Source organism: Nanorana parkeri, unplaced genomic scaffold (assembly GCF_000935625.1).
Source record: "Nanorana parkeri isolate BGI_ZX_2015 unplaced genomic scaffold, ASM93562v1 scaffold229, whole genome shotgun sequence".
Lineage (NCBI taxonomy): Eukaryota > Metazoa > Chordata > Amphibia > Anura > Dicroglossidae > Nanorana > Nanorana parkeri.
This window is the reverse complement of record NW_017306497.1, coordinates 186,994-248,245: the sequence shown is the minus strand read 5'-3', so window position 1 is coordinate 248,245 and position 61,252 is coordinate 186,994. Positions and strand designations below refer to the sequence as shown.

At 43.3% G+C, this 61,252-nt stretch overlaps 1 protein-coding gene across 1 annotated transcript; it reads left to right on the top strand.

Moving 5' to 3' along the window:
- The first annotated feature begins 22,000 nt into the window (after positions 1-22,000).
- Positions 22,001-40,757, top strand: FDX1 (ferredoxin 1). The gene is made up of 4 exons (XM_018556244.1): positions 22,001-22,167; positions 30,722-30,846; positions 37,868-37,997; positions 40,638-40,757. The coding sequence occupies exons 1-4, from the start codon at positions 22,046-22,048 to the stop codon at positions 40,750-40,752; spliced, it is 492 nt and encodes a 163-aa protein (XP_018411746.1). The 5' UTR covers positions 22,001-22,045; the 3' UTR covers positions 40,753-40,757.
- The last annotated feature ends 20,495 nt before the right edge of the window (positions 40,758-61,252 follow it).

Below are 61,252 nucleotides of genomic sequence, written 5' to 3'. Positions count from 1 at the left end.
CCCCTGGGTAAAAAAACCTTCCTGCATGCACGTACTCAGGAAGGTACCAATTGCACAGAGGGGGCCCAGGACCTTACCAATTACACTGTATACAGTGTTAATCTATAATAAAAAAATTCTTGCTTGGAGCCCGGGCCACTGCACCCCTCAGATGGGTACTGGCTGTACCCCCCTGATGGCGACCCTGGCTGGGGATTCAGAGTTTTAGTAGCGACCCCCGATCCCCTCCATTCACTTGCGCGACCACACATGGGGTTGCGAACCCACACTTTAAGAAGCCCTGATTTAAGTGACTTTGAACGTGACATGGTTGTTGGTGCCAGGTGGGCTGGTCTGAGTATTTCAGAAACTGCTGATGTACTGGGATTTTCATGCACAACCATCTTTACGTTTTACAGAGAATGGTCCGAAAAAGAGAAAATATCCAGTCGGGGATGTTCTCTGGAAGAAAATGCCTTGTTGATGTCAGAGGTCAGAGGAGAATGGCCAGACTGGTTCAAACTGATAAAAAGTCGACAGTAACTCAAATAACCCCTCCTTACATCCGAGGTATGCAGAAGACTATCTCTGAACACACAACATGTCGAACGAACCTTAAAGCAGATGGGCTACAGCAGCAGAAGACCACACCGGGTGCCACTCCTATCAGCTAAGAAGAGGAAACGGAGGCTACAATTCACAAGGGCTCACCAAAATCAGACAAAAGAAGATTGGAAAAACGTTGCCTGGTCTGATGAGTCTTGATTTCTGCTGAGACATTCGGATGGTCAGGTCAGAATTTTGCAGATTTAGGAAATATTTTATTTGCACACTTTGGGCCCCTCAGTACCAATTGAGCATTGTTTAAATGCCACAGCCTACCTGGGTATTGTTGCTGAACATGTCTATTTCTTTATGACCACAGTGTACCCATTTTCTGATGGCTACTTCTAGCAGGATAACACACCATGTTACAAAGCTAAAATCATCCCAAACTGGTTTCTTCAACATGATAATGAGTTCACTGTACTCAAATGGTTTCCGTAGTCAACAGATCTCAATTCAATAGAACAATTTTGGGATGTGGTGGAACAGGAGATTCATATCATGGATGTGTAGCTGATGAATCTGCAGCAACTGTGTGATGCTATCATGTCAATATAGACCAAACTCTCCAAAGAATGTTTCCATCACCTTGTTGAATCTATGCCATGAAGACAGTTCTGAAGACAAAAGTGGGTCCAACCCGATACTAGCAAGGTGTACATAATAAAGTGGCCAGTGAGATGAGATCTTCTTAGATTCCTTCTTCTTTACTGTTCTCTAGCAGATGAATATTCCTAATGCTAGTAGAATTTTCAGGCAAGTAAAAAGCACTTATAAATGTAACCAGAATTTTTAATTTTGTTTTAAGTTATGCAATGTGAATGAGAACATGTAGCAAATACACACGGCTCTGCACTGTTAGCATATAGCAGACAATAACCCGCTATATGCTGAGTTTTTGGTCACAGGAGGACATAGTAAATGGGTCTTCTTCTGGGTTCTGAGTCTTTAGCCCCTTGATTGGCCAGGCCCTGATGACATCACACCCACGAATGCGTATGGGAGTTATTTAACCTCAGCAAGAATCCTGCTCAGCCTGCGCACTGAGCTGTTCATGGGAAGGACAGTGTATAGAAATAAAAAAAAAAAATAGCTGACAGACAGGTAGAATCCTCTATGGCAGAAGAGACTTACACTGTCTCCTCTGTCGTAAAATCACTGGGGGACATTTATCAATTTGGTCACATGACCAGCGTCTTTTAAAAAGTCATATCCTTGAGTTGCAGGCATATAGTGACAGATTTATAATCCTAGTTTATATTTCATACCTCAATGCCTTCATAAGGAGAATTGTCTCGAAATTGTCTCTAAGTTGTCTCTGTCTCTAAATTGTCTTTAAGCAGTCTCTAAACTGCCTCTAATTCATCTCTGTCTCTCTCTAAACTGTCTCTAAATTGTCTATAAATGGTCAATAGACCATCTCTAAGTCATCTCTGTCTCTAAACTGTCTCTAGGTTGCCTTTGTCTCTAAACTGTCTCTAAGTTGCCTTTGTGTCTAAACTGTCTCTTAATTGTCTCTGAATTGTCTCTGTATCTAAATTGTCTATAAACGGTCTCTAAACCATCTCTAAGTCATCTCTGTCTCTAAATTGCCTCTAGACTGTCTCTAAACTGTCTCTAAGTTGTCTCTGTCTCTAAATTGTCTCTAAACTGTCTCTAAGTTGTCTCTGTCTCTAAATTGTCTCTAAACTGTCTCTAAGTTGTCTCTGTCTCTAAATTGTCTCTAAACTGTCTCTAAGTTGTCTCTGTCTCTAAATTGTCTCTAAGTTGTCTCTGTCTCTAAATTGTCTCTAAACTGTCTCTAAGTTGTCTCTGTCTCTAAATTGTCTCTAAGTTGTCTCTGTCTCTAAATTGTCTATAAACTGTCTCTAAGTTGTCTGTCTCTAAATTGTCTCTAAGTTGTCTCTGTCTCGAAATTGTCTCGAAATGTCTCGAAATTGTCTCTAAACTGTCTCTAAGTTGTTTCTCTCTCTAAATTGTCTCTAAGTTATTTCTGTCTCTCAACTGTCTCCAAGCTGTCTTTAAATTGTTTCTAAACTGTCTCTAAATTGTCTCTAAGTTGTCTGTCTCTAAATTGTCTCTAAGTTGTCTGTCTTTAAACTGTCTCTAAATTGTCTCTAAACTGTCTCTAAGTCATCTCTGTCTCTACATTTGTCTCTAAACTCTCTAAATTTTCTCTAAACTGTCTCTGTTCCTAAATTGTCTATAAACGGTCAATAAACCGTCTCTAAGTCATCTCTCTCTCTAAATTGTCTCTAAACTGTCTCTAAGTCATCTCTGTTTCTACATTGTCACTAAACTATCTCTAAATTATCTCTAAACTGTCTCTAATTTGTCTCTGTTTCTAAATTGTCTCAAAGTTGTCTCTGTCTCTAAATTGTCTCTGAATTGTCTTTGTCTCTAAATTGTCCCTAAATTGTCTCTAAGTTGTCTTTTGTCTCTAAATTGTCCCTAAATGGTCTCTGTTTCTAAACTGTCTCTAAATTGTCACAAGCTTGCTGGAAACCTCCTGGATGACAGCTGGATAGCCCTGAAGTGTTAAGCTATCTTGAGGGTATAGCTGGCCATACACTAGTAGATTTCCAAACAAACGTTTGTACAAAAGATGCTTCTTTACCACCCAATAATGCCATCAGACACTTGACGTATGTCAATCAACATGTGTTTGATTTTAACATTCAATGTTAGAATGAATAGAGTTTCCCAAATGAAAACCACATTCACTGTTAGAATTTTGTTCATTTGAGAAAATTTTTCTATCACACTTCTTCAACTTTTTTCATCACTACGATTTAAATGTATTGCCAATGTGACTCCATCAACTAATAGAAAGTCGAATGAATATTCTTTCGTAGGAAAGTTCTTTTGAAAATCTAAGCAGTGTATGGCCAGCTTAAGAAGCTGAATTACCTTTGCGATACTTTAAGAAAAGCTCAGAAGGACTTCTAGAATGTGTGACATTTTGGAGGGTTTTTAATGTCGCAAATGCTGAATCCAGTTTCATTGTCACAGGTCGACTCAGATTATGAGGCTGAGTGAAAATCACTCGCCTCATAATTCTCCTTTAAAGAGGAGCCAATAAACCTCTCAACATGTCTTTGGAGTGTGGGAGGAAACCAGAATACCACGCAAGAACAGGGAGAACATGCAAACTCCTTGCAGATAGTGTCCTCCACTTTTTTTTTTAAAAGAGGCTTTACTTCCACTTTAACCAATTCGTCCCTAAGTTGTATCTGTCTGTGGGTTTTTGGGCACAGAATTAATGTGAACAATGCAGACTTTGTCAATGATATAGAAATTCATTTTTTAGAAGCGGAGCATTTGTTTTTAAACTCTTTTTTCTGATGATCAGATAATGCCATCTAGTGGCCAGGAGTGGTTACAAGCAGTGAGGTTTGACCTCATACAGCAAACAGCTAAACTCTAGCCCATAATAACCCATAATGAATTTAATTGTACATTTTATTTTTCCATCGATAGAGTGGGGAAATGTTAGATCTCTATCAGGATTTGATTGCTGTCTGTTCCTTCCTTGGGAAGATTCACTCTCTATATGTGTTCTGGTGACCAAAATGTTACAGTTGTCACCCCAACAGGATATGAGGAAACACTTTCTAATGGTGACAACTGTCTAAGGGTGGGGGGGTTTCCCCTCATTTTGTAGAAATGTCCTTTCACTTCTTGTTATGCCTTCAATACAGCAAAAGGGGAAATCCCTTGACACTGGTGAACCCTCAGGTACTTGCCGATACCAATTACCGATACTTTTTCTTAAAGGGACATGTGACCTTTTATTCTAAAACTACGCAGAATGATGATTTTAGGGAAGTTTCTTTATAATTTTGAAGAATTGTAACTCAATCCATGATTATACAGCAACACGCAATAGAGGACTACAGATCCCATCACTCCATGATTATACATCAAATATATATGGCTGTTTGTGGTCACATATGGGATGCATTTGGGTCTCACCAGGGCTGCACACTAGGGTCCTAGGGTCCTGCGATCTAGAAGCTTGTTAAGATCTGGGGGCTGAAGAAGAAAGAACAGCCAGCGAAGGCTCTAATGGTGGCTGTTGAATAGGATGGCAGCAGAAGTCATTGTCACAGTGCTGGTAGACCTGCTGCGGTGCAGAGGAGCTGTGACAGGCAGGGAAGCTTCCCGGCTTATGCAGCATCCTTGCGGGCCCGGCGGTAGTGTGTGTGGGCTTTAGTGCATAGGCTCACCTGTAGCTGGCGGCGGAGATCCGGAGTGGATGTCAGTTGAGCGGCTTGGTAGGCAGGCTCCATCAGCGGCAGCTGGAGACTGAGCCAAGGAGTCCAGGGACAGATCTGCAAGTCGAGACGAGCGGGAGTCCAAGGCGGCCATGCGGAGTGCGGGTAGAGGGAGGTTAAGGCTGCGCGCGCACTCATTACGGCATCCGGCCATGCCCCCTCTGCCTTTTCCTTTAAAACATTTTTAAAGTGCCGGTATCGGCCTTTAGTACCGGGGCATTTTCACGAGTACAAGTACTCGTGAAAATGCCCTTTATCGGGCTCGATACTAGCATTAGTATCGGGACATCCCTAGTATTCGGCCATGTGAAAGGCTAATTATCACTTTGAGGTCTTTTATTTGTATTTATTTTTTTTATTATGTAGGGATCTACCAATACCGATACTAGTACTACTCCATACAATACTTATAGCCATATCGGAACTTCCGGTCAGAGGGAGATTTTCTCTGACCAGCAGTGCCGCAAGGGAACATGGAGCTGTCTTCCTGGCCAATCAGGAAGCCGGGCCACGGGTAATGACTCGCAGCCCGGTTTCCTGATTAGCCAGGAAGCTGGATCCATGCTATTTGAACGGGAAGCTGGCTTCCCAGCCAATCAGCATTGAGCGGACCAAACAGTAATGACACACTGCCCAGCTTACTGATTGCCTGGGAGGCCTGCTCCTAGAAGTACCGGTATTGGAACTTGGTACTGGCGAGTAGCGAAATATAAATATTGGTACTCGTACACGATACCGAAAAATGAGTATCAGTGCATCCCTAGTATTATTTTCTGAAACTGGTAATTCAGCAATTGGCATTTCAGCACCCAAAATGTTTTCCCTTTCAACACCCCCTAGTCACCCCCCAAGTTATGTTGCACATGATAGCTAGCAAGCAGTAGATATATGCAAAAACTTAAAAAAAAAAAACCTTTTGAAACAAGTTTAAACTTACCTGAGTCTTCATTGCGCGCTCCCGTCCGAACATCTGAAGAGTCTCGGGCGGCCGCAAAGGATCATGCGCAGTTCAGATGTTCGACCAGGAGATGAAGAGAGACGCAAGGTTATGGAACAGCGTGCACCCGCACAGACACCGTGGGACATCACAGAAGAGGAGGACAGAGGAGTCAGCGCTGGATTGGAGACACGCACCAGGGCTGGAGGAACAGCTGAAAAGGACAGTAAGGAAGTAGATGATCGAATAAAGAGGCATGATTTAAGGTAAGTCCTGACACTAACATTGGGTGGGGAAAAAGAAAATAGCCTTTAATGTCACTTTAAGTGGCGTGAGTCTGTAGGGGCAAGGGAGAGGGAAAAAGGGAATATGGTTGGTATTGGTAGAGACTGTGACTAACTGATTTTTTGGAGGAAGTCGTGACTGAATGGGTGCTGACTCACAAAGGGTTCCAATGTGGAAAGGAGTGGGGCAGGGGTTTGGATGGGGACCAGATGACTGAGCAGGGGGATGGTTTTGGCATTGGTTAGAAAGATATGGATAGTTAGAGGAGAATGGTATAGGAGATACATTATGAGGTTGGGCAGTTGGGGTGTGTGAAATGTTTGTATGAGTTGGGAAGGTTGTGGTGGGTAGGGATCTAGAGGTGGGGTAGTAGCCGGTGTAATAGGCAAAGTACCTGTGGCAGGTGGGGCATACAGTACAGGAGGTAAAAAACGGAGACTGTATATCAGGGATGGCCAAACTGCGGCCCTCCAGCTGTGGTGGAATTACGAATCCCATGAGGCTTTGCAAGATTCTCACAGCCACTGACATGACTCCCGGACAGAGATGCTTCATGGGATTTGTAGTTTCACCACAGCTGGAGGGCCAGAGAGTATTACACCAGAGCACATCACCTTAAAGGGTATTTCCACTTTTGCAGTCAAATTCGAGACAAGTGTATTGCTTTCGAAAAAATTGACCCGTCCCTTGAAGAAAAAGTATCGGTAATTGGTATCGGCGAGTACTTGAAAAAAATTGTCTCTAAACTGTCTCTAAGTTGTCTCTGTCTCTAAATTGTCTCTAAACTGTCTCTAAGTTGTCTCTGTCTCTAAATTGTCTCTAAACTGTCTCTAAGTTGTCTCTGTCTCTAAATTGTCTCTAAACTGTCTCTAAGTTGTCTCTGTCTCTAAATTGTCTCTAAGTTGTCTCTGTCTCTAAATTGTCTCTAAACTGTCTCTAAGTTGTCTCTGTCTCTAAATTGTCTCTAAGTTGTCTCTGTCTCTAAATTGTCTATAAACTGTCTCTAAGTTGTCTGTCTCTAAATTGTCTCTAAGTTGTCTCTGTCTCGAAATTGTCTCGAAATGTCTCGAAATTGTCTCTAAACTGTCTCTAAGTTGTTTCTCTCTCTAAATTGTCTCTAAGTTATTTCTGTCTCTCAACTGTCTCCAAGCTGTCTTTAAATTGTTTCTAAACTGTCTCTAAATTGTCTCTAAGTTGTCTGTCTCTAAATTGTCTCTAAGTTGTCTGTCTTTAAACTGTCTCTAAATTGTCTCTAAACTGTCTCTAAGTCATCTCTGTCTCTACATTTGTCTCTAAACTCTCTAAATTTTCTCTAAACTGTCTCTGTTCCTAAATTGTCTATAAACGGTCAATAAACCGTCTCTAAGTCATCTCTCTCTCTAAATTGTCTCTAAACTGTCTCTAAGTCATCTCTGTTTCTACATTGTCACTAAACTATCTCTAAATTATCTCTAAACTGTCTCTAATTTGTCTCTGTTTCTAAATTGTCTCAAAGTTGTCTCTGTCTCTAAATTGTCTCTGAATTGTCTTTGTCTCTAAATTGTCCCTAAATTGTCTCTAAGTTGTCTTTTGTCTCTAAATTGTCCCTAAATGGTCTCTGTTTCTAAACTGTCTCTAAATTGTCACAAGCTTGCTGGAAACCTCCTGGATGACAGCTGGATAGCCCTGAAGTGTTAAGCTATCTTGAGGGTATAGCTGGCCATACACTAGTAGATTTCCAAACAAACGTTTGTACAAAAGATGCTTCTTTACCACCCAATAATGCCATCAGACACTTGACGTATGTCAATCAACATGTGTTTGATTTTAACATTCAATGTTAGAATGAATAGAGTTTCCCAAATGAAAACCACATTCACTGTTAGAATTTTGTTCATTTGAGAAAATTTTTCTATCACACTTCTTCAACTTTTTTCATCACTACGATTTAAATGTATTGCCAATGTGACTCCATCAACTAATAGAAAGTCGAATGAATATTCTTTCGTAGGAAAGTTCTTTTGAAAATCTAAGCAGTGTATGGCCAGCTTAAGAAGCTGAATTACCTTTGCGATACTTTAAGAAAAGCTCAGAAGGACTTCTAGAATGTGTGACATTTTGGAGGGTTTTTAATGTCGCAAATGCTGAATCCAGTTTCATTGTCACAGGTCGACTCAGATTATGAGGCTGAGTGAAAATCACTCGCCTCATAATTCTCCTTTAAAGAGGAGCCAATAAACCTCTCAACATGTCTTTGGAGTGTGGGAGGAAACCAGAATACCACGCAAGAACAGGGAGAACATGCAAACTCCTTGCAGATAGTGTCCTCCACTTTTTTTTTTAAAAGAGGCTTTACTTCCACTTTAACCAATTCGTCCCTAAGTTGTATCTGTCTGTGGGTTTTTGGGCACAGAATTAATGTGAACAATGCAGACTTTGTCAATGATATAGAAATTCATTTTTTAGAAGCGGAGCATTTGTTTTTAAACTCTTTTTTCTGATGATCAGATAATGCCATCTAGTGGCCAGGAGTGGTTACAAGCAGTGAGGTTTGACCTCATACAGCAAACAGCTAAACTCTAGCCCATAATAACCCATAATGAATTTAATTGTACATTTTATTTTTCCATCGATAGAGTGGGGAAATGTTAGATCTCTATCAGGATTTGATTGCTGTCTGTTCCTTCCTTGGGAAGATTCACTCTCTATATGTGTTCTGGTGACCAAAATGTTACAGTTGTCACCCCAACAGGATATGAGGAAACACTTTCTAATGGTGACAACTGTCTAAGGGTGGGGGGGTTTCCCCTCATTTTGTAGAAATGTCCTTTCACTTCTTGTTATGCCTTCAATACAGCAAAAGGGGAAATCCCTTGACACTGGTGAACCCTCAGGTACTTGCCGATACCAATTACCGATACTTTTTCTTAAAGGGACATGTGACCTTTTATTCTAAAACTACGCAGAATGATGATTTTAGGGAAGTTTCTTTATAATTTTGAAGAATTGTAACTCAATCCATGATTATACAGCAACACTTTTTTTAGAAGCGGAGCATTTGTTTTTAAACTCTTTTTTCTGATGATCAGATAATGCCATCTAGTGGCCAGGAGTGGTTACAAGCAGTGAGGTTTGACCTCATACAGCAAACAGCTAAACTCTAGCCCATAATAACCCATAATGAATTTAATTGTACATTTTATTTTTCCATCGATAGAGTGGGGAAATGTTAGATCTCTATCAGGATTTGATTGCTGTCTGTTCCTTCCTTGGGAAGATTCACTCTCTATATGTGTTCTGGTGACCAAAATGTTACAGTTGTCACCCCAACAGGATATGAGGAAACACTTTCTAATGGTGACAACTGTCTAAGGGTGGGGGGGTTTCCCCTCATTTTGTAGAAATGTCCTTTCACTTCTTGTTATGCCTTCAATACAGCAAAAGGGGAAATCCCTTGACACTGGTGAACCCTCAGGTACTTGCCGATACCAATTACCGATACTTTTTCTTAAAGGGACATGTGACCTTTTATTCTAAAACTACGCAGAATGATGATTTTAGGGAAGTTTCTTTATAATTTTGAAGAATTGTAACTCAATCCATGATTATACAGCAACACGCAATAGAGGACTACAGATCCCATCACTCCATGATTATACATCAAATATATATGGCTGTTTGTGGTCACATATGGGATGCATTTGGGTCTCACCAGGGCTGCACACTAGGGTCCTAGGGTCCTGCGATCTAGAAGCTTGTTAAGATCTGGGGGCTGAAGAAGAAAGAACAGCCAGCGAAGGCTCTAATGGTGGCTGTTGAATAGGATGGCAGCAGAAGTCATTGTCACAGTGCTGGTAGACCTGCTGCGGTGCAGAGGAGCTGTGACAGGCAGGGAAGCTTCCCGGCTTATGCAGCATCCTTGCGGGCCCGGCGGTAGTGTGTGTGGGCTTTAGTGCATAGGCTCACCTGTAGCTGGCGGCGGAGATCCGGAGTGGATGTCAGTTGAGCGGCTTGGTAGGCAGGCTCCATCAGCGGCAGCTGGAGACTGAGCCCAGGAGTCCAGGGACAGATCTGCAAGTCGAGACGAGCGGGAGTCCAAGGCGGCCATGCGGAGTGCGGGTAGAGGGAGGTTAAGGCTGCGCGCGCACTCATTACGGCATCCGGCCATGCCCCCTCTGCCTTTTCCTTTAAAACATTTTTAAAGTGCCGGTATCGGCCTTTAGTACCGGGGCATTTTCACGAGTACAAGTACTCGTGAAAATGCCCTTTATCGGGCTCGATACTAGCATTAGTATCGGGACATCCCTAGTATTCGGCCATGTGAAAGGCTAATTATCACTTTGAGGTCTTTTATTTGTATTTATTTTTTTTATTATGTAGGGATCTACCAATACCGATACTAGTACTACTCCATACAATACTTATAGCCATATCGGAACTTCCGGTCAGAGGGAGATTTTCTCTGACCAGCAGTGCCGCAAGGGAACATGGAGCTGTCTTCCTGGCCAATCAGGAAGCCGGGCCACGGGTAATGACTCGCAGCCCGGTTTCCTGATTAGCCAGGAAGCTGGATCCATGCTATTTGAACGGGAAGCTGGCTTCCCAGCCAATCAGCATTGAGCGGACCAAACAGTAATGACACACTGCCCAGCTTACTGATTGCCTGGGAGGCCTGCTCCTAGAAGTACCGGTATTGGAACTTGGTACTGGCGAGTAGCGAAATATAAATATTGGTACTCGTACACGATACCGAAAAATGAGTATCAGTGCATCCCTAGTATTATTTTCTGAAACTGGTAATTCAGCAATTGGCATTTCAGCACCCAAAATGTTTTCCCTTTCAACACCCCCTAGTCACCCCCCAAGTTATGTTGCACATGATAGCTAGCAAGCAGTAGATATATGCAAAAACTTAAAAAAAAAAAACCTTTTGAAACAAGTTTAAACTTACCTGAGTCTTCATTGCGCGCTCCCGTCCGAACATCTGAAGAGTCTCGGGCGGCCGCAAAGGATCATGCGCAGTTCAGATGTTCGACCAGGAGATGAAGAGAGACGCAAGGTTATGGAACAGCGTGCACCCGCACAGACACCGTGGGACATCACAGAAGAGGAGGACAGAGGAGTCAGCGCTGGATTGGAGACACGCACCAGGGCTGGAGGAACAGCTGAAAAGGACAGTAAGGAAGTAGATGATCGAATAAAGAGGCATGATTTAAGGTAAGTCCTGACACTAACATTGGGTGGGGAAAAAGAAAATAGCCTTTAATGTCACTTTAAGTGGCGTGAGTCTGTAGGGGCAAGGGAGAGGGAAAAAGGGAATATGGTTGGTATTGGTAGAGACTGTGACTAACTGATTTTTTGGAGGAAGTCGTGACTGAATGGGTGCTGACTCACAAAGGGTTCCAATGTGGAAAGGAGTGGGGCAGGGGTTTGGATGGGGACCAGATGACTGAGCAGGGGGATGGTTTTGGCATTGGTTAGAAAGATATGGATAGTTAGAGGAGAATGGTATAGGAGATACATTATGAGGTTGGGCAGTTGGGGTGTGTGAAATGTTTGTATGAGTTGGGAAGGTTGTGGTGGGTAGGGATCTAGAGGTGGGGTAGTAGCCGGTGTAATAGGCAAAGTACCTGTGGCAGGTGGGGCATACAGTACAGGAGGTAAAAAACGGAGACTGTATATCAGGGATGGCCAAACTGCGGCCCTCCAGCTGTGGTGGAATTACGAATCCCATGAGGCTTTGCAAGATTCTCACAGCCACTGACATGACTCCCGGACAGAGATGCTTCATGGGATTTGTAGTTTCACCACAGCTGGAGGGCCAGAGAGTATTACACCAGAGCACATCACCTTAAAGGGTATTTCCACTTTTGCAGTCAAATTCGAGACAAGTGTATTGCTTTCGAAAAAATTGACCCGTCCCTTGAAGAAAAAGTATCGGTAATTGGTATCGGCGAGTACTTGAAAAAAAGTATCCGTACTCGTACTCGGTCTTAAAAAAGTGGTATCGGAGCATCCCTAATTTTTTCAGACTCGTTGGACATGGTGTCCAAAAGCCTTTCTTGGCCCTCTCATTCACAGCCTGTCTGGCCTGTACAGAGGCTTAGAGCTACTTCAGCCTCCTCTTTCGACACAGGAGTATTGGAAGGGGTGTCAGGTCAGTGGCCTTTTCCACCAGGGGCCTCAAAGGGTCCCTACATCAGGCTCAATATAGCAATATTGAGCCTGATGAATGTGTGGCCCCAAAACATTGCAATCCTTGTGACAAAATGTTCATACATCAATAAAGATGGTTTTGGAAACATTACTGGTGTGCTGCTGGTGACATCCTGTATCTTTTATAGTGATGTCACTATGCCGGCCTGAGGAAGGGACCCTGTGTGGCCCTGAAACCTTGTCTTGTTTTGACTACTGTGTTGCACTATCAATAAACAAGAGTACTTTTGCATCTTTAAATGCTGGGTGCTGGCAACTTCTTCTCATTTGCTTCTGTGGATCTACATGGTGCAATCCGTGATTATTACTACAAGCACCATATTGGACTTGGTCGCAGTGCAGCTGGCACCTACACCTTTGCGGGGTGGGAAGCTGTCACATTTGCCAGCTATATTAATACCGCTGCTACCTGTGCCTTCCTGCTGCAGCTGAGTTTCGTCACAGCAGGAGAGCGTACACCCCATTTGGTTCACCCATTTGCTGAACGGTCACAATTTGGACCAAATCCTACATCAGTCTGAACCAGAACCTCATTCCTACTGCTTTGTCAGCACACCAACACCAGTTCAAATGCAGCAACACAGATAATAAAATAAGCCACTGAAGTGCTGAATCTGAGTAAAGACTCCGATTTTCAGCACTATGGACAGTGGAACTTTACAGTCATTCCTCCTTCTTCCATTCCCCATCCATTTTACTGTAGTCAGAAAATATGCCGAGGACGTAACACTCGCCCTGGTATTAATAGAAGGACTGTTGCAGCAATTATCTTTTTCTATTGAAGAACTGATGACAGCAAATGTCTTTTCACCCAGTGAATGTGCAGAGAATATGCTTTCTAAATAGGGTAGTTATTCCCCAGGAAATGTGCAATGTGAATGTTGTACAAATATCCTCCCTAATATTAATGCTGTTTAAATATAACAATGTTGTACTTGTATTTTACTGGGAGGCTTTATGAATTAAAATACAGTTTATACAACAAACAAGGCATGTCATGAGTCCAGAACCTCTAGGGGTGCAGGGGTTGGCAACCTTGGCACTCCAGCTGTGAATAAAAACTACAAGAGCTGACTTATCGGCGGTAATGTGATCGGTCTTAGAGCCAGTCTGGGACCTCTGCAGCGTCACAAGGACCCCAAAGCATCGGGGTGATATGAATGTGTAATAATCTGTTCATCCCAGACTCCTCCTTTAAGTCTTAGGCGATGCTGGAACCTCTAATTACAATTTGACTGTGAGTGAATGAGTGACTTAACCCCTTCGTGACGGAGAAGTGCCCAAATGACTGGCCTGACTGTACTGACCAGTTATTTGCGGCTCTGTAATGTTGGTAACCGCTGAGTATCAGCGGTTGCCATTCATTAATGGATGGGCCAGTGTTGAGGCATCCATTGAAGAAAGAGTTAAGCTTTTTCAGACACCTGATCCCTTTCAGGAATCAGGTGTCTGACAGTGAGAGCAGAGCCGCATTTACTGCTCTCACTGACAGCTGGTATAGATCGGGAAATCCCGATGTATACCGACTTTTTCCCCCTAAACTTTCAGCAATAGAAACATTTCAATTCATGTTTTTATTGCTGATACAATGTTTCAGTTTTCTGGTCGGTGTTGGAACGCTCAGAAAACCTTAAGTGACATCTGGGTGGATCTCGACAGTAATGTCGGGATCTTTCCCGGCTGGGGCGGTCCCAGTATACCGCGAGCTGTAGCTCGCGGTATACTGAGCTTTGGGTCACGGGAGGATGCTAGTTTATGTCCTCCTGTGACCCTTAGGAGAACTATGGGAAAAAGCACTGACCCCATAGTTCTCTTTTAAGTTTGAAGCAGCCTAATTATAGCCAAAAATTAATTAATTCATTTATCAAGCAGTAATAGTTAGATTAATTCACAATGACTGTTTGATATAATTAAATAAATAACATAAAAATGTAAAACATGCTTTAAAAAAATAGTGAAAAGTGTAAAAAAAATAAAATAAAGTGTAAAAAAATAAATGTAACAAATAAAAATTATATATTTAAATATATTTTTATACTATCATTTATATAAAAATGAACACCTTACAATGAAAATCTGCAGCTGAGCTCTAGATTTGTTTTTCACCCTAAGGGGTTCATTTTTTTTAACCCCCTCATGACAGCGGTGCTCAAAGTATGTCGCTGTCACTAAGTGTGACACTTAGTGACAGTGACATTGTAAAAAAGATTAAAATATTAGGTTTTAGTTTTAGGCCTAGAAGTACAGAAACATTTCTTAAATCCTAGGGATGTGAGGTTTTTCCAAATAAAGGACAAATAAATGAATGTATTTAATGCATTTTTTTAGCTGTGCTGTTTTTCTAAAAAATACTACAAATAAAACTGGGGAAAAGGTGTTTTCTTTATGTTTTTTTTTTTTTAAAGTATTTTATTAGTCCTAAGTGAGGTGTTAGGTACACATATGTGATATAATTATATAGCCCTATCTGTCCTCTAAAAAAACAATATATAATATGTGTGGGTGCACTTTGTAAGAAAGTATATTACTGACGTGGAAGAATCATACGGCAAAAATGTCAAAAGTGTGTCAATCATTTACGAACAGAAACTAAAAACAAGCTCAGTCATGAAGGGGTTAATCTATCTAAAAAACATAATCTTTATTGTTGTACACGTTCACGGTTCAATATAATTGTGAAATCTCAAGATTTATGTTGCTGTATAGTAATAATCATCACAAGGCTGAGACATGATTCAATATTGGAATAACTAAGCAAACACGCCAGTTACGAGTCTGTGATTTCTTAGGGGCACCATCTGACATAGTACTTTGCATTATTAGTTTTTTTGCATATTAAATGTTTATTGCGTTTTTTAACATGTAACAGGTAAACTAGGGAACGGTATCAGACAATAGCATATCCATACTAGATCATAAAAATCAAAGAATACTAACATTCTACTAAGAGGTGAGTAGGGATCTGGATGGAGGGAGGCCGGTGGATGTGGTGTACCTGGATTTTTCTAAAGCATTTGACACAGTACCACATAAACGCTTACTACACAAGCTGAGGTCTATGGGCATAGATGAAATGGTGTGTACATGGATAGAGAACTGGCTACAGAGAGTATCGATAAATGGCTCCTTTTCACATTGGTCTAGGATCATGAGTGGCGTGCCCCAGTTATCTGTGCTGGGCCCCATGCTATTCAACCTGTTTATTAATGATATTGGGGAGGGCGTAAATAAGTTGAGGTCTATGGGCATAGATGAAATGGTGTGTACATGGATAGAGAACAGGCTACAGAAACGGGTCCAGAGGGTATCGATAAATGGCTCCTTTTCAGACTGGGCTATGGTCATGAGTGGCGTGCCTCAGGGTTCTGTGCTAGGCCCAATGCTATTCAACCTGTTTATTAATGATATCGGGGAGGGCGTAAATAGTCATGTGTCCGTGTTTGCTGATGATACTAAAATCGGGAGGGTATCAGACACGGACTTAGACATTATAACATTACAGGGGGACCTGGATAAAATAGGGGAGTGGGCAACTATATGGCAGATGAGGTTCAATGTTGATAAATGTAAAGTTATGCACTTTGGGGTTTAAAATAGGCAATCAGAATACACATTAATGGGAACTCTTCTAGGGAAGTCAGAAATGGAAAAATATTTGGGGGTCATTATAGACCACAGGTTGAATAATAAATTGCAATGCCAGGGTGCTGTAAACAAAGTGATCAGAGTACTGTCTTGTATTAAAAAGGGAATGCTCTGTAGAGATAAAGCAATAATTTTGCCACTTTATAGATTGCTGGTTCGGCCTCATCTGGAGTACGCGGTCCAGTTTTGGTCACCAATCCACAGAAAGGATGTCATTGAACTGGAGGGAGTCCAGAGAAGGGCAACCAACTAATTAAGGGGATGGAGTGCACTAATTAAGGGGACCTATGAGACCTATGAGACAAGGTTACTAAATTTAAAAATGTTCCCGCTGGAAGTGATGAGGAGATTAAAGTGACATTAAACCCTCAGATTTTTTAACATAAAACAATACTGTAATGTGCGCCTTACTGTAATCCATGGTTGTTTCCCTTCTCTTTGCTGCTCTTCCTTTTAAATCTGTATCTGTTCTCATGCTTGGAGAGAAATTCCCTTTTCAGCAGACTGCCTTGTCTCAAACGGTGTCTGTGTATACGTTTCTATAGGCTGTAACCTGAGCCAGCACTACAGGAAGAGGCCCTGAGATGAAAAGGGAAGTTCTCTCCAAGCATGAGAAAAGATACAGATTTAAAAGGAAGAGCATCAAAGAGAAGGGAAACAACCATGGATTACAGTAAGGCACACATTACAGTATTGGTTTATGTTAAAAAATCTGAGGGTTTAATGTCCCTTTAATGGTTTTCTTGTACAAGATGTTCAATGGTGATAGCAACATCAGCAATAAACTCTCTACGGTAACCCCCATAACAAAGACTAGAGGCCACCACCTAAAACTGGTGGAGAAGTAAGTAGGAGCGGTCAGGGTATGGAACTCGCTGCCACAAGCAGTGATTTCAGCTAAGAGTGTTGAATCGTTCAAAAAGCATTTGGACAATTTCCTCAGAGACCACAACATACAGGAGTACAGGTACACTTAAGAAGAAGATGACACATGGACTCATCCACATGTACATTCACATGCATACACGCTATAGGTTGGACTTGATGGACCCGTGTCTTTTTTCAACCTCAAATACTATGTAAACTGAATGTATGGGCGGACATGGGGCGGGACTACTTTGCATTATTTGTATCGGTGAGGTTTGCCGTTACCCCAGAGGGCTGACCAATGTGTCTTTTGTAAAAATGACTAAGGCCTTGTTCACACCTAGGCGTTTTGTCTTGCGTATTTGTCAGCACTGAAATGCTCAAGACAAGAAATACCATTTATTTCTATGCCCCTGTTCACACCTGAGCGTAGCAAAACACCTGTCGCTGAAAAAAGTACATGAGCTTCTTTCTAGCACATTACAGTGCGTTTTGACCCCATAGACTCAACAGGAAATGCTTGGAAATGTGCAACACAATTATTTTGCATGTGTTTCACACGTGTTTTCCCATTTACATCAATGTGTCACATTCTGCCCACAAAAACCCTTAGTGTACGTGCGTAAATGCGTGCAAAAACAAGCAAAATTGTGCAGCAAAAACACGAACAGATACGTACGATAAAGCTGTCGTCCAGGTGTGAACGGGGCCGAAAATGAAGCTGCTGCAAATACTAAAATGAACCAGACTGCCACTACTCGTGATGTATAGGAGAACATGACTGTGATTTCTTCACCACGGGTAAGTCCCCACCAATGTAGCACAACTAGAGCTGGGCCGAGGGCTGGCCTGATTGGATACTGATTTATTGGATATATTAAGTAGGTCCTCAGATTACATCGTTTTGGTAAATCTAAAGTTGTATGATCAGATTGTAAAGTGTATGGTGAGTTTAAAAGTTACCATCCACTATAAGGGCGTGTTCACACGACGTCCGGATTCTGTGCTGACCGGATCCGTACGCTCCTGCACTAAAAATGCATCCCAATGTATCCCTATGTGCTTTATGGGCTACAGTTGTCACGTGCGCAGACCGTTCAGGTCCAGAAAGAAAAATACTGCATGTCACATTTTGTGCGGTCAGGATACGGTCCGGAAACGCAATACGCGTCAAAAACGCACTGCAGCTAACATACTAACAGTCCCACTCCAGCAAAAAAACAATTTTTTTTTTTTACTGGAACGCGTCCAAAAACATAGCACCGCGTCTGCAGATATGCTCAGGACTGGATCTGGAGCAGATCTGCAGACGTGGTGCTGTGTGTTGTTGATACGTTCCAGGGCTGTCAGTATGTAAGCTGCAGTGCGGTGCGTTTTTGGCGCGTTTTCATTGCGCGTTGGACGCGTTCGTGTGTTTCCGGACCGTATCAGGACCGGACAAAAATGTGACATGCAGCATTTACTCTGTCCGGACCGGAACGGACTGTGCACGTGAGAACTGTAGCCCATAATACACATAGGGATACATTGGGATACATTTTGGGTGCATGAGCGCACGGATCTGGTCCGGACAGAATTCGGACGTAGTGTGAACAGGCCCTAAGATCTGATTGTACATTCTCCTTTAGATCTGCCACCAATTATGTGGTGCAAGGGTCTGCATGATTGGAGACAGACTGAAAGGGTTATCCTTACATTACAAAGATCTGGTAAATCTGAAGGAGATTGTACCATCTGATTGTATAGTCTTTGGCCAGTTTAACTGCAATATGTATATAAACGGTGGTAACCTGAAGCGGGTATAACAAGACCACAGCTTCTGCAGCAGGTATAATTTTTTACAGAGTGGTGCCTGGATGTCACATACAAGGGTTTAGGCAATTATAAAGCTGCCCGATCACGTGTATGGTGCTTGAGTACTATGCACCCCCTCCCCTGCCAGTTATCCCGGCCTCTGCTGCCCACTGTGCATGCAAGGGACCATTGTGGCGGGTCTGTGTACCTCAAACAGAGGGATATCAGCACACTTTCAGTGAATGATCTCCCCTCTGATGACTGAAAGTGGAAGTGATGTGTATTACACCACTTCCAGCTTCAGTGTGTCATTTCTCTGGCTGCTGTAACTGGAGAAGAAGCTGATGAAGTATGATCTATGTTTCATCAGCTTCTTTGGGGTCCCTAGGTGACATCAGAGTCTAATAGTCCCCTGATGTCTCCATAAAGAGGACCTGTCACTGTATCTGTGCGATCACATAGGGGGATTGTGTTCCCCTAATGCGATAGCACAGATACAAGGGGGATTGTTATCCCCCTATGTGATACCAGGGGGGCTTGTTAGACCCCTATGTGATACCAGAGATACTACAGGGGGGCTTGTTAGCCCTCTATGTGATACCACGGTTACTACAGGGGGGCTTGTTAGCCCTCCATGTGATACCAGAGATACTACAGGGGGGCTTGTTAGACCCCTATGTGATACCAGAGATACTACAGGGGGGCTTGTAAGCCCTCTATGTGATACCACGGATACTACAGGGGGGCTTGTTGGACCCCTATGTGATACCAGAGATACTACAGAGGGGCTTGTTATCCCACTATGTGATACCACAGATACTACAGGGGGGCTTGTTATCCCACTATGTGATACCACAGATACAGGGGAGCTTGTTTGCTGCGTATGTGATACCACAGATACAGGGGGGCTTGTTAGCTGCTTATGTGATACCACAGATACCGGGGGGCTTGTTAGCCCCTTATGTGATACCGCAGATACAAGGGGGCTTGTTAGCTGCTTATGTGATACCAGAGATACAGGGGGGCTTGTTATCCCACTATGTGATACCGCAGATACAAGGGGGCTTGTTAGCTGCTTATGTGATACCACAGATACCGAGGGGCTCGTTAGCTGCTCATGTGATACCACAGATACAGGGGGGCTTGTTAGCTGCTTATGTGATACCACAGATACAGGGGGGCTTGTTAGCTGCTTATGTGATATCACAGATACAGGGGGGCTTGTTAGCTTCTTATGTGATACCACAGATACAGAGGGGCTCGTTAGCTACTTATGTGATACCACAGATACAAGGGGGCTTTTTAGCCCTCTATGTGATACCACGGATATTACAGGGGGGCTTGCTAGCCCTCTATGTGATACCAGAGATACTACAGGGGGGCTTGTTAGCCTTCTATGTGATACCACGGTTACTACGGGGGGGCTTGTGATACCACGGATATTACAGGGGGGCTTGTTAGCCCTCTATGTGATACCAGAGATACTACAGGGGGGCTTGTTAGCCTTCTATGTGATACCACGGTTACTACGGGGGGGCTTGTGATACCACGGATATTACAGGGGGGCTTGTTAGCCCTCTATGTGATACCAGAGATACTACAGGGGGGCTTGTTAGCCCTCTATGTGATACCAGAGATACTACAGGGGGGCTTGTTAGCCCTCTATGTGATACCAGAGATACTACAGGGGGGCTTGTTATCCCACTATGTGATACCACGGTTACTACAGGGGGGCTTGCTAGCCCTCTATGTGATACCAGAGATACTACAGGGGGGCTTGTTAGCTGCTTATGTGATACCACAGATACAAGGGGGGCTCGTTTGTCCCCTATGTGATACCACAGATACAGGGGGGATTGTTAGCCCTCTATGTGATACCACGGATATTACAGGGGGGCTTGTTAGACCCCTATGTGATACCAGAGATACTACAGGGGGGCTTGTTAGCCCTCTATGTGATACCATGGTTACTACAGGGGGGCTTGTTATCCCTCTATGTGATACTAGAGATACTACATGGGGGCTTGTTAGCCCTCTATGTGATACCACGGTTACTACAGGGGGGCTTGTTAGCCCTCTATGTGATACTAGAGATACTACATGGGGGCTTGTTAGCCCTCTATGTGATACCAGAGATACTACAGTGGGGCTTGCTAGCCCTCTATGTGATACCAGAGATACTACAGGGGGGCTTGTTAGCCCACTGGCTCTTGCACTATTGTTGTTGGCAGATCTAAAGGAGATTGTACAACCACAGCGTTCTGGTAGTGTGCGATTAAGGGCAGGTTCACACCATTTTCTGGACCAGATCTGGAACGCGGTGCATTGCGTTTTGCTGCATTTGTACAACAATTTTCTTATTTAACATGATTTTGCCACATTCTGGAGCTGTTTCTTTAAGCTTAAAATGGTCTTTCAGGTGCGCCCAGTGCGTTTGCAAGCATTTGTATGCGTTTTGAATGTGTTCCAGTGCATTCCAGAACAGAGAAAATGAGACAAGCCATATTTCTTTTGTCTGGACTGGAACGGACTGCGCTGGTGTTCACAGAGCCCAGAATGGGATGCTTTTTGGGTCCGGGAACAAAAATGGTCCTGGAAATGATCCTGACACGGTGTGAACAAGCTTTTAAAAAGTATGGCATGCAAACCGCATTGCACTGCGATGAGCCCATAGAACTTAATCCAGAACTCCGGGTAAAATTGTTCTTAACCTGTGCATTAGGGGATACCCCCACACTGCAAGGGTTAACTGCTCATTTTTGTCTAGGTTCAAAAATAAAAGTTATACTCACCTGATCCTTGGAGCCAGCTGGCTCTTAGACCAGTCCCTTCTTCCTCTCTCCCCCTCCGCTGCAGCAGTCTAAGGTCCCATAAATCATCACGCTCTATATACAGTGTGGACATACCATTGCTGCAAGGGAGGAGAGAGGCTGGAGGGAGCACTGTCCCAACCTCCTGGTTGGTATAACAATTTTTGACCCTAGGCAAAAATCAGCATTTAACCCTTAGTCGCACTGCAAGGGCTAAGAAAAATTTGACTCAGAGTTATTCTTTAATAAAATGTCACTTGGGACATCTCAATAAAGTTATAAAAAAAAGGAAAAAAAACAGCGAGATGCGGCTCAATGGAGGCCTCGTCCCTATCCCGGCACAGACACACCAGGAGCCCTGAGGTTTGTGTGAACCTAGTAACATGACTCAGCAGGAAGAGCACTTGTGTTTCCCGAGGCAGAGGGATCGGAGGGTGTATGGCGAGCTGGATATAAATGTGTACAGGAAGTCACTGCACATCTCCTATCACAGCCATCCCCCCCCCCCCCCCGATCAGTATACAGGTATGGTATGGCTATGGACTCTACAGGCGGATAGGCCCCGCCTACTTCCTTTTCCCTGTCACTGACGTCACGTCCAGCACTTTAAAGTGGATGGTGATTGGCCAGTTCCCGTACACTGAACAGACATGGCAGCGGCGGCTAGGTTGTGGATGACTTCTCGGTGCCTTTTGGCCGGTTCCCGGGCCTGGCTGTCCGGTGTACAGCGGACAAGGAGCTGGCTGCAGCCCGCGGCGGCTCGCCCCTACAGGTAATACCCTGGGTGCTGGGTTGTTTATGGGAGTCGCTGTGTAGCGGTGTCTGTCCCTATAGGTGTGTGTGTTGTGTAAGGCGGCTGGTCATGGCTTAGTGTGACCCTGTGACGGGTCACCTCGGTGCTGCTGCCTGACCTTCCGGGACTTTTAGTGCTCCAAGCTGTACTTGTGACAGTTTAGTCCCACCATTATAGTCAGCGTGTGTTGCTGTAATATGATGGGGATCAAGCTGATGTTTTTTACTTCATGGGCTCATATAAAGTGCAGGTTGTTCTACCCAGTCCCCCCCTCGCCATGTGCATTCTTCTGATTGACAGCTGTCAGTGATCCGAGGTGCTATGATAAGTCCCCAGATATGGAACATTATGGGGGCTCCCGGCTCTATCATGGCTGTCAGTGATGAGAGGTGCTATGATCAGTCCCCAGATATGGAGCATTATGGGGGCTCCCGGCTCTATCATGGCTGTCAGTGATGAGAGGTGCTATGATCAGTCCCCAGATATGGAGCATTATGGGGGCTCCCGGCTCTATCATGGCCGTCAGTGAGGGGGGGGGCTTTGTGGGCTCCCGGCTCTATCATGGCTGTCAGTGATGAGAGGTGCTATGATAAGTCCCCAGATATGGAACATTATGGGGGCTCCCGGCTCTATCATGGCTGTCAGTGATGAGAGGTGCTATGATCAGTCCCCAGATATGGAGCATTATGGGGGCTCCCGGCTCTATCATGGCTGTCAGTGATGAGAGGTGCTATGATCAGTCCCCAGATATGGAACATTATGGGGGCTCCCGGCTCTTATCATGGCTGTCAGTGATGAGAGGTGCTATGATCAGTCCCCGGATATGGGACATGGAGGGGACTGTTAGTGATCAGAGGTGCTATGATCAGTCCCTGGATATGGGATATGGAGGGAGCTGTTAGTGATCAGAGGTGCTATGATCAGTCCCCGGATATGGGGCATAGAGGTGGCTGTCGGTGATCAGAGGTGCTATGATCAGTCCCCGGATATGTTCATGGAGGGGGTTCCCGGCTCCATCACGGCTGTCCGCCTCTCACTGCAAACTACAACAAGTCAAGGACTGCGCTACTGCTCATTAACGTGCATTCACTTCCAAACAATGTGTACATTTTCATAAACATAAATTTTCCAACATATTAATATTCAGTATGACAATATTCGATGCTAGTCCTTCGTAAATCCGTATAAAGTGCTTTTGTGCAAAATCCACAGTGTGACAATGATCCTCTGAAATAAAGTGCTCCTGACTCTCGATGTGTTAAATAACTGAGAACACACTCACCAGAGATCCACGGCCATATAATCTCATGGTCAATAGGTGTAATTGTGGTGAGTATCTTTCATGGATGGGATAATCACTCTTCTGATTAAACAAATCCTCCTTTTTTTATATTACACGGCGGGTGCCGCTCACTCAGCGATGGGAGAAATCCAATATAAAAGAGGAATAAATGCGCCAAATGGTGAAGTACGTGGAAGAAATTGGATTTATCGCAACTTTTTAAGACATTTTACATTTTTTTGGAGATGACAGGTCCTCTTTAAGGTGACATTAGAGGTCTCTTAGACCCCTAGTGTTGCCTTTTCAGCTGGGGAATGATGGCTGCCTCACAGCTGAATGTAAACATAGCAGACAGTGGCTGGGAGCAATGGGCAGCCTGCTATTGGCTATTTCAAACTGTAGGAGCAAATAGCAGGCTGGCTATTGCACCTGCTTGCTGTCAATCAGCAGAGAAGGGACCTGAAGGAGAAAGTTCTTCTTCAGGTCCACCTCTGCTGATTTGACAGCAGGCAGTGGGTGGGTGCAATAGCTAGCTTGCTATTGGCTACTGCAATTTAAAATGGCCAATAGCAGGCTGGCAGCTGGATTGAAAACCCATCACGGCTGGCAGCAGGGCGGCACAGCTGGAGGGCCGATGGTAGCAGGCAGTTGGGGTGTTGGCGGCACCGAGGAGCTGTACTTTTTTTTGTTTCTTTTCCCACTGATGCTGCCGCCACAATAACTCTGCTGTTCTCCTCCCCGCTGCAGACTCAGACTGTCGGCGTTTCTCTGCACAGGCTGTAATCGTCTAAAGTGATCTATGTCCCCTCTGACACAGACCGTTGTAGCCGATTACAGCCTGTCAGAGAACGCTGACAGTCTGCAGTGGGGAGGAGAACGGCAGAGTTATTGTGGTTACAGTGGGAGAAGAAACGCAGGTATAGTGAATGGGCTGACAAAAGCCCGGCGCCAGGACACAATTTATAGTCTCTTTGGTGACCTGGCGTCCGCGATTTGTTGAGCCCTAGTTTAAGGGCTTGAGTTCGGATCATGTTAAGAATTACAGATGATGTTGAGAGTATGTAAAGGATCAGGAAATGTTAACTCAGGGAATTTAGTAAGTAGATTATAAATTCTCAATCCCTTCTCAGAAATGCATAGTGTGTGTGTGTGTGTGTGTGTGTGTGTGTGTGTGGTTTATGTAGGTTACAGTCAGGTCTCGCTCCATGTTAGATTTTGTTATGTGACCCCCATGAGATTAGGCCTGCATGTCTTCCATACAAATCCATGTACAATAGTCAAAATATTTTACTGCCAAATAATTTTTGCCAGTTAGACCGGTTTGGAAGTGATCCGTTAAAGCAGGGCTCGAAATTTCCACTCGCCTGCTCGCTTTTGGCGAGTAAAAATAAAGTGAGGGCGAGTGGAAATTTGGGTCTCCAAGTACTGGTCCGCGAGCTGGTACTATGTGGCCAGCTGACATGTCAGGCACGTGATCGCAGACCGCGTACCTGACTTGCGGGAGCAGCTCCAGGGTCTGCATCTGTGGCAGATGCAGACCGCAGAGCTGCTCCTGTCAGCTCCGGCTCCCTTGGGCCAGAGCTCTGACAGTTCTGAGCATCATCGATCCCTGGTTATCTGATTGTTGTACGGTCATTAAAATTTTGTACGATCTGCCCATCTTGGACAGGCAGATCGTACTTGCGATCATTGCAAGTCCTACCCGCTGAGGGGCGGGTTTCCAATGAATGCAGTGCTGAGCGGGCAGTGTGCGCTTGCGCACACAGGCCTGTGCGGCATTAGTCTTCCGACCACGCCACCAACCCGCCAAAAATCGTACGATTTTCGGCAGGTTTTCGAGCGTGTTTGGAAGATTAAAGTCGTACGACCTTACAGTAGAAGCGGTCGCATGCTGCCCATACGCCTGCCGATTATCGTACGATCGCAGGATCACCCGCAATTATCGTACGTTACTCGGCAGGTGTATGGACACCTTTAGTGTATGTGTATATTAGCCCCCATTCACACCTACAGTATATTTCAGGTGTGATTAGCGATTCCTGTGTCAGGAACTTGCGTTTTCCTGCAGCAGGAATCCCTAATCTGCCGTTTACAAGCGGCAACTATCAGAAGATAAGAATTATCATAAGATTAAAAGAGGGTGTGTTTAGGGGCGGAGTTAAGGCTGGGGCAGGGTAAGGGTTAGGTGGGGCACCTGGTGGCTAGTAACTCTTAAGGCCTGGCTAGTAGCTCAGGACTTGAAATTTTGAGCCCTGCGTTATGGTAACTAGCAGCTGAGACCATATCACTATGTTTGATATGTTTTGTTAGCATAGAACAGAGGTGGACACATTTCTACATCAGAAATGTGATATGTTATGGGCTTTCTGATTGTGCTGTCCGCTGGCTGGCTGGGATAGGCAGGCTGTCTTCTCTCTCGCTTTCTTGTGCAACCCCCATCTCCTAGCGCATTCCACTGACTTCTGTTTTTGCAGGACATGCTGTCATTTGTAGTACTCCATAACTGATGTGATAGTAAGTAAGTAAACTCTAGTGTAATTTTTGTGGAGCTTCAGCTCCTAGCATGCTTTGCTAAGATAACCAGCTAAAAGTCTGCGAATATGGTCCTAATACAAGACAGCTGTGTAATTTTACTTGAACCTTGCTGTGCTTTGTGGATTTCTTCTAGATCTGTACAGTAATCCAGAGTGAGACTTTTCCTCTGTGCAGGAGCTTCCGATAATAAAGACCAGTCACTGTTGCTCCCTCTCCTTGTGCAGGGTGACTGGTCTTATCTCCGCCCCCCTCCTGTAGTGTTTTTTTTTTTTACAGACAGCCTGTAGTGAATTGGTCCCCCCCAGCCCTCTTCCCAGGCTATGTGCAGCACAGTGACATTTAGAGCTGCAGCTAACGATTATTTTCAAAATCGATTAGTTAGCCGATTATTAAGTTCGATTAATCGGTTAATCGGATAAACAATAAAATAAATGTTAAAAAATGGCTCCACTGATGGGACTACTAGTTTGTATTGAGATTGCACTCCATCACTGGAGTAAGCTTGGGGCGGTGGAATAAAAAAAAAAAAGAAAAAAGTGTGGTGTGCAATATATAGTGAAATGGAAAGTGTAAAATTATACAGCAATCAATGCAGAATGGCACTGGCTATAGAGGACTACAAATCCCAGCAATAGTACAATATACAGCGCAATGCAGAATATCACCAGCTATAGAGGAGCACAATAAATCCCAGTAATAGAACATTATAGCTGGCGGTATTCTGCATTGCGCTGTATAATGTACTGTTGCTGGGTTTTGTAGTCCTCTATAGCTAGTGGTATTCGGCATTGCACCACTGTATAATGTATTATTGCTGGGATTTGTTGTGCTCCTCTATAGCTGGTGGAATTCCGCATGGCGCTGTATAATGTATTATTGCTGGGATTTGTACTCCTATATACAGCGCAGTGCAGAATATCACCAACTATAAAGGAGTACAACAAATCTCAGCAATACATTATACATGCAGTGTACAATGTATTGCTGGGATTTGTATTCCTCTATAGCTGATGGTACAATGCTCTACGTAATATACAGCACAACGTACCATCAGCTATAGAGGAATACAAATCCCAGCAATACATGATAGAGCACCATGTGTGGGAGTGTGCAGGCTTACCTGAGCAGTCTTCCAGCAACTTTCTTCTGAGATCGGGCCTGTCCATTGTCGGCTGTCATCCCCCCACACCTGCTCCTCCTTACTACATCTCCCTGCGTCCCTGTGCCGATCGTGGAGTGTGAGGCGGGAAGGAGGTGCGGCGTGTAGAACGTGGATGCGGGTCTGGCAGCGGTGAGCGTGAGTTGGGGAAAAGGTGCGGCGCGCAGTGTGTGTGGCCAACTGATCGGAAGCCGATTAATCGATTATTGAAAAAGTTGACAACTTTTTCAATAATCGATTATAATCGATTATGTCGATTAGTTGTTGCAGCCCTAGTGACATTACTTTTTACAATGCTATGTTACCTTTATTTAGAGCTCAGGGCCTCCATTTTTCTGGCCTGGGGTGTCTGTTGTTGTGTTGCTCCTCCCGACGCTGGCGGTGCAGATAAGAAGACAGCGCTGTGGTCGTGCGACCTCTGATAAGTTGTTTTTGCTTTGTGTATTGGCAAAAAGTAGTTTCTTAATAAAGTACAATCTATGTTCTTCTGGCACTACACGCAATGAAAGCTTTTTCCATTCCCTGAGCGGTCTCCATTAATCATGACATCTATTCATTGTTTACATTGTGGCCCTTGGCAGGAAGTTCACTCCTTTCCTATACGTAACGGTCATGATAACTTTGCTCTGGGTTCACTTTATTCCTATAGGCTGCATCACACCTATGCATTTCATATTCTGCCTTCTGAAACTGCATGGGGCATGTTATGTTAGGTTTTGCTGTGCCCTGCCATTCCCATTAATAGGCCCTTTAACTCTTGTGGACGGATCCAAAAACCAGAAATGAACTTTTTCAGCCAACGCATGGAACAAATGTGAGCTAGCATGATTAAAACCAATGGCAAACCTCTGTATATGCGTCTAACGTGTGACTGGGCCTTTAGGTTCCATTCACACATTAGCGGTTTTCCTAATCATAAAAACCAAATCCAATGTATCTTGTTCACACCTGCTCAACGTATGCATAGGAACGTGGATTCCGCACGTTCCGGCTATAGTAGCCGCAAACACGCGGAATCTGCGCGTATGTTCGAAACCGCGCAGCAAATGCTATGTGTGAATGGAGCCTGACATTTGTCAATTGAAGGCTAAAATGATATTAAAGTCCCAATATTTTTAAGCTATTTCAAATGCTGATGAAATCACTTACGGCGGATGCTGCTCCTTGATGTTTAGATTCCTGCAGAATCAGCTGCTCCCCCTGATATCCTGTTTTTAGGGGTTTCTTTCCCTTTTACAGGGTCCTACGGAGCCACCCTTGTGTGTGTGCTAGTAAGCTGTGTGTGTCTCTACAAACCCACAGACACAGCAAGGCAATCCTCACCCCTGCTCCCCACTCCTCCCTCCTTCCTTCTGCCAGCTAGTAGATGGACAGCTGCTGGAGACTGTGCCCTCCCTTGTAATCTGTACTGGACAGGAAGTTCAGGGGAGTTGATCTGAGAGAGTTGGAGCTGTTCAGAAACATGATGATTAAGTGTTTACTTTTAGCAATACATTACTAGGCTTATTTTGTTCGATCTGGATTCATTATTGAAAAAAGAGGGAAGATGATTAACTCTTTCAGGGTGGCTACCCCCCCAAACTGCAAGGGTTAAATCATCTCTTCCACACTGTCTAGGAAGGAAAATAATGTTATAGTCACCCGATCCTCTGATCGGCTTGCTCTTAGACCAGTCCCTGTAGCCTCTCTCCCCCTCCACTGCAGAGGCCTAAGGTTCCGTAAATCATCACACACAGTGTATAGGATATAAGGACACTGAGTTACATTCCATTGCTGCAGCGGAGGAGGAGACAGGATGGAGGGAGCGCTGTCACAATCGGCCAGATTGGGGGAGTGTGTCTTTTTCTTCAACTCTTGGCCAAAAGCAGCAATAAACCATTGTAGTGCTTGGGAAGCCCCACTACAAGAGTTCATAACTATTGCTTTAACCTCCCTGGCGGTATGATGTTTAATTTTTTTCATGTCTTTTTTCGGTCTATTTTTTATTGAATTTTTTTCGTATGTCGTTTATTTCGTTTTTGTTTTTTAATATCCTGCCGGTTCTGCTCCCCTGCGACGCGTACGCTCGCAAGCGACGGAAGCCGGCATCGGCCGCAGAACACAGCGCGGCTTGAGGGACAAGGTAAGTAAATGCTATGCGGCTTTCCCGAGTGTAGCTCGGGGTTACCGCTTATGGTATGGGGATAACCGCCAGGGAGGTTAATGATGTCTAATTCCTGCTGTCAACCTAGAGCTTGACTTTTCTTACAAGGGGAGCAAGAGCTAACAGACCAGCCTGACTGACAATGAGGAATCTTTAACACTTGTTCTGTGGGTATGCATGCTAAAACGCAGCTTTGTAATGCATGGCAATACTGATGAGTCCTGCGTTGTTAGCAAGTGGAAATCTTTAACGGATATATTTCACAATGTGTGTTAGAAGCCTCTGATGAAAGCTTCCACTGGCTGACTTTCAAGCACCAGGCTAATTTTGAGATGATTCCTCGAGTTGTAGAATAGCAAGTTCATGACCGATTCCTTGAAGATTGTCCGTCAAATATGTGCACACATAAAGGATTGCAGTGTGGAATAGATAGTCAGATAACCGCTTAAGAGGTGGGACATGAACCATGTCAGACAAGTGCAACTGAATCTGAAATGTTTTTTTTATTTTAGATGGAGTGCAGAGGGATTAGACCACCTGTCAGGCTTTTATTGCTGTCTGTGCCACATTAGGGAGATTCTCTCTATTTTTCCCTGGTAGCTGTTGTCACTGAAAGGGAAAGCAAACACTTTGGGTTGTCATTAGAACAGGAATAGATAGGAAATCTTCCAGTGGGGACACTACTGGTGACCCTGCTGACCAGTAGAGATTTCCCTCTTTTGAGGGATTTGCTCTCACTTCCTGTTGTGGCTATTGGACAGGAAGTAAAGGGCATTCTCCCCAATGAGACAGATGGCAAAAAAAAAGCGGACAGGGGGTCAAAATCCTCCCATACACTATCCAAAATGAAAACAAAATTGTCTTCAGCTCTACCTTTTTAAGATTTCCAGTTGTAGCATACCTAATAAGCATCTTCACTTACCGGCATGGATTGGCCGAGGGCGGTAAATTCATCGTAGTCTATTAATACCACTAGTCTTTCCCTGATCCTCTGCTAAATGACAGGCCTACGTTCTCTGTTGGAAGGGGCTTATGATCTTGGTAAAATGGAATCTCTGACCAACGCCCCAAGGCAGAACACACTTCTACTTGACATGGTTGGCATAATGTCCAGAAGCTCTGCGGCCTGTAAACTGAAGGCAAATGTTCCTTGCTTATGGCTGTGGGATTGCCTTGGAATGTGTGCACTGAACACAAGGACTGCAGCATCCAGCCATGATGAATGACACTGACTATTAGTACCGCGTTATCGGACACACCTTGGTGGCAGTTATGTGACCGGTTTGATGGATTCATTTCTGATTATGAATGTGTCTATATAAGTTTGTCATATTCAACTAAGCGAATATATTCTAATCGCTGAAACATTTCTTCATTTTTGGTAAAATGGGTTCCCTTTTTTATTCTCTTGCAGCTCAGATGGAACGGTGACAGTGAAGTTTATAAATCGGGATGGTTGCACACTTGTAACAGAGGGGAAAGTAGGAGAGTCCCTCCTGGATCTTGTTGTGGAGAAGAACTTGGACATTGATGGTTTTGGCAAGTATACATGCTTTGTTGGTGGGACACTTTACCTACTTATTGGTCCCAGAGGTATAACTGGGGGTTGTGGTCCTTGGGTTAGTCCCCATTCACACTAAGGTGTTTTACCTAAGCGACAAAACACAAGGAATCCCATTCATTTCTATGGCCCCTGTTCACACTTGAGTATTTTGTCGCAAGCAGAAAAACACCTGTCCCAGGAAAATGTACGTGAGCTACTTTTTGGCAGATTACAAACTGCTTGCAACAAAACGCTCAGGTGTGAACAAGGGCCATAGAAATGAATAAGATTCCTTGTCTGGAGCGTTTTGTTGCGCTTGGCTTTGAGCGACAAAACATGCAGGTGAACTTGTATGCAAATGATAACTATTAAGACTGTTAACCATTCACCTGGTGTAGACAGTAAAAGAATGGAGAAAATGCTCGTGAATTCTAGAGAAATCTCTTCTCTGGGCTCTCTCTCCTGTACTAGACATGTGACCGGAAGCCAAGACATTTGTTCTTGGACTCTGCTGAAGGTAAGGTGCAAGTAATTTGAATTCATAGCCATCAAATTAGCAAAGCCTAGTTGTTGGTCATGTGACTAGCACTTGAGGGATCCCTGAACAAAATTTCCCACAGGAAAAATTAGTACTTCAACCCTTCTATTTAAGGGCAGGACTTCTAGCTTTTCCTTTTAGGCCAGCTATAGACAATGGACATAGGATGTCTTCATCTGTCACATGCTTGTCCTATAACCATGCACACTAGTCTCTGCCAGTGCTCTAATATGTGAGCATTTCAAGAAGTGGTTGGGGGAGTTGGGTGTGGTATATGGAACATTTGACAGATGCCCCAAACGCTTAATGGCTGTCCATCAATGCAGAATTCTGTCCTCCAAATCCTTCTAAGGGGGCCCCAAGCCTGGTTTCCATGCACTGATGATGTGATGGGCAAAAGCAATTTTGCATGAATGGCTCTATATTTGCACTATACATCATCTGTTCTGGATGTTCATCTAGCTGATGGGGCGTGAAGCAGCATGGCTTTGTCCTGAAATGAGGATTTTTCCCAGACATTGTCCAGGGCAGCATCTGAGAGATGGGATCCTCCCACTTGAAACAGAAAATGCATCATCCACAATTAGAATAAAAAGCGCGGTCCCTCCTAACCACCTCCCAGTATTTTGTGTTTCCTCCGGCCGAAGAGGAGCATCGCAACGTTTGTTATTTTACTCCAGGGCTATCGTGCTAGATAGCAGGGGCCTCTTGAGGCATGCGGCTCTCACTCGCAGGGTCTCATGCACAGGACATTTCCCAGGACTGGTCCCCCCAGAGTCCTTACAAAGAATGTTTGCCCAGAGGTTGCCCTCGATAATGGAAGGAGATTGCAACCATCCTCGCTGGTGTAGTGTCTCCAGATGGAGTTCCCCGGAGTGTCCTGCTAAAGGAATTGACGGATGACCTGATGGACTCTCTGGCTGGCAGCAGAGCTGGGTCACAGCAGGACACGAATACTGTGCCTTATCGGCAATCCACATCAGCAAGCAGGGGCACCAGGAGTGGGAGAGGAGTGTGAGTCCAAACGGCAAGGGTGTGCACACCCGTCGGACTCTTCACCACAGGCTGCTTCTCCCATTCTGGGGGTTCAAAGCGCCAGCTCCAAGGTAGGCGAGTCTACAGTTGAAAAGTCCCCCCTACCTGTACCCTTCTTGCTCTGGGGGCCTGCTTCGGTGGGGCAAAGGGTACTTGGCTCAATTTATGCACCTCCCAATGGGTCTCTCCAGGGGGGGTGCAGCTTGGTCTCAGGTGGCAGGCTCTAAGCCCTTCCCTCGGAGGATAAGGCCCTGCCAGCAGAAGCCAACACACCCTAAGATGTGCTTCCTTCATTGACAAATTGTTTTTATTTCCGGGCCAAGCTATTCTGCCAGATCTGTGTATCTCCAAGGAGAGGCATGCATGAGAGAGAGTCCATGGTCATATCTCCCTCACACAGAGAGGATCTGGCTCCCCAGGGACTGGGGATGGATCCTGGCAGTATCTTATTTAGGACAGCCCGGCTGTTCCACCTTTTTTTTCTTTGGATTTTTGCTGCACTCTCCCCTCTAATATACACCTTGTACTGGAAAGTATTCCTTGCAGCGTTGGTGTCATAGAAATCCATGGAATGATTTATGTTGTGGACACCTCCGGACAATCTTGGGGCTCCTACCTCTTGGGCAGCAGTGTGTGTGTGTGTCCCCTTACCTCTGGTGCCTCATTTTTCCCTCTAGGGTTAAAACCTGATAAGACTCTAGGTATTCGGCATTAGCTGATGAAACAAATAAGCGGATATGCTATAATCTTATCCCACCAGAATAAGACGACTAGTAATGTTTTTACTGCCGTGCCAGAAATCCTTGCCTATCATCTTTAATACAGCAGAAGTGTGTGTGGTACCTCTGCAGAAATTGAGGTGGATAAAGGCAATTACATGCGTTATATAAAATTAAAAAAAAATATATAACATAATATAAATAGATTATTCAAATACTCTGTATCTGTGCATCCCTAATCAAAACTGTATTGGTCTGTGCTAAATAGCGCTTCCCAGTGGTCAGCGTGGTCCCCAGACCACGCTGACCAATGAGTGCTTGCAATTTGTGAGCGAAATTCAAAATGAATAGGGCAGGACTGCGCTGGACAGTACGGGGTAAGAACAGTACACCTGTACCGGCGGAGGGTAAGGACTGTGTGCCGAAAGGTAAGTATAGCCGGGGGGTTTTGGGAGAGACTGGGGCCAGATTTGATCGGGTAATTCCATTTTCCCATATTACCTGGGAAAGTGAACTTGCCCTTTAATGCACATTGTGCGTGTGAGAGAGTTCTGCTGCCTCTCTACCACAATACGGCACAGTGAAATGGCGGCAGCACTCAACGCACACACACAATGTCCTATGCGTGCGTTTATTTGCATGCAGATGGCGGGGGCAGCGGGGTTTTTTTTTTTTTTTCCTTTTTTTAAAAATAATTTTTTGTACTTTTTCATAACTTTTTAAAAATTTTTATAATCCCCCCCACCTAATTTTATTCCTATCACATAGGGATTTAAAATCCTCTAAGTGATAGTTTGGAGGTGACAGGTTCTTTTTATGGAACCTGCCCTCCAACACAGAACTGATGTTCTGTGTAGTTCCTGACAGCTGAGACAGGTGGCGCTGTGATCACAGCGCACCCTGTCTCAGTGATAACACAGAGCAGACGAAAAACCTCCGTTTTTCGTCTGCTCTATGGTGAGCTCATGTTCCTTGGTTTCGGGTCCGCATGCAAGTCACAGTTGATGGCAGAAGATTAGATGCGTCTGGACGCATATGCAGGACGCATATGCACGTAGTTGCATGCGTGCGTAAGTCCTTAAAGCAGATAGGAGCATATTTTTGGCCACCTTGCTGGCCAGATTTTTTCTCTGCACATGGAGGCATGGGGTGTAAATGGCAAGTATGAATCTAGCTGTATGCCGCCTACCTTATGTATACGGGCACCTATGTAACCCTGGTTGGCTTTAGCTCACCATATGGGGGTTCCCCTGGACAGGATGTTGTTAGTGCATCCTTTTACCGGACGCATACAATTTAAACATCTATTGGACTGTTTATAGCATACGTTCTGTTAGTGGGTCTTCAATGGGGCATAGCTTTTTTCCAGGCTATTCCATGAATATCACTAGCTGTGTCTTGTATCCACCCCAAGCATGTCTTCAGGTGGTCGACTTCATGCTTTTCTGTTCGATTTTCACACAGGAGAATTGGCCTTATATCTGGGAGGGTGTCAAGGATGTATTTGCCCTGCGTGTGAATGGCTCAGGAATACTGCTGCATTCAGAAGGCTTTTTGCATGCTCAGGCACACGCTTTAGAGAAATGTTATACAGTCCAAAATCAAAAGCAGTGTGTTTGCATGCCTGGAATGTAACACATAGGTGTGATTTGAGACTATTGTTCTGGACACACACCCGAATGCAGGAGATATGGACAAGCCATAATAAACAAGATCACTGCAGAGACAGGCTACATACTTCAGGGTTCATGGTTGTGCCTGCACCTGTGTACTATAGGCATCGTGTAGAGATAAGTCTATTGGGTACAACGACATGGTCTGGAGTTTTTACCCCAACAGGTTCAGTATGTTGAAGTGACGACCTGCTTGTGTTTTTTTCCATACATCACCTGCTCTATTCTGCCTATAGTATCGGAGGGGTGTCGGACCTTAGGATCATAGGCCAGCCATATGATATTTGTTTTCCCTAGCTTCATATCTAACCCCTGCCAATTGCCTGACACTGCCTCCGTGGCCAGAAAGTCAGATTGAACTGTTCTAGGAACCGACTTATTTCCTCCTTCGCACCACCCATGGGTACAGTCAAGTATTGTGGCTCTACAGTTACAATGTACGGGAAGTGTTGTCATTCCTGCTTGGACAGTGCTCAGTTTGCCAAGCCATGTAACTGATAGCAGCACACGAGTATCAGTTGTATTCAGGGAGGACTGCAGGAGGCAGAACCCCCTCTGTGTTGGGGTCTGATTCATTTGTCAGGGGGCTGGTGGTTTTCCTGGCAATCCAATGTAAAAATGTTCTTCTCTTCCCTCTCATTGAATACTAATTATATGAACTACAATATCCCCGTATTGTGTATTACTGTGTTTTTTTGGCTGTGCAAGGGAATAGGAACCATTTCAATTGTTCTGTATTCCATTGTTCATCTGTTAGTAAACTCCATCACCATTTATAGTTAGTGACAAGCTACTATTATCCTTTTTATTAAACCTCCTGTAGATTCTTCTGCCAGTATGTTTATAACACAGCTTTTGTTTTGTCATGGACGGAATGTGTGGAATTACTTGATGGTAATATACAGCCCCGATGGCATGAAGCATTCTCCGAATGTAGGTCGGAGTTCAGGAATGTACAGAAGTGGTGTATTTACTGATGTATAATTGCAGCTGTAGCACATATAGGGCCCCTTCATACTATTCACATATGTTGCAGTAAAACATACGTGCTTTACTGCATGGTGTTAATCCTCTTCATTCCGATGTTACATGTACATATGAAAATGCAGCTCAATAACAAAGTTAAAGCAGTCAACGAACTGCTGCTATCCAGGGAAGACTGGCATAGTCAACGTTCACTTGGTTTATCTTTTACAGAATCCTTTGTAGCCAGATTCAGCAGGCTTAGTACAGTGCTTCTGAGCAGCGCAGCAAATCTCTGTGACCTTGTTTTATTACTGCAGTTTGTGTGGGGTCCAGGGAATACTTGGGCTGCAGGTTTGGCTACTCCCATGCAGGATAAATAACAAGATGGTAATACTGGCATGTAGCTTGTGAGTTCGCTACACAAGATAAATGCCAAGATGGAAATCACTGCCACTGAAGTCAACACAAGCCCAACCAACAGGGCATATCTTCCTGGTGACCTCGTATACACAGCTCAGGTAATTTAGTGTCTTAGCTATTCTGATTAATTACCTCCTGGATAGTTACAAATGATGAACTGCTAGTGAGATTTGAGAATGGGGCTGGGAAATGGTGCACTAAAGTATTACTCTGCCTTCCCTGTACACCTTTTTCTGTGGTTTTATGATTTTTAGAGAGACTGTACTTTAGCACAGCAATAGCTTCTGACTTATGTGATGTGTTCAGAATGTGTACATTTTGCATTATGCAAGAAATCTTTTTAACTGCCCTTGAAGCTTGGCATCCCCTAATAGAGCTCGGTTATTACAGGCTTACATTGGATCTGTCACATAGGCTGTGAAAATCATGCATGTATCCCGGGGGGTGGCTGGTAAGGAGAACAAATGGCATATTCCACTGAAGGCAATGATCTGGAAATTGATCACCAACGCTGAGACGATTAGAGGGCCCATTCCAGTGCTTAGCATACTCTGGCAGTACATCAGAGAGCAGTTATACATGACTTGTAGAGCTCATAGATGGTACAGACCATATCGGCAATTGCAATACAGAACACATAACTGGAAACAGACATACTGTTTGGTAGGGTTCACAACATCCCAAATGGCCCATTATAGCAAAAATAGGTTTTACAATAGGTTCTATGCTTCTAGATGCTAAATGTTCAGCTAAATGCTTGTGCGTGTCTTTGTCTCTTGTTAAGTTGGTAATAGTCCATCATTCTGAGACGGCTCATTGTGTCTCCAGCAGTCATAATCTTCATTTCCCTATTTACTCTTTTTCTTCATAAGGGGTCCACACCTGGTCAGTGGAGACCAGATCCAATTGTCCCAGCGATTGTGACCGTAAGGACCCCCAAATGCCACTAAGACCAATTGTGGGCAAGTCCATCATTCCGTGATGAAATAAATGGTCACCAACACTCCATGTTTTCTTCAAAACAAAATCCTTTTATTCATTCTAGCAGGTCATATCACCATGCGTGGCATTGTTCAACCACTTGAGTCCCAGCCACCATTTAAAATAGTGCTTGGATAGCAGCGGTTTGCCCTAGCACCATTTTTTTTTTTTTTTAAACCTGCGGCTGGTCGGAGTGGCTCCTGGGGGTCCTTTTGGTCATCGCAGGGACCATTGTCTCTATCAACTGGGACCCAGCACTAAGCACAGTAGTTGAAAGGATCTCCACTGACCAGGTGTGGACCCCTTATGAAGAAAAAGAGTAAATAGGGAAATGGAGAAGATTATGACTGCTGGAGAGACAATGAGCTGTCTCAGATTGATGGACTTGTACCCAACTTAACAAAAAGAAGAGACGCACAAGCATTTAGCTGAACATTTAGCATCCAGAAGCATAGAACCTATTGTAAAACCTATTTTTGCTATAATGGGCTATTTGGGATGTTGCGAACCCTACCAATATTAATTTCTTCATCGCGTGTCTTGCTTTTACGAGTCTCTCGTATTCACTTTCAACAATAGGGTTCCGTTGTTTGTCTTCTAAGAATACTGTTCCACATTTGGGCTGCATTCTCTCATGTTCTAGCTGTATAAGCACCCTATTGAATTGACGAATTGCTTCCAACAGGTGCATGCGAGGGGACGCTGGCCTGCTCTACCTGTCACCTCCTCTTTGAAGATCACATATTCCAGAAGCTGGAATCGGTCACCGATGAGGAAATGGACATGCTGGATCTTGCCTATGGACTCACTGAAACGTAATCTTATTCATCTGCTCTCATCTCAACCCCTGAAAGGGAAATGTAGTTAAAATGAAAACCTTACATTTGTATTTCTTTATAGTTTGCAATAGTTTCTACACTATTGTAGCATAGCAGCGGTCTAGGTTTTATCAGGACTCCATAGCACGTAATAATATCACAATTCAATTGTATGTAAGCCCAACAAAAACCAATTCAAAATATTGTGGCTTAGCAGTCCTTGGATGTGGTGGCTGCATTGGTGGAGTTTTCTTTTGTTGATCCTGACCATAACACACTTTGTTTCCTAGGATGAGAAGGCTCGTTAAGACATTGTCATCTTTGTTAGTAAAAGAGGAGGGGTTGTGTACGTCTTCTGACTCCTTCAGGCTATTTTTACTCTGCTTTTCTTTCACATTGTCTTTACAAAAGCACAATAATACAGGTGTGTAAAACTGGAAGACACAATTGGCATATTACATGGCTATTGACCTCTTATATGCACACACATATTGCTCACCATATCAATGAAAACTACATTGTGCAACAAAGTCAATAGTAAACAAAAAGATGCCCCAGCGCTTGAAAGGAGCAGAAAGATGCCTAAATCATAAGCACTCTATTCAAAAACTAATGGGTAGGTATAAGAAAAATGAGATGTAGATTGGGCAGGTTAAAGGATAGAGATGGGTAAGGGGGTAGTAAAGAGGGTGAAGACTATTGTAGAATGAGAGGAAAAGCGCGTACCAGCCCTCACAGCTATGCCTAGCAGGAAGAAATAAAACAAAAGACAAAGGTGTCCGCATCAATATGTTCTGCAGGACTAGGTAGGGATGAAAAAAATCCCTTTGTTGGAATTACTTATAGATCATCCAAGCCCCCAACATGATCTCAAACTTATTGGTGCTGTCATACTCTATAGCCGCCAGACATTCTATATTCATGATACCATTTGTCTGCCCACAAAGAGGAAGAAATCTCAAAATTGCCCAGGAATTATTATTAGTGCAACTTTTGGAGAGCTATGGACTTCATCAAGATCAGTTGAATTGTACAAGCCTATAACTTTATCCCTAAAAGTTCATATTCCCACCAAGTTTGTAAAAATGAACCAGCATATTGATGACAAACCTCAAACTGGGCAGGGTAGTTTGCATGTCATATACAATGGGTTGAGTGTTTTTGAAGTTTGTGTTAATAGAGAGGTCAACATGGCTTTCGACTAAAAGGAATACACTTTACAGAGGATAGACCTTGTGTAGAGTTTCCCATACAGGCTGTAAGTGGGAAAACGCAAAATAAAATTTACCCTATTAAAGTGACACTGAACTCAGGAGTTAAATCCTAAATATGCCTTCAAATATATTTTACTATTAATGAAAATCTATCTTATTTGTGTATCATTCAGATCCTCAAAGCGTCTCTGAATTGGTGCTGACACTGTCCTTTCTTCTGGAGGCTGGCTACTTTTGTCCTCCATGGTCCCAGTGTGTGTTCTAAAGTAACCTCCGCTCCAAGCTCAATCCTGTGATGGATTACAATCTCACGTTTATTTGACCAATTTGTATTAAGACTGTAGTCCATCACAGGAGTGAGCTTGGAGTGGTGGCTACTTTTGTTCCCAATGGTCCCTATGTGTGTTGTAAAGTAGCCACCACTCCACGCTCGTTCCGGTGATGGACTACAGTCTTAATACAAATTGGTCAAATAAACATGAGATTCTAATCCATCACGGGAGTGAGCTTGGATCGGTGGCTACTTTACAACACACATTACATAATACAGTAAACTCTCAGTAAACTCTCAGTTATCCGGTATTCAACTAACCAGAACTCTCATCTAACCAGAAAAAATCCCCAGTCTACTCACTGTTTTGCTGATCTGTGGCATGTATTCTGGAAATGATTGTGTGTCTATTTGTTTTTGATTACTGCATTTCAATATTAATATGAAGTCAATTTATTTTAGACCTATTTTTAATAGTAATTCTCAAGCAACCAGAAACTACATTTTATCTGGAATCTACCAATCCCCGTGGATGGCGGATAACGGAGTTTACTGTATTGTCTTTGGGAACAAACCAGGCTTTCTTTAGGCAATATTGCCTTGCTACAATTATTTTTTTAATGTAATTTTTAGACCGTTAAAAAAAAAAAGAAATATTTTGACCTGTGCTTTTATCTCCTCGCTATCATTACACTCAAAATGGACTGTGAAGCTGCATACTAGGGTGAAAAGATGTTCAGGACATGGGTTGGCAAAAAATTAGGTGACCACGAATTTGATTATAATTCAAAAAGAGTGATTGAGAACACATTCAATCCAAATGTGCACAATTCACATTAGTAAATGCTAACACCATGCTGCAATGAAAAAAGTGGTTGTGGAGAAACTCCTTTTCTTATTATGGGAAGGGGGGTCCTCGGGCCAGATATTTTTGATCTGGTTGGTTGCCTGGATCATACTTTTGACTTTTTAGAAAACGTAAAAATATAGCAGGGTAAATGGCAGGTAAGCAGAAGTTGGATGCAGAGATCTTATTGCCAGAGTCCCCGCAGACATAAGAAGTCGAATGTACTGTACTGAACTGAATTTGTAGTATCGGACCTGGTGTTTTTTCTCCCACTGAGTATAATATAACCCTTTTTTCTCTTCTAGATCACGATTGGGTTGCCAAATTCTACTCCAACCATTCATGAATGGAATGACCGTAAGGGTCCCGGAATCTGTAGCAGATGTCCGGCAAGCAATGGATATGGGCAAGAACTCTTGAAATACACCAAATAAGAACCAATATATTAACTTTTGACATGTTTTGGTTTTTTCTTTATTTTTATAATAGTTCTTAATCCTATGTAATGAGTTGCATTAAGCTCCTGTTAACAAAATGTATTTTTAAATATGCATTCAATTTTTTTAATTGTTTTTTTTTTTTTTTTTTTTTCACCTACCTGTTTCTCACTTAGTGATTGGGAAGTAGCTGTGATATCTGCATATTGTAGTGATAAGACAGGTCACCTTTTTAATAGTTTGGTGCTGTCTAAATAATGAAAGCTGACTGTAGGCTTCTGATTTTTGTTAGTAGCTATTGGAAGCACATGTTCCGTGGCTCCTAGGCTGAACTTTCTGACTCCAGAGAGCTGCATGAATTTCTCCACAACTGGACATTTTACTGCATTCACCATGATGTCTTTGCTGATGCACATCAGAGTCTTCTGCTTGCTGTGGCACCAGGGGGGCGACTTCCATTGGCACAGAAACTATGCATGGAGACACCAGATGTTCCCCTATAGGAGCCACAACTCTAGCCCTATCCAACCTTTGGAGCATGGCCTTGGTTGCACCCTCCATCCCTACATACACCCACAAAACTACTGCAGCCTCATAGTCCACAGTAATATTTTTTATTTGTTGGTACCTTTGTGGTATAGAAGTGCAAATTGCAGGTGTGGTTGTCAGCAGTTACCCACAGCAATCAGTAAATCCTCACGTTATTGAAGTCAGATTGCTGAAAGATGCTCGCTGTAGGTAACTAGTCTTTATCCACTGCTCTCGGCCTTCTCAGACAGGCTGCTTATGTTTAATACTGAATCTTTGGAAGTGATTGCTGTCATTTTATACTTGAGAAGAAAGAAATTGGTTATAGGGAGGATTATACCTCTTTATGCAACAGTGTAATTAGGATTTTTCAGGAGAGTAAACCATAGCCATCAAGTACTATTACAAATATGTATGCTGATTTTTAGAATACTACAATGCATTAAATTGTTTTTCAATAAAGGTTTTCAGTTATTTTCTCTGCCCTAAAGCAGTTTATCACACCAGATTATTATGCTGGCCATGTACATTTTGACCACATTGAGCAATCATGAAAATTCACTTACTTACATTATTATTATGCTTGCATTGTTTCATGTAATATAGTGAAAATTAGTTTTAACATTTATACAGGAATTTGCTTATTAGGTTTTGTTAAAGTGTATCTAAAGGCAAAACTTTAAAAAAAAAAATGTTTAGGGTTTTTTTTTGTTTTGCCATCTGTGTTCCATTTGAGATATTTTGCTTCCAATTCCTCTCCTATAGACACAGAATGAAGTAAGAGGGAATCAGAAGGATGTCCCTTCTTAGAACGTTTTCACAGGAAGAAGGGTCCCAGTAAGAAGATTTCTGCCTTATTCCTGTTCTGGTGACGACTCAAAATTTTGGATTTCCCATCATTTTCAGTCCCAGTGATAATGGTCAACAGGAGAGGTTGAATCTCCTCTGTGGGGCAGAGGCTAAAACAACAAGATCTGATGGGGCTCTGACCCCTCTTCAAAACTAGAAAAGTTACTAGGTATACTTTTCAAAATACTTTAATAGATCAAACTGTGACCCTTGGTGAATATTTAGTGCCCTCCATGGTTGCAATCATCAAACCTCGCTGCTCCAGTGACACATTATACACCTAGATAGACATGAAAAGGCGACTCTAATATCAGAAGTAAAACAAATCTAGCAGAAGTGCTTATCTAAAAGTAATGCCGGGACAAACACAATGTGGTATATAACTGCTTTAGAGATTACTGTGTATATATCTCATCACATTCCTGTGTCACTGTACCATATCTGCTCTATGTTGTAAAGAAAGAGATTTTCCTATGAATTTGGTGTATAGATATTGAAGGGTATGCTCTTCTAAGTGTATCTATATGGATCTCTGGGAGTCCACAATCAATGGAGAGCTCTACCAAAAAAAGGTAGCTGGGTTGTACTTGTATACCACAGCAATTACACTCTGAAGGGAATTTATCAAAACTGGAGCAGCTGCGCATGTCATGTAAGGGCATTCCAACACCTAGTCAGGTAGACCGCAATTTGTCATATCAAATCTGTCATAAGATGGCCAAGATTTTATAGATGGAACCTATAAACCTAAAATATGTTCCTGTATAGATTCTCTCGGTGCCATTTATGTGTGAACGTTCCCTTAATTGGGCAAAGCTTAATTTTTCACAATTAGTCCCTGTTCACACTTAGGGTAGTGGGGAATGCATGTCATGTTCGTGCACATTTGTTTGCCACATGTCACTCATTGATTTCAATGGGTTCCTGCACACATGACATGTGGAATTGTAGCTCTCTTAGCAAATTCTGCGACAGGCATCCCACGTTTTGCCCCACTGCATTTGGGGTTTCATTAACTGGTAATGGCACTGTAAGTGTGTTGCGTGTTTTTGAGTTTCCAGAGTTTGGCATGCGATCAAAGAACACCTGGGTGTGAACTGGGACGAAGGGCTGCTGTACAAGCTATTCACTAAAGCCCGTTCAGCTCCCGAAGTCGAACGAGCGTCTCAGTCGAGCCGAAGGCATATGCTTCGGCTTGACTGAGCAGAGGTGAAAGCTGAAGCTGGCCGAGGGGCCGGCCTACAGCCTGCTTCTTACAGCTAGGCGGAGCCAGCTGTGATCCTATGGCTGGCTCCGGCCACTTGCACAGAGATCAGTGTCCCTGGTTACCAGCTAACCAGATGAGCACAGCCTTTCAGGCTACAGTTAATTGACACACTGGAGTCTTCAGCCTACTTTTTAAAGTGCTTGGCCTCCAGTATGTCCCTGTGCCTTTTGAGGAGTCAATCCAGGCATACCTGCGTTCAATTCATTCACTGCTAAATATGCTCCAACATGGAGGCTGTCAAAGATTAGAGTTAGGACCACTCTACACAGAAGGGCCTTGACAAGGCAGTGTGGCCTCCTCATATTTTGCAAACATTGTGCAACTAAAACCTCTTTTAACGCTTATTCTTAGACTGTGCAATTTGTTTTTTTGCAGTCTAGGGGGTAAGTGTGCTGGGAAATGTTGTGTTTTATATTGAGAGAGAACACCTACCTGCTTCTGCAGCATCTCTCCCTCACTGGCAAAACTAGCAAAGTGTGTTCTGTTGCTGCTCTGTCTTTGGCAAGCTGGACTCTACAATGTTTCAGCAACAAAGAACAGTGCCGTGAGAGCTCCCTTTAGCAACCCTGTTGCTGGCGAATTGCTGCTGTCGTTAATGTAACATAACATGGCCCCTTAGCCTAGGTTAACACTGGTGCCGCTGAATGATTATGCATTTTTGTAGCACATCTTTGATGCATTTTCATGCTTCAGGCATTATTTTTATTTTTTTTGGTCCATGAAAAGCAATATCTGCTGTGATATCATTACATGTCATCTTCCTTTGAGGAGACTTTAAGCACAAAATGCACCCAAAGCACATCTACATGCATTTTTCATGTGCTTGCATGGATGTCTATGGGTCCAAAAACACACTGAGGGGAATTTATCAAATCTGGAGCAACTGTGCATGGCAACCAATCAGCTCCTCTTTCATTTTGAAATCCTAACTGAACAAACTGAAGAGAGAAGCTGATTGGTTGCCATGGGCAACTGCTCTAGTTTTTTGATAAATTCTCCCCACTGTGTAGCACCAAAAAAAAGCAGTGGCACCTTTCTAAAAAAGCGCACTGCACAATGTTGTGTTGATATGAATGGGCACCATTAAGACTATAGCATTGTAGCTAGGATTTCTGCGTGCATCAGGTATGGTAGGTAGTCACCTGTCTGCCAAGGTCTTCAGTACAAATAATGAGGGGAAATCCGCACAAAGAAGACACAATCGGCTATAAAAACACAACAGAGAGTGTAGCCGTCTGCCAGTCTACCTAAAACTAGAAAGAAAAGTTTGGACTGGGGTTCCCCTTTAAGGGGTTTTTTTTTTTTAAGGTGTTCCAGATTTTGCCTAGATAGATGATATAACCTAGTACATTTCTGGTTTCATTTAAGAACCTCTTGTCGGATTGGGATGTATGCAGACACAATGGCAATGTACTTCGAAGTTCAAGGCTATCAAAACTGAGCTGGTCATCTGTAAGATGAAAGAGCAGAAACAGATGGCTGACCGGTCCTCACTCACTTTCCCTGTTTCTGGAATGAGATCATCGTGAGCTAATTGCTCGGGCACCCCTGTGGGCTTGTTCCTTTTGTAGTTGTGTCTGCGGAGGGCAAACATTTCAGAGGCCTTGCTTCTGTCATCTGTTTTGGTGTCTTCATCCTGACGGTTTTCATGTTCAATCTCATTACTGAAGTTTTATTCCAGAATTGCCGGTAAAAACCCACCACAGAGCCGAGCTGCATCACGGGGATCATTCCTGTGACTGCATTTGTTTTGAATATATTAGTTAACGTCAGTGCCACTGAATTCCATATTACCTGCTGTGATATCCGCAAGGAAAAGAATTCCCGTACTTGCCGCAAATGATTGGTGCAACTTCTATGAAGTCATGCTATTCTTGCAGCTTCTGATTAATCACGGTGACCTTTACAACCTATATTATAGAGCTTGTATACTTAATTGCAGTAACCCATGACAACCAATAGTAATACAAACCAAAACAAGATGGATTCTGATTAGTTGCTAAGGGTTACAATTAGGGATGCACCTGATACTTTTCAAATACCAGTGCCGATACTTGGCATTTTCATGAGAACTACCAGGGTCGCAGCGGTTGCAGCTGGGACCGGGCTCTGGCACTCCACCACTGTCCTGAAATCATTTCTCTGTATTGTTTTAGAAAAACTGTCACATGACAATAAACAAAAATGTATCAGTACTTGCATCTATCAGTACTCTGTATATAACAAATCATACATTAAAACAGGGATGTACAAATCCCAGGAGCCCTGTAGCCAATGCTCCTGAATAATGGCAGCTGCCTCCTAACTATTGAGTTTTTCTCTAGTGTAGTCCTGGAGCTGCAAACGTATCAACACTTCTACTTGTAGCGAGTACGGTACTTGGTATCTGAACATCCCTAATTTTGTTTGCAATGCATTACTGACGGATCCCCATTAGAGACTAAATGAAATGCCCAATACTTCCAGATATGGGGGACATGTATTCTCCTACAATGGAGTACTGGTACCAGTAAAAGCAGCTGGAGTGGAAGACGCAGGTGAATATGAGCTGAATTGGTAATAGAGATGTTATTAATGTTATTAGTGGTATTAGTGTTAATAGGCTGTCACGTGACAGTATTGGATGTTAAACTCTAGGGATATTGGATAGGGCCGCAGGCCTAAAAACCACAGGGGGGGGGAACAATGCCCGGGGTACTAGGCTACACAGAAGCTGAAAGGCACGAGGCCTCATGCCCAGGGCACTGTATAGGGCCGAATTGCCCACAAGAAGATATCCCCTGGCATGTTGTTATGTCACGATAAGATATATTCTGTTGAAACGAATTGTTCCTACTCTATCGTTCTATCTTTTGTCTCCACATATCCCGAACTTTGCAAGGTATATGCTTCAAAAGTTGTTAAAATGTGTCGGTATTTAACACACGAGAATGTTATCATGAATGTATATCTTTCTGACACGAATAAACTATTTTCAAAAAAAAAAGCAGCTGGAGGAAGGAGTGTGGTGAGAGAGTTCATTGCTGTGTAAGATCTGACTAGAATTAGCTGAAAATGGAGCTTGCGGTATGCTCCCCATGAACATACACTTTAGTAAAAAAATAAAATGTTTCTTAAATGGCTGTAGTGTAATAAAGGTTAGTAACTTACCGTGCCTTACCCCTGCTTCCATACTGAAGAGGGTGACCGCACCATCCTTTCTGGCAGGATCCCAGGGAATGAATGGAGGGTGCAACCTGTCCTAAGCCCCCTACCCCCTCACTCCTGTGATGGACTACCATCTCAATACAAATTAGTAAATTAAATGTGAGATTGTACTCCATCATGGGAGTGAGCTTGGAGGGGAAACTACTTTACAACACACACAGGGACCATGGGGAAGAAAAGTAGCCACCCTCCAGAAGGAAGGACAGTGTCAGCATTTTTGTTAATAGGGTACTTGAATGCATTTTTAAGATTTTACTTCTGAGTTTAGATTCACATTAAGGTAAAAAAAAACACTCCATTACCCTTGCATACCCCCACCTCCAAACACTTACCTTTTGGTTCATTTGCAACGCCGCTGGCTTCAAGACATCAGTGCTGCTTTCGCAAAGTTCCATGTTGTAGAGGAGGGATCCTGAGGATAGGACAGCAATAAGCTGTGGCAGCTGCCTGTCAAATTACTGTGAGGAGGTGGGAGCGGGGGCATGGCATGCCAAGCGCTGTGTGAATCAGTGGACTAAATTCCTGGCTGGGAACGGGCACACATGGGTGTCTCCTTTTGCAACCTTCAAAGCAAATGAGACACTCATAAATAGGAGGGAATGCAGCAGTCCAAAACAAATAAATGAATGAAATGGTGAAAAAATAAGTAAAAATGTATCTACTGTGCTGAATAAAAAAACGGGTTTAATATCATTTAACACTCTATCATTTTGCTCTTTCCTCCTATTAGTATGCCCATTGTTAGTATAAGAGCACTGCACCACAAATAACTGTGCTGCTCCTTCCTCTCCCAGTTTGAGCTCTGCTGTGCAAGGATTTCAAGTCAAAATCGGATACACTAGAAAAAATACATTTATTGATGTAGTTCTAAATACAGAGCTGCATTCCTTTGTGTGTTTTATAGCTGCCCAGGAGTTCAGTTTTAGAGAGTATATGTTTGTTTGCAGTAGGTTTCTGTGTTGTGTGCTTACTCAATAAAGTAAACCTAAATGGGACACATTCTGAATCTGACCTATTGCACACCCCCAGCTGTCCTTTGCCTAAGCTTCATACAAAAACATGTTGAGATTCTTACCTGTAGCAGTTACTTGCAGCCATGGCAGTGTGTCACATGATCTCTAGTAAAGAACTATGTTCAGGTAGAGCCAGGTACACATTCTACAAGTTTTTATGTAGCACCACTGGGCAACAGGGGGTAGTGGTTATAATAATATAGTCTTAAAGGAGAAGTATTGGGAGAATAAAATAAACTTCCCAATACTTTGAGTTGGCGTGTGAAACTGCAGATGTCTTATGCCAGCTCTATAGATCAAGAACTGAGTGATCACAAACTGCTGATTGCTTAGCTTATGGTCTTCTTCATGCAGACAGTGGTGCTTGCCAGTCACTATCCCCTCTCTATTCCTCCAGCACTCATTGGAAGGACAGACAGGGTAGGGGGCGAGCACAACTGAATTCGACTCTAGAGAGGTGGAGTCAGCTGTCAATCAGACAGTGGGGTGGATCCAAACAATATCTTTCCCAGCTGCAGCACGGCTCTGCGCTGTCAGCAGATACTGGGTAATAGCGTGTCTGATGCTAACTTTAAAGTGACATTAAACCCTCAGATTTTTTAACATAAAACAATACTGTAATGTGCGCCTTACTGTAATCCATGGTTGTTTCCCTTCTCTTTGCTGCTCTTCCTTTTAAATCTGTACCTGTTCTCATGCTCTGCAGAACTTCTGTTTTGCAGCACACTGCCTTGTCTCTGAAATGGATACACGGTGTCTGTGTGTACGTTTGCAACCTGAGCCAGCACTACAGGAAGAGGCACTCAGCTGCAAAGGGAAGTTCTCCCCAAGCATGAGAAGACATGAGGATTTAAAAGGAAGAGCAGCAAAGAGAAGGGAAACAACCATGGATTACAGTAAGGCACACATTACAGTATTGGTTTATGTTAAAAAATCTGAGGGTTTAATGTCACTTTAAATCACAGGTGTACATGAGTAAATTAGTAACTTTTATGTTAGGAAACTACAGGGACACTTAATTGGAGCCTAGTATGCTGAAACCCCCAGTCTAGACCAGTCTGGAACCAGTGTAACCTCTGATGATCTGTTCTCTGCAGTTTCCTAACATAAAAGGTGAGACCAGTATGTCCCAGATGGGTCCCCCTGGAGGACCCTGAATTGGAGATTAGTATGTTGCACTGTTTTGAATCAATGTCTTACAGGATGTCTAGGAATGTGGAGAGCACATGTGTAGCTCTCATTCTCTAAAAATGGTTCTGCAATATATTTACCATATGCTGTTACTAAATAAATAAAATCTGTGTGCCACGCATGCTAACCTAGCCACTCTAAAGTATTTTTCTGGCAAATTTGTACGCTGACACTGCCCACAGAAACATTTCTTTCAGAAGATGGTTCTCATTTTAAAAAATGACTCTGTTTATGTCCCACATATGCCTTCTCAGCCTTGTCCACAAGAGGGCACCAGGAGCTCACTGTATAGGTCCCTTATTGCAGAAGAACAGAGACTGAGCAGTTCATTGAAGAATGTAGCTAAATAATATTTGTTTGGTGGTCTCTGGTGTCAGTACATTCTGAGTCCGAGTCACTGGCCAGGAACAAGCATATTGCTAGTAAAGTTAGAGGACAGACAGAACTGTTGCATACTTCTTCTTGGTCAGTGGCTCAAAAAATGTTGAAGCTTTTGAATCAACATAATAGCTGAGCAAGGAGTATATTCCAAAAGAGACATTCAATAAAAAAAAAATCTGTTCTCTCTGTGAAAGATAAAACCTAGTCAGCCGCACATGAAAAGGAAACAAAAAAACTAAAGTAAGGTATCCATAGGTCCCTTCCATCCTCCACAACTGGCTAAAAATGTCCAAACAGAAGAAAAATGTACCATGATGAATTAGGAGCCTCCTCTTTATTCCTGGTGCTTGGCGATTGACTGCTCATTCACTCAGCACTGTCACATTAGAGCAATGGTGGTCAACTTATGAGTTATAGAGGGTCTTAAAGCGAACTTTCTCCCCCTAAAAAAACCAAAAAACATGCATATGCATGTTGAGTTGGGGACACTAGGCACTGGTGATGTAGCCAGGGCCTCACAGCTGCCCTCTGGAAAGGATACATCACCAGGGAGTTCCAATTAAGAGACATCAGGAAAAAAGGCCCCTCTTCTTTTTTTTTGCAAAGATGTTCATATTTTGCCATTGCTTCATGACATCTGAGTGTCGCTGTTTTGCTCACAATGTTAACATCATGGCAACGTTTAAACAACATCAAACTGTGCCAGATCTTGTATAGCGGATGCACAAGGGCTAGCACAGCAGACACCATCAGTGGGCCGGCTCAGAGAACAAGGAGCCAGTCACTGATTATTTATTTTAAAAATACAGGTACACAGACCAGGGAGTTTGGGGACACAGAAGATTGAGGTGACATTAAAAGCTAACAGAGTTCATTTATTTTCATATATACATAGGTGTTTCCTGAGGGGGGAGGTCAACTTTAATGTGGGGGCAATGGGCCTACACATAATATTCCTTGTATGTAATGCCTGAGAAGGCTTTTAGTGGCAGCAGACATTCTACAGGAGACGATCAACGACTGTGGAAATGCTACCGGATTGATTGAATACAGGAGATATTCTCCAGGAGACTGTTAGAGACTGAGGACATGTTAAATGAGAATATTGGAGATCACAGCCATTACCATAACCACTTTACAAAGGAACTCCCCCTTTCCCACTATTTGTTGCTGGACTCTAAGGGCTACACAACAGGTACAAAAGTGCCGTCTCTGGCAGGTTGGGCACCCAGGGACTATAGCTCCTTTTGGATGGAAGTCATTCAACCCCTTCATGACATAGGGCTATTTTTATAACTGCTTGACCGAAACAGTGTGTAGATTCCAATGCTAAAAACCTTTCAACGGCTCTACAGTATATCTGTATTGATATAAAAATTCAGTTAATGTGGCCATACACTGTACAACCCTCGCAAGACTTTTGTCTAGCGAGGGTTGTAAAGTAATTTAAAAAACATACGATCTGCCTATCTTGGACAGGCAGATCGTACTTGCGATCATCGCAAGCCCGCCCCGGTGAGGGGCGGGCTTCCAATGACCGCAATGCTGAACGGGCAGTGTGCGCACACCGGCCCGTTCGTCAGTTGTCGAACAAGCAGGCCACTAACCGTTGATGTCGTACGATTCTCGGCGGGTTTTCCAGCCTGCTTGTTCGACGGAAGACGTGCGATCGTACAGTAGAAACGGTTGCACGCCTTCCATATACTTTGTGATTATCGTACGATCGCGGGATTTCCCGCGATTATCGGACGATAATCGTACAGTGTATGGGCACCTTTAGACAGATTATTTCCTTTTGTCATTTTATTTATGTTTATTATTCATGAAAATGCTGAGAAAATGTAAAAATATTTTTTAAATTGTTACAAACATTTTGCAAACAGCTTTGCTGCCCAGATACAACTCCAAACATAATTTTGTCCCAAATACAGGGATACCAAGCATGGTTGCTTTTATTCACATTTTGTGTTTATTATTTGGCCTCAAACATACTTTACTTGCAATGTGTAATATCAATTTCAGCCCCTCTTGACTTAAAATAGACCCCTTTTTTCAGACATTTACCTGACCTATATGGATAGCCACCGAATACATCAGAGGGTGCAGGTGCATCTGTGTCACTGCCTGTCCCTAAAGGCAAATTGCCTTAAAGAAGAACTCCAGGCAAATAAACAACTTCCCCTTGTAGTGGGGCAACCCCTGCACTGCAAGGGTTACGTACTCGTTTTGTCCAGGGGGCTAAATAAAGCAGATTTACTTACCTTATACAAGCTCTCATGGCAGCTACCGCTCACCTCTCTTTCCTACCTCTGCTGCAGCTTTGGAATGTTCCTTAGCATCCTCACATCTAATGCAGACCTGCCAAAGACGTGATGATGTCAGCAGCCCTTAGACCGCCGACGCTTAGGGAAGAAGTTGTGGGGTCTGGTCTAGCAGCGTGGAGGAAGAATGGATCATGTAAATAACTCTGCTTTATTTTTTCTTACCTACATCTCTGTTACGAAGACCCACAAAGCTGGTGTTGTAAATTGCATTGGGAGCCATACTTCACAAAGCAAGGCTGCAGCATCATTGAGTGCAGCTTGATTGTTTCATCTCCTACCATTTATCTTGTATTGCTGGCTGCCCCACTCCCTTCCATTCATATTGTACAGTTGTTTGCCCCACTCTCTTCCATTCATATTGTACAGTTGTTTGCCCCACTCCCTTCCATTCATATTGTACAGTTGGTTGCCCCATTCCCTTCTATTTATATTGTACAGTTGTTTGCCCCATTCCCTTCCCTTCATATTGTACAGTTGGTTGCCCCATTCCCTTCTATTCATATTGTACAGTTGTTTGCCCCATTCCCTTCCCTTCATATTGTACAGTTGGTTGCCCCATTCCCTTCTATTCATATTGTACAGTTGTTTGCCCCATTCCCTTCCATTCATATTGTACAGTTGGTTGCCCCATTCCCTTCTATTCATATTGTACAGTTGTTTGCCCCATTCCCTTCCATTCATATTGTACAGTTGGTTGCCCCAATCCCTTCCATTCATATTGTAGGGGGTTGGCCCATTCCCTTCTATTCATATTGTACTGTTGGTTGCCCCACTCCCTAAAATTCTCTATAACTTTAGTTATACCTTTCTTCTAAATAGGCCTGTGTCTGAGGCTTCAAACATGTTCTTTTTATATGTAAAAAGGGAAGGACTGGAACCTCTGTCAAACGTTTATTACTGCCTGTGTCTCTTCTAGGTGAATTCATACTCTGTTTTTGTCCTGGTGATCAGCATCGCTGAGACAGAAAATGATGGGAAATCCAAAATGTCTTCACAAAAGGAGGTGATAGTAACTCTTCCAATGGGGACACCTATTCTGGTGACAACTGGCTAGGAGGGGGCATTCCCCTCACTTAGTAGAGAATTTCTCTTACTTAGTGTTGTGTCTGGAATAGGAAGTGAAGGGAAACCTCAGCAATAGAACACAGACAGCAACGTATACTCTTACAGGGGTTTTACATCTTCCCTACACCATCTAAAGAACAAACTATTTGCTATACATACAAATAAAAGCCAATGTGATGTATGACTGTAGCACAATCCACTATAGCAGAGGTAGGCAAACTTGAAGTTACAAACTCCATCATGCATCTGCCAGTGGAAGTTATGTCTGTGGCTGTCAAAGTCTTGCAATGCCTAATAGGATTTGTAGTTTCACCATAGTTGGAGGGCCAAAATGTGGCTACCTCTGTTGTAGTCTTCAAAGAGGGAGGATGCACCATTTAAAATCATGTAGTAAGAGGCTGTAACCCCATCCAGAAGCACTGTGAGATCCTAAACTCACCTCAGTACCAAAGAGCACTGTGAAAAGCACCCTTAATCTAGTCCAACAGATCATAAGGTAACTGGTAAACTGAATGGATTTTCTGACTTCAGCACAGTTGCTGAAGTCACATGGCATATGGCACATGGCATATTTCTGTAAATTAGAGACAGCTGGTTACTGTGTGCAGTGTAATATAATTAGTGTTCTTATTTTAGAGTATTTTAAAGAGCAATTTAAGCAGTAAACTCCTATATTTTAGTAATTACATAAGCCTGCTGGGGCACTAATTTCAATTACACCCCTCATGACTAGTAGAACTAAGCTGGATTTCCATGGTCCTGGTCACAAGGACTGTTTGCTGCGATATAGATTATCACAGACACTCATGTCACATGGACAGACATTCCACATCAAAATGGCAGAAAATAAGTTTATCTGTTAAATAATACATAGAGGATATAACCTTCCATTTCTCAAAAAAACTACTACAGGCAGTTTGAGCTCTTGCTGTTTGTGAGCCTCGGTTTTTTTCCAATACTTTTACTGAGAGGCTGCCATTGCTGATCTACCTTTTGAAATTGCTAGTTGTCTGGTTGTCTCTGTCCTCAAAACGTTGAGACAATGACCTGAGTGTCTCCGTATATTCATCCGCAAAGTAACATTTTCTTTTTTACTTATTAAATGTTTATTGTAAGTTTTTCAAAGCATAAACAATACAAAGGCAATGGTGGTTTACATCGAGACAAGTAACATTTTCCATGTCTATAATGTAACCTGTATCTATTATTTTCACATAGTCTCATCTAATCTTCATCATGGAATTCCTGAGCGGAGTGGATTTCTGGGATTTAAAAATGACTTCAACTCCACTTGATGAAACCTTAAGGTAAGGGTCAGTGGTGGCTGACTTGTGAGGACAAGCAGTGTTGTAGCCTGGTCCCTCCTCCAATAGAGCCCCATCAATTCATAAACCCATGTACTACAGGAAGAAAACAGTTTATCTTTAGTTTTAGTTGTTTTTTGGGGATTTTGAATGCTAACACATATCTTTCTTTCTCCATCAGATGTCTGACTGCTGAAATACTATGTGGCCTGCAGTACCTGCATTCAGTGTCGGAACTACCTCCGGTGCGGCCGGTGCGGGAGCACCGGGGCCTCAGGCCAGGGAGAGGCCCAGCACAGTTGCCGGCCGCTGGATAGCTCCGTATCCAGCGGCCGGCGGGCCTTGCATACAGAGCGTGCCGGTTACTATTTAAACTGGCGCGCTGTGTGTAGCTTCTGAGAAGATACGCTATTAGCGTAGCGGGAGCGATGCAAAATGCGCAGTAGGCTTCTCAGAAGCTGCACACAGCGCACCGGTTTAAATAGTAACCGGCACGCTCTATATGCATATAATGACAGCCTGAGAGACGGGAGTCTGCGCTTGTCGGTCGTTCCAGGGATCAGGTGAGTATTAAAGGGTTATTAAACACTCCGGCTTTTTTGCATATATAAGGCTATCAAGCAGTAGAAGTTGAAAAAAAAAACGCTTTAACACGGTTTAAACTTCCCCCGTCTTTGCCGCGTGCTCCCGTACGAAAATCCAAAACTGCTCGGGCGGCCGCAAAGCATCTTGGGGCGGGCGCATGCGCAGTTGGGATTTTCGGCCAGGAGGCGAGGAGAGACACAAGGTAAGTCTATGGATGCGTGCACCCGCATGCAGACACCGTGGGACAGGAAGTGCCAGCAATCACAGAGGAGTCAGCGCTGGATAGGAGACCCGCCGCACCGCTGGAGGGACAGATGAAAACATCAGGAAAGAAGAAGATCGGATTAAGAGACATCATTTAAGGTAAGTGCTGACATTTACATTGGGTAAAGGGGAAAAATTGACTTTAATGTCACTTTAACCACTTCCGGGCCGCAGTACGTCTATAGATGGCAGCCTGCAGAAGTGGTTAAAACAAGAACACGGCTGCTTCAGCAATCGATCTGGTGTCTGAACAGCCGCCGGATCGTTTGTACCGTGTGGTGCCCCCCTCCGCCCCAGGCAGCGGCCACTGGATCGGTGGGTCTCCCCGCAATGATCAGAGAGAGATTCAGCCGCTTCCAGCTGCTGATCTCTCCTCCGATCACTGGACGCGGAAGTGCTGTGTATTACATCACTTCCGGTGTCACTGTACACAGTCTCCGGCTCTCAGAGCCAGGACAAGAAGCTGGTAAAGCAGATCTCGGCTTCCTCAGCTTGTTTGGGGTCTCTAGGTGACATTAGGGGTCTAAAAGACCCCTGATGCCTCCATAAAGAGGACCTGTCACACCCTATCTGCTATTACACAGGGTGCTTGTTAGTCCCCCTATGTAATACCAATAGGGTTAGTTTACAAAAAAAAAGTGTTTAAAAATTAAAGTAAAATTAAAAAATGGGGAAAAAAATGTTTAAGTCCCCCGCCCCCCCAGATACATATGCGTCGGAGCACCTACGTGTGAAAAACGACAATTGTGCTGCACATGTTACATATCGCCTCAAACGTCGCAGTGAGAGCAATAATGAATTTTTTCTGCCGATACAGCAATGCATCCCTGCTTTCCTTCCTCCCCGCTGGGCGCTGCTCTGTGTCCCAGCGGGGAGGATAGAAAGTGAAAACCGGCCAAGCGCTGCGGGAGGAGAGCGCTGTGTTTGTGGTTTGTTTTTTTCGGGGGGGGGCCCAAAAAAAAATCTTGCACCAGGGCCTTTTGTTCCTTAGGTCCGCCACTGCCTGCATTCTATGGAGATCGTCCCCAGGCAATGATCGGATCAGCTGATTAACAATAGGATATTTAATGGATCACTCCACCAAAAGTGTTTTATGTATTGGTAAATAGTGTTATTTTTTTTGGTGAATCAAGAACACTTTCCACCAGAGTTCCCAGTTGTTTTGCCTCACATTAAGTCTCATCCCATCTGCTATAAAAGCCTCATGCCATATTGTACTGTAGGATTTAGGGATGCACAGATACTTTTTGAGTACCAGTACAGATACTTGGCCATTTCATGAGAACTACCAGGGTTGCAGTGGTTGCAGCTGGGACCTGGCTCTGGCACTCCACCACTGTCCTGAAATCATTAGTCTTTGCGGGAGGAGAGCGCTGTGTTTGTGGTTTGTTTTTTTCGGGGGGGGGGCCCAAAAAAAAATCTTGCACCAGGGCCTTTTGTTCCTTAGGTCCGCCACTGCCTGCATTCTATGGAGATCGTCCCCAGGCAATGATCGGATCAGCTGATTAACAATAGGATATTTAATGGATCACTCCACCAAAAGTGTTTTATGTATTGGTAAATAGTGTTATTTTTTTTGGTGAATCAAGAACACTTTCCACCAGAGTTCCCAGTTGTTTTGCCTCACATTAAGTCTCATCCCATCTGCTATAAAAGCCTCATGCCATATTGTACTGTAGGATTTAGGGATGCACAGATACTTTTTGAGTACCAGTACAGATACTTGGCCATTTCATGAGAACTACCAGGGTTGCAGTGGTTGCAGCTGGGACCTGGCTCTGGCACTCCACCACTGTCCTGAAATCATTAGTCTGTATTGTTTTAGAAAAACTGTCACATGACAATAAACAAAAATGTATCAGTACTCGTACTTGTAAGTACTCGGCAAGTACCAGTAATCGTACTCGCAAAACTGGTATCTGTGCATCCCTTTATTTATAGTTATAAAAACAAAATTGTACATTAAAATAGAGATGTACAAATCCCAGGAGCTCCGTGTGCTCCTTACAAATGACAGCTGCCTCCTAATTTTTGAATTTGTCTCTAGTCTAGTCTTGGAGCTCAAAAGTATCGGTACATGTACTCGTACTTGTACCGAGTACTGTACTTGGTATCTGTGCAACCCTAGTAGGATTGATAAAAGCAAATCCAGCAAGGGGAATGAGAGCTCCTTATAATGGATATAGCAGGTGGGCGGTGCTAGGAACTCTAGAACGGGGATCTTACTGTAAACACATTTTTTTTCAGATTCTTGAGGAACCATTGTAAGAATAGAAGTAGCTCAATTTATGTCCTGCAATGACTTGGACATTCCGATACAACCAGAGAAGCAGAGTTTTTTTTCTGACTTCAACTTCTTGAGTGAGAGTCTGAAGCTGCAGCCAATGGACTAATTTCCAACTTCATCAGAGATCTGCAAATGATGACACTGAGATTAGAATTAAGTCTCTTTCCATCTTTCAACTTTTTTTCCAACTCTTTCTTTTACTGTGCTCCAATGCCAACCCAGACCCCCTTAAATAGTATTTCGAATGTCAACTTTTGTTGGAAGTCTAAACTTGCAAATAACAGTGCTTGGCCATAAAGATTGTGGAAAGTGAGGAATTGTGGAAGCTTCCTCAGGACCCTAGGTGAAGAGTGGGACATCTTTGCACAGTGTTAAAAATGGCAACTGCAGATTGAAAAGGAAAGATCATTTTAGAACTTAATTAATAACAATTATAAATGTCCATATAGTAGTGGTTCCCAACCTGGGATACGCATGCTCCTCTGATGTAATGGGGGCTCCTGATGTCAAGAGGGTGACATCATCATCCAGTACCCTTGTCAGTATCCTTCAGCCCATTAAATACAGTTCGGTGCAGCGTGTGTGTGCAATTCATGGAAATGGGCTGCCATGGGTTATACAAATAAAGAAAGGTTGGTAATCACAGTTATATAGCAATAATATGTTTTGTGTATTTTCTTCTTATATTATCCACACATTACAAGTGTACAGACTGTTTCTTTTTATATTGCTTTGTTCTTCACAGGCTCCTATTGATTGGCCAAGCAAGTCTTCAAATGATGTTCAACAATCTGAAATGCAGTTAACTTTACAAAGAGAAATCTTTATGGGTACCTTAAAAAGTCAAACTTTTTCCCATAAAGATTTCTGTACAATTATGGATGCAAGTATTTTATAGGAAGATCAACTGGGCAACCCTAGAATGAAGAATCAGGGAGTATCCAACTGCCTTGGGGGTCATAAGGAATTTGTTCTCAATTGGAGCCAATTTGACTTTCTCTGGGTCATCTGAAGGTTTAGTGGTCTGAAAAGGCATTATCTCAGAGGTTAAAAGTGACTGATCTCTGATGTTCTCCAGAGCCCTATTATTATTTAATTATATGTGTTTTATCTCAAATAGAAATGTGTTGTACCTTAATTTTCATTTTCTTTGTATGTAAAGGTTAACTTTTCCTTTCTGTTTATAAATAAATGTAATGATTAGTGATGAGCCAAATGTGCCTGGGTTCGATTCACGAAATGTTCACCATACTGATCAAAAAAATTCAGAAATTGCTATCATAAATCTGAATCCCATTGAAGTCTATGTGTGGAAAATCATGCAAATCAGTTTTGGTAATTTTCAAGGACAATAGGCAAGGTATTGTCAAATATGATGTAGAGCTTGATGTGGTATTACAGAACAGTACGATTCTGTGCTGAGAAGAAAGTCTGAACTGAGTACATGGTGGGTGTACTCACAGTTCAGAACTTCTTCTCGGCACAGTGCCTGTCCAAGATTGAAGGCATCTTCTCCTTCTTCCCGTCCCTGATCATGTAATATACTGTATATTGTTTTACCATTGTCACCATGAGAAAGCCCACCCAGAGCAACTGTCCTTGGAGTAAGTGCATGTTGACAGAAAGTGGCTGCAAATAGACTGGATAAGATCAGCAGCACATCAGCTGCAAAATAGGATGAAAAAGGGGAAAACCGTATTTATAAAAGCAATAAAGAAATTACAGTTGTTTAAGATTCTTTGTGCTTTACCAAAATAAATATCTTCCAGTTAGGGTTTACATCTACAGTACATATAGTAAACCTGTAAAGAGCATAGACACATTTTATAGTAAAATATGGAATAAATGTGGAGTCAATTATGTTATCCTGTGCAGGTTTATATAATAATAACAAGGTGTTTATTCAGTCCTAACATTTTTGGTAGACCCTCGGTGCGCTTTGATCTGTGACACAGTGAGGATAGGACAGAATGAAGTAGGTTGTTTTCGCTATACCCTAAGGAGACCCAATCCTTGTGGAATCCCATGTGTTGAGGATTAGTGGCACAGGTGGTGCACAGATGCAGGTTTGGGGCAGATAGAGAGTTTACAAGACAAATAACTGATAACCCTTGCATTGGGATTTACATGTCCTCACCTAATGTGGCGAAAATAAAGCAAGCATGGACAAGCATGGACAATCACAAAAGACATTTGCTTGACATTTTACTTGTATGCTGATAGATTATGTAATGCAGACTTAAAATAGGCATGGTCTGCTAATTGTCAGTGCTACTAGCCCTAGTGTGACCTACCAGTTAGTACACCACTAAGGAGCCAAATGCCAAGTTTCCCTGGTTTGGGAGACCTGTCACAGGAAAGTCTTGACCTTGAACCGTCTCTGGTTTGGTTACAATTCTCTCATTTAGTGTTTGCGAACTGTTCAAGTGGCGATTGCATTTCCTCTTTCATACTTATTGAAGGAAGTATCATAGGGACATCTACCAGCAAGTGATCATTCCTGTTAGGAAACAAGTGAGAACCTTGTCTTCACTGTTGGCATACAACCTGAGAGAAGTGCTGTTTTTATTTTCCTTGCATGCAAGTAGGTAAGTGGCTCAGCAGACCAGTATCTATTCTGCATTAATTCAGATAGTCTAGCAACTTATCATGATGCTTGATCTGATTTTCCATCAATAATTCAGCATTGCTGGACCATTAATTACTTTACACTGATCAGCCATAACATCATGACCACCCGCCTAATATTGACTAGGTCCACCTTTGGCGCCAAAAGAGAAACAGCCCTGACTCGTTGAAGCATGGACTGCACTAGACCTCTAAAGGTATGCTGTGGTGTCTGGCGCCAAGCCCTCAGTAGAAGATCCTTTGAGTCCGGCGAGGTGGGGCATCCATGTATCAGACTTGTTTTTCCAGCACATCCCACCAAAGCTCAATTCGATTGAGATCTGGAGAATTTAGAGGCCAAGTCAACACTTAGAACTTGTTGTTGTGTTCTTCAAACCATTCTTGAACAATTGTTGCAGTTTTGGAGTTGCTCTGACCCAGCCATCACAATTTAGCCCTTGTCAGAGTCCCTCAAATTACATTTGCCCACATTTTCTGCTTCCAACACATCAACTTCAGGGGAAAATGTTCACTTGCTGCCTAATATATCCCACCCACTTACGGGTGCCATTGTAATGAGATAGTCAAAGATATTCTCTTCACCTCTCAGTTATAATGTTGTGGCTGATTGGTGTAGGCCCTAACTCTTTCCTCTATCCAAAGCAAAATAAAAGGTTTTGGCTATTTAAAAAAAAAAAACCCTAGCCCCTGACCTCGCCGCAATTCCTTATGCTGTCCACGGGTACTGTAAGTCTAGGGTGGCACAATAATGTGCTTAGGTGGTGCGTCTGTGCTGGCCTGAACTCACTGAAAGTAAGTTGGATGATGCTGGGCATCATTCAGCCTGAAAGAGGGCTGGAGTTGGATCACAGAGCTGTGAGTCTGCAGGGAATAGTATTCAACAACAAAGAGAGACCTCCACCGCTCCCTCCACACCACAGTTTGACAGCTTGGATTCATTGTAGGTGCCAGCCAGAGAGCCGTCCATACTCCACAGCAAACCCAATCCAAAAACATCTGAACACCATCAATCTTCACACAGCACTTCTTTATTTGAAAAATCTAGTCAACTGCAAGCTTGTGATGCCCATCTGATGGTCGCTCACAGCTAATGCATTTCACCCAATCGAGCTCAGTCGAAGGGTAGTGACTACTCTGGCTAAGCCCAGTTGGATGAAATGCGTTAGCGGGTGAGCAACCATCAGGCAGGGATCACAAGCTTGGAGCTGACTGGATGTTACAATTAGAAACGTGCTCGATGAAGACTGGCAGTGTGCAGCTGTTTTTCGGATTGGCTTTGTAGGGAACAAATGTTGAGTCATTGAATTTTTAATTTTATGTCGAAAGTAGAGTTGGGCTTTAAGAGTCTACAATCAGAATTCACACTGCTGAAGACAGAACAGTACATGAATGATTCTGATTGGTTGTTAGGGGATACTGTACTCAATAACTAGCATTCTGAATACGGCTGAAGGTGGTAGCTCTGGCACCTTTAGTGAAAAACAGTGTGGTATACGATGAAATTCTACTTTGGCAATATTTTATTAATCTTTCCTGCTATGCCATTATAAACCTATTAAGATTCATTAGCTGCAGAGATAATGTAATTTT

Bases quoted from the DNA above. Each gene is read 5' to 3' on its own strand.
- FDX1 (XM_018556244.1), top strand. From the start codon at position 22,046: ATGGCAGCGGCGGCTAGGTTGTGGATGACTTCTCGGTGCCTTTTGGCC. The intron at 22,168-30,721 runs GTAATACCCTGG...ATTCTCTTGCAG, and splicing joins GCGGCGGCTCGCCCCTACAG to CTCAGATGGAACGGTGACAG. The intron at 37,998-40,637 runs GTAATCTTATTC...TTTCTCTTCTAG, and splicing joins GCCTATGGACTCACTGAAAC to ATCACGATTGGGTTGCCAAA.